The sequence below is a fragment of the Enhydra lutris genome, unplaced genomic scaffold (genome assembly GCF_002288905.1).
Source record: "Enhydra lutris kenyoni isolate GAN:26980312 unplaced genomic scaffold, ASM228890v2 scaffoldscaffold2, whole genome shotgun sequence".
In the NCBI taxonomy this organism is placed as follows: domain Eukaryota; kingdom Metazoa; phylum Chordata; class Mammalia; order Carnivora; family Mustelidae; genus Enhydra; species Enhydra lutris.
Genome location: NW_019154086.1, coordinates 38,113,290 through 38,185,378, shown reverse-complemented (window position 1 = coordinate 38,185,378; position 72,089 = coordinate 38,113,290). Strand labels below are relative to the sequence as shown.

Sequence of the window (72,089 nt, the reverse complement as noted above, 5' to 3'; positions counted from 1 at the left end):
GCTGTGTGTGGTTGTAGACTGTGTATTCTTGTTGCCATATGGTATTCATTGTGTGAATATACCAGATTATTTATTGATTATTTTGTTGACGGGTATTTGAACAGCTTCCAACTCAAGGCTGTTATGAATCATGGTGCTTTCTAGTCTATGATTTCTGGTGAGCCTATATTTATATTCTGTTGGTGCTTTGTTTTTTAATTTTTTTTAAAAGAGTTTATTTATTTATTTGACAGAGATCACAAGTAGGCAGAGAGGCAGGCAGAGAGTGAGAGGGAAGCAGGCTCCCTGCCGAGCAGAGAGCCCAGTGCAGGGCTCAATCCCAGGACCCTGAGATCATGACCTGAGCTGAAGGCAGAGGCTTTAACCCACTGAGCCACCCAGGCGCCCCTGGTGCTCTATTTTTAATTGTAGAAATAGTTTACCATCACCCCCTTTGAATCAGAAATTGTCTGGTTGTTGCTGTCACAATTTAAAGGGGGAGCAACTGGGGGGTCTCTAAGAGCAGAGCTCCAGGAGACCGGTAAAGATGATCAGTGTGGCTCTGGAATCCTGCATTGGCAAATCTCATCCCTTTCTATACGTTCTCTTACTCAACCCTTCCAAAAGTAGTCCCATCCCCCCCCATTTTATTTTAATTTTTAAGATTTATTTATTTATTTGGGATAGTGAGCACACGCGTGAGCCGGGGTTGGGGGCAGAGGGAGAGAATCTCAGTCCTCACTGAGCAGGGAGACTGACACAGGGCTCTATCCCATGACCCTGCAATCATGACCTGAGCCCAAACCAAGAGTCAGACACTCAAGCAACTCAGCCACCCAGGTGCCTCTTTTTCCTTCATTTTAGAGATGAGGAAACGAAGGCACACAGAGGCCAAACAGCCCACTCAAAGCCGCACAGGCAGCAGATAGAAGAGCCAGAATTGAACCCAGGTGGTCTGTATCCAGAAGCTGAGCTCTTTGTCACTCAGCTTTGTCACCTCTGTACCCCCCATCCTCCTGTCTCTCTCAACAGGGTGAGTCCTTCTCCATATTTAAATATGCCTCAGCTCGTTATCTTAAAATGGAACCCTCCCATGACCACCCATCTCCTTCTAGCTGTTCCCCCTCTTCTGCCCTTCACCTCCTAACTTCTTAATGGAGTTGCCTACTTGCCTCTTTTGATTTCCTCACCTCACTCCAGTCTGATTTTAAACCCTACTTTTCAACATGCTAGATCCTGCTAAGGTCACCAGTGACCTCTCTGTTGCTAAATTCAGTGGTCGTCATTTTGCTTCTTTTATTGTTGATCACTCTCCCCTTGAAACTCTTATCTCTTGACTCAAGTAGCTTTCCCAGTTCTCATCCTATCTCTTTCATCTCTCCTCAGCCTCTTCGGCTGGTGAATCCTCTTCTATGTGACTTTAAATATGGTGGTGACTCCTGCCTCAGCGCTGGCTCCTTCTCTTCTAATTCCACACCTTTCCCCCAAATCAGCTTATCTCCACCCAAGGCTCCACATTTACCATCTGTACCCTGAACATCCCCTGAGTTCCAAACTTGTATACAAGACTGTCCATTCCACCTCTCCGATCCATGTTTCCTAAGCACCTAAATTTAGTTTCTCTGGAATGAACTCATGAACTCCCCCATCCCCAATCTGCTCCTTCCCTTGGGTTTGCATTATCAAGTCCATGGAGCCATTATCCTTGATATCTGATATCTGATAACTGCAGGGTCATCCTTGATCTCTTCCACTTCATAGCCCTTAAATCCAGTCAGTCACTAAGTTTCTCCCAAAACTTCTCCTAGTTGTCTCTCAAAGTCTCTCTAGTGTCCCATATTCTAGACTTGTTACTTTTGTCTCTGGCTTAGATTAGTTAACATCCCTTCCTGAAAGGTCTGCTTGCATTCCTTCTTACCTTTGTGTTTTTCAGATTGTGATCTGAAAAGTGATCATTTAAAAGTGCAAAAATGAAATCCTGCCATTTGCAATGACGTGGATGGAACTAGAGGGTATAAGTCTAAGCGAAATAAGTCAGAGAAAGACAATTATCACATGATCTCATGGACATGGGGAATTTAAGAAACAAGGCAGAGGCTCATAGGGGAAGAGAGGAAAGAAATGAAACAAGTGAAACCAGAGAGGAAGTCAAACCATAAGAGACTCTTAGTCTTAGGAAACAAATCGAGGGTTGCTGGAGGGGAGAGGGGTGGGGGGATGGGGTGATTGGGTGATGGACATTGGGGAGGGTATGTGTTGTGGTGAGCACTGGGTATTATATAAGACTGATGAATCATAGACCTGTGCCCCTGAAACAAATAATACATTATATATTAATTAATTGAATTTAAATTAAAAAAATAAAAATAAAATAATTCAGGTTTCTAAAAAAAAATAAAATAAAAGTGCAATTTTAATTCTGTCATTCAGCTCTCCAACTTAAAACCCTTCAAATAGGCTCCTTATTGCTTTTGGGAGAAAGGTCAAAACCCTGATCATAAGTTGTAATACCCCCTATGATCTGGCTTGTGTCTCTAGCCTCCTTTCCTCGGTGTCTGTACCATGGACACAGGCCACACCGGCCACCTTTTCGTCCCTCCCCCTTGCTTAACTTCCCCACCCTGCACGACCCCTCCGCTTTGGTGCCTTTGACCCCGAACTCATCCTACAGATCTTCACTCAAACTTCACTTCACTGGGCCCTCAGACGAGGTCAGGACCCTCTGTTACAGCTCAGAGCTTCCACTACTTCTCCTTCACGTGGCTGTTCATGATTGCAGTCACTTCCTTATGTAGATGGTTGCTTGGTCAGTGTCCCCTGATGGAAAGTTAAGTTCCACAAGAGCAGAAACTATTCCCATGTGGCTGTCTGCCCTGTTTCCAGAACCCAAAAGAGTCTCATATCTCTAACAGGCACTCAAATCAGTGAATGAATCTGTGACTTGCCATCTTTTTTTTTTTTTTTTTTAAGATTTTATTTATTTATTTGACAGAGAGAGAGAGAGAGATCACAAGGAAGCAGAGAGGCAGGGGGAAGCAGGTTCCCCCTGAGCCAATAGCCCGATGCTGGGCTCGATCTCAGGACCCTGAGATCATGACCTGAGCCAAAGGCAGAGGCTTAACCCACTGAGCCACCCAAGGGCCCCTTGACTTGCCATCTTTAGAATTTTCAATTCCATCTCTTCTGATTGTTCCTTACTCCTATTTTATCAATATGTCGAGGCTGTTTATAAAAATTAGACTAGGTTGTGAATTCCAGTATCAAAAGAAATGGTTTTATACATTTGACATCATTAGCCATCATACAAAACAAAACCACCACAAGCTACTATCTCACACGCACTAAGATGGCTGTGGTCAAAAAGACATGTGTTGGGAGGAACGTGGAGAAATTGGAACCCGTATGTACTGCTGGTGGGAATGCAAAATGGTGCTGTCACTTTGGAAAACAGTCTGGTGGGTCCTTGATATGATGAACATGGAGTCACCATAGGACCCAGCAATTCCATTCCCAGAAATATGCTTAAGAGAAATGAAAACATGTCCACACAAAAGCTTGTACATGAATGTTCATGTCAGCAGTATTCATGGAAGTAATCCAAATGTTTATAAATCGGTAAATTGATCATTAAAATGTGGTATAGCCAGGGCGCCTTGGTGGCTCAGTTGGTTAAGCATCTACCTTCTGCTCAGGTCATGATCCCAGGGTCCTGGGATTGAGCCCCGATTTGGGCTCCTAGCTCAGCAGGGAGATTGCTTCTCCCTTTCCTTCTGCTGCTTCCCCTGCTTGTGTAATCACTAACTGTCTCTCCCTCTGTCAAGTAAATAAATAAAACCCTTTTTAAAAATGTGGTATATCTATACAATGGAACATTATTTGCCAGTAAAAAGAAATGAAGTACTTACTCATGCTGTGACATGGCTAAACTTTGAAAACGTGCTGAGGAAAAGAAGTCAGTCACAAAAGACCATGTGATTTCATTGTTAGAAAATATAGAATAGACAAAATAGGTAAATTCATAGAAACAAAAAGTAGATTAGTGGTTGTCTAGGATCGGTGGGGTTTGGGAAATTGAAGAGTGACTACTAATGGACATGTGGAGTTTTTTAGGGGTGATAAAAATGATCTACAGTTGACTGCAGAACATACTAGAAGCCATTGAGTTGTCCTCTCTAAGTGGGTGAATTGTATGATAAGTGAATTATATCTCAGTAAAGCTGTTAAGAAGAAAAAGATGGTTTACTTTTTTTTTTTTTTAAATAATGAAGACTTTATTTATTTATTTGAGAGAGTGGGAGTGAGTGAGCATTGCAGGGGATCAGAAGGAGAAGCAGAGAGGGGAGCCTGGCACAGGGCTCGACCCTGAGACTTCAGGATCATGACCTGAACTGAGGACAGACGCCTAGCCGACTAAGCCACCCAGGTGCCTCAAGATGGTTTACTTTTGAGGGTAGACTGAAAGCCCATCATTCAGATCTCTTCCACAACAATTAATATAACAAGATTATGGAACACAGCCCGTGTCATCTGCATGTAGCTCTTCATTCCAGTACTCTCTCTGCAGATCATGGGCCCCTTTGCTTTGTTTGCTTTGTTTTGATGTGACATTTTTTAAAGATTTTATTTATTTATTTAACAGAGAGAGACAGTGAGAGAGGGAACACAAGCAGGAGGAGTGGGAGAAGGAGAAGCAGGCTTCCCACTGAGCAAGGAGCCCAATGTGGGGCTCAATCCCAGGACCCTAGGATCATGACCTAAGCCGAACGCAGACGCTTATCGACTGAGCCACCCAGGCGCCCCCTGATGTGACATTTTATATCTGTCTTTTCCCTTGACTCGTGAGCTCAGAGCAACTAATAGGTCTCCCCTCTCAGGACTGTTGTGAGCATTAAGTGAGTTAACAAATGCAATGTTCTTAGTATTGTGCCTGGCACATGGTAAGTGAACCCTACATATTACCTATTATTATCCCAACCAAAAACTAGAGGATTTTATATTGTTACAGAAAAAATAGAGCCATGGCTTATATTTTGCAAGTTAAGTGGCTATTATCTGTGTACATTTGCAAGTCCTATCACATATCCACTTCGTTTATTTTTCCACTTCTGCGAAGTCAAGGGCCCAGACCTCCCTCCACTTCATCCTCACCCTTAAAACAGGGCGCAATAATATAGATGAACACCAGGGGGCAACATGCAACTGCAATTAAAAAAAAAAAAAAATGGCACGCTTGAAACTCAGACCAGATCTAAAACATCTAGTATGAAGGGGTGAAACCTCTTTCTTTAATATAGTGTTTTGTAGTATTCTTCTATAGGAGGGAAATATCACTATCAGGAGGGTATTGCTGCTAGAAGGCTGACGGCAACGTTACTCAGATTCTACCTACATCTGGCTGCCTAAAAGAGGCTTATAACCAACCATTTCCTTACACGCTGTGCACTCTATGTACTAGCTCTCATGAGAACACTTAGGTTTCCCTGTGAGCTGGTCGCTCTGATGGAAGGTGTCTGGGAGCCCCCCTTAATACAGCACTGCCTTTCAAAGCACTTTCCTGTAGTATCCAATCTTGGGGATGGGGGGTGCAGTTGCGCTTCAATTCCTGGGCCCCCCTTGGGTTGCTGATGACTTTCTGTTGAGGTATAGGTGCTCCCATTGGACGGGAGTCCTTCAAGGCCAGGAACCATACCTCACCTTCACCATTGTGTCCCCAGAAATTTGCAGGGCTTGGCATGTCCTCGTGAAGCTGGTTAAACATCTGCAGGACTAAACTCTTCCATGAACTGAGCCTGGAAAAAGAGAGCAATTCTGACCACCTGGTCCACGAGCAATGAATGGGACTCCCCTGAGTAGGACTATTCTTTAATTATTCTTTCTATAGTACAAAAGCAGTTCATGCTCAGAATGGAAGAAATCAGGCAAAGAGAACATTTAACGTACTTCTAATCCCATCTCCCCAAATCTGGGGACTACCACAGACATTCTTTTCATTTTCTGTCAGAGCACAATATATAAACGTGTCTCTGTGGGTGTATGCACACACACACACACACACACACACACACAAAACACAGTGTTTACATTTATGGCAGCACGGAACATAGAATTCCACTGTTTGATGGTACTATCTTTAGCTAATCCCCCTCTTTTGGGAACTTACGTTGTTTCTAAATTTTCTTTTCAAGAGCAGTCTGGTGACTATCCTTGTTGCTAAATCTTACCCCACATTCTTTATTAGTTCCTTAGGATAAATTCCCAGGAGGAGAATTTCTGGGTGATGGGTAATTTACATTGTCACCAGCTGTGACAGTGCCCTTGATCAGATGAAAGTTTTAATTAAACATCACACCAGAACTCTGTAGTCTTGTCTGCATGGTGTCATCAGCACTCAAAACATTCGGTGAGCTCCGCGCTTGGTGGTCCGGCCGGGGACTCCCACGAGAACATAAATCTTCATCTTTCCTCCTGCCTTTGATCTTGGACTGTTCAGGAAAATCCAATTTGTTTTGAAAGGACAGAGAAAGCTACTCTGGAGGAGATTTATATGACGGTGGCCCTAGCGTCCAGAGCTAAGATAGACAAAGGGACCATGGAGCATAAGTATCAGGTGCCCCAAAGGTCAGCTCTCATTGTATAGGTCATAATGGACTTGTTTAAGAAGTTGAAAAAGTAGTGTCATGGCATTTTCCAGGTGTATTCGTCTTGATTCTTTACTAATTTGAAGGGTTTGTTTTTGTTTTTGTTTTTTTCCTTTCACCTAACATTTCTCCAAACCTTTTCAGAAATTAGAATGAACTCTACTTCCTCAGCCCCTGAACTCCCTGATGGGCTGCTACAAGGAATCCCTTGGGCCTGGCTTTTTTCTTAAAGGTTCCCAAGCTCCTCTTTCTTTAGACCTCAAAGGTGTACACAAAAAACTCAATATTTAAAAATACATGAATTTCCTCACGGGAGGGGAGAGAGACAGCAGCCCCAACTGGGACTTAGTATTTCTGTTTTGAGGGGCTCAGGTGTGCTGTTGATTGATGGGAGTGGGTAGGGGTACAGCAGTTGTACTGGTTTTTGCTACATTCTGGGTTTATCTGCTGAGGTCTGGGGAAAGAGCTGGTTGGTCTAGGAGGGAGGGGACCCCAACTAACTCAAGCTGGCCCTTGGTGCTGCGATTTGTATTCTGTGCCGCCCAGAAATTCACAGTGGCTGAGAAGCCCACCCAGCTAAGCCTTAAGGGCTGGTTTTCAAGGCCCTCTGTAGTATACCTTCACTCTGCTTTTCCAGCCTTAATATCTATGCCTTCTAGAGATCTGCACAGATGCTTTGCCTCCTTTTGGCCCAGCTGCTGCTCTAACCACCACTGTGGCAAACAGCTCTCTGCACCTGCGGCCCAACAGCTCTCACTTTAGCAGCGCTGAGAATCACTCACTCCCTGCCTGGTGTCTCCCCAACCGGCAGTATGGATGCACTTGTCTCCTGGTTGCCTTCTGGCTGTGTGAGGGACCTGCCGTGATGTGGGGCAAACTTCAGTCATTGGGGATGGGACTGAAAGGTGAAGACCTCCCCTTCTGTCTGTTAGTTGGGCAGTTCAGAGGTCTTTCTACGTGACTCTTCAGAAGCCTCCGGTGGGATGAAGTCCCAGATGCTCACATGGTGGCCAGCTGATCTCACACCCCTGTGCTGGCTTTCCCTCCTTACCTGGTCCCCTCTCCCCCATCCTTTCCCGCTATTCCTTGCAGGGAAACAACAGTCCCACTCCTATTTGCTACTTTCTGGTTATGTTCCTGGCTCTTCATCTGTTCATTTTTTTGATATCACTTGGGGGCCATCTAGTATGTTCCTGGTGTGGGGAAGGGCCCTAAAATATAAAAATGAATGAGACACGAGCCTTGTTCTCAAGGAGCTGGTGGTTTAAGAGAGGAGGCCGCAGCTGAAACCTGGCAGCAGGACACGGTGAGTGCTAGTCCAGAGAACCAAGGAGTGGGGGTCCAGGCGGTAGGACAATTGATCCGGTTCGGGGTCTCTGGGGAGTTTTCTTGAATGGAAAGTAATTTGCTGGAAGAAAGTGGAGGAAGACCTTTGGGGCTGAGGGAAGGGTTTGGGCACACAGGAAGTCATGAATTTTTTTTTTTTTTAAAGATTTCCTGTATTTATTAGAGAGTGCGTACAAGGAGGGGAGGGGAACAGGGAGGGTGGAGGCAGAGGGAGAAGCAGACTCCCCCACTGAGCAGGGAGCCTAACTCACAGGGCTCAATCCCAGGACCCCCAGATCATGACCTGAGCCTCAGGCAGACACTTCACCAACTGAGCCACCCTGACGCTGGAACCTGTGGAAAGTTCGGGGAGGCTGGAGTGGAGGGCGCAGGAGGAATGTACACAGGGGAGTCTCTCAGGATCTGGGTGCTCGCTGCACCTGGAGAGGTCTGAGAAGGGGCCCAGAGTGGCTTCTTATGTGTGACCAGCCTGGTTTTGTCCTTCTGTACCAGGTGGCCCTCCCACTCTGGCCTCAGCCACCAACTGGGGTAAATGTCTGCAGGGATGGACTTGGGACAGGCCTGAGGCCCGAGTCTGCTGGGGTGCTCGCGAGAAGCTGAGTCGTGCCTCACCTAGCTCCTGGTAATGTGCGAGGCTTATTCAGCATCGGTTTCTTGCTCTCATGGAGAGCCAGCATGAAGCCAGCGCCTCTGGAACAGCTGGGAGTGGTGCGGTCTGTCCTTCCTCCCCCATGAGAATGCCCATGTCTTTGCCCTGGCGCTGGCCGTGCGGACTCGAGCTTGTGTATGTTTCTGTGTTCTCTGCTGTGCAAGAGTCCTGCAGTTGGGGCTGCAGGTGGCTTTCCCACGGACTCCCACCCCCTTATGGTAACCAGGCAACTTCTGACCGGGGCCAGGCTGCTGACTTTCAGAACAGAGCAGACTGACTGGTGACTGGCCCGATCAAGTAGACCCTGTCCTGAAGGGGTCAGCAGTGGTTGGTGGGGGTAGAAATGAAAGGACACACAGACAAGGCCCTGGGCAGAAACTGTGAGAACAAGAGAAGGAGAGCAGAGGGGACGCTTGGGGTGGTGGTGGAGGTGTTCCTCAGCTGATTGAGGATTGGCCTCTTGGTTTCAACTCAGGTGGTGATCTCAGGGTCCTGGGATTGGGCCCTGCATCAGGCTCCACACAGTGGGGGCAGGGGTTGGGGGGCAGACTGAGATTCTCTCTCTCTCCCTCGGCCACCCCACCACATACTTTCTCTTTCTCAGATAAATAAGTAAATAAAGTCTTTAAAAAAGAGAGCAAAGGAGAGCAGAGAGGAGCAGCGTGCTGGCAACAGCGTGGGCACAGGCGGTGTGGCTGAGTCACCGTGAGACAGCAGTCCTGGGAGCTGTGAGATAGTGAGGGCCCCCCAGAGTGGCCTGGACCACCTCTCTGTTTCTGAACTCCGCCCCAGACTCCAGCAGCCTGTGGGTCTGGCTGGGCCGGTGCTCCCGGGAGCACAGAGAGACACCCACCCTCCTGGTCCCTTACACATCCGAACTCAAAATGGTGTCAGGAGCTGCATGGCCCGGGATGGATGCCGGCCTTGCCGCCTACTGCTGTGAGAACTTGGGCAGTTACCTGCCCTCTCTGTGCCTCAGTTTCCTCCTTCATGAACCGGACTGATACAGGTGTCCATGTCGTGGGATTGTTGTGATGAGTGCACGAGCGAAGGACTGAGCCTGCAGAGAGGAGCCGGGGGCAGCAGGAGCAGCTCTGTGACCAGGGAGTGGTCTGGGGCTGGGCGGGACATGCAGTTGGGTAATTGCGGAGAGTGGAAGGGACCCATTGACAAAAGGTGTGGGTGAGGTGCAGGGACAGGCAAGGGAGGGCAGAGCCCCCTCTGGCTAGCATTCGCAGGAGCCTTTCCCGGTCCCCTCACCTGAGGGGGCGAGGAAGGAGCAGTTAGCAGACACCCAGCAGTCTCCAGAGAGAGCAGCCGGACAGGAACCTTGGGCTCTGGACAAGCCTGCCGCTGGGCCATTCGGCCCTACAGGGAAGAAGTGGAGGGATACAGACCCCCAAGCCCTCTCCTCCCTCACACTCATCTCCTGCCCATGCCACCCAAAGACCAGTCCAACCGGAGGTGAAAGCCCAAGGCAGCACAGAAGTCCACCTGCCAGGGCCCAGAGCTGGGGGTGAAGGGTGAGCAGAGAATGGACAGCCCGTCCCCTGGGAGCCGCAGCTGTCCCAGCAGCCTCCAGGAGAAAGATGGCTTTGGGCTGGGCTTGCTGAGTCATGGCCAGAGGGCGCTGGTTGCTGGGCAGGGGTGATTACCGATTACCAAGGGAAACTGCTGCGTGTGAGTGTGTGAATATGGATATTACACAGGTCGGGGAGGGGAGGTCGAAGGCGGTGCCTGGTGTGGGTCAGGGAGGAGGCTGCCTGGCCTAGCCCAGGCTCCTCCCCAGGGCCCCTCTCTAGTCAGCTGCATGGGTGCCAGGCCTTGGGCTTCCCTCCTCTCACTGACTCAGGTCCCTGTGGTCCAGACCAGGACGCTGAGGCTTAAAGTTCTAAAAGCCAGGGGTCATTAAGAATGCCTGAATGGGAGCCCTGGGGGGTAGCTCTTCACTGTCTCTGGTCTTTAGCACTGAGTGAGCGCTGCCCAAGGTGTGGTCACTACAGGCCACTGTAGGAATTTTTGTCCCTTCTGTGTTTTACCTGTATCACTTACTGAATATTTTCCTTTTGGAAATTGCACCCCCCACCCCTTTTTTTCCTCTGGTACTTTGAACAGTTTTTGTTTGAAAAGGAAACTGTATCACTACTATAATTGGAGAGCTAGGCTCATCTACAGTAAAGAAGGTAAACCATCCCTAGAAATGCAAAGGAGTTTCTGGCCTCCCGCCTGGTGGACTGAATATCAGAACAGAATGATTTCAAAATAACTCCCTTTCAGTTGATAGGTTGTCCTGGGAAGCTTCTCTTCCCTCTATCTGTCGGGTCCCTAAGATCTTTTATCACTGATCTGATATTGGATTGGAGCCAGAGCAGTGCTGGTAGCTGGTAAATGCTTAACAACCAGCTCTCCAAAAATAAATGTAAACACACACACACACTCTCTCTCTCTCTCTCTCTCACACACTCTTAGTATCCATCTTACTGATAGCAATGACCTGTAGCACACAAATTACAAAGAAAAGTGTATAGTACTCTTTATTGTGAATTCTATATGTTCAATTGATTCTCTGGGAATGTTTCCTTCCTTCCTTCCTTCCTTCCTTCCTTTTAAAGAGTATTTGTCAGAGAGATGGAGAAAGAGAGTACAAGTAGGGGGAGTGGGAGACAGAGGAAGAAGCAGGATCCTGCTGAGCAAGGAGCCTGATACGGGACTCAATCCTGGGACCCTGGCATCATGACCTGAGCCAAAGGTCAGATGCTTAACCAACTGAGCCAGCCGGGTGTCCCAGTATATAGTACTCTTTACTGTAAATTCTATATAGTCAGTTGATTTCCTCAGAATTTTTTCATTGCTCTTTGCTGAGCTCACCTATCACCTTTGGTACCTATCTGTACCAAAAAAGGTTGAAATTGACAAACAGATGTGGTTACAACATAAGTTTAGGTTGATACTAGTAAGATCAGAGAGAAGAAACAAGGACACATGTCAGAAATTCATTAGTTTGTCAATATCATCAATGATGTGAGTGACTTCTTTGCTAAACTGTGTAATAGTTTTCAAAATACTATAAAAATATTTCCTCACAATGTTGTCCTATTTGCTCTAGAATGACTGGAATATGACATACTTTTCGTTAAAACTGTACTACTAGCATTTTTCTCCCTTACTTTTTAAAGTCCAGACAAAATAAAACAATAAATCAAGCCATGGTGTGGAGCACTTGCTGATTTCTGTGGTATAAATACTCCTACCATGACCCATTTCAAGTGAGCTAATGTGTCATCCCTGAGCGTGATGCAGAGTTGAGAGGGGAAGCCCCATGGCTCATTCTTTCTAGTATCTCCACCATACAGAAACAATGGACACAAAACCTCAGCAGCCTAGATAATAGTTAAATGTAGCAAAATAATTGGGGAAGTGGGAGTACTTAATGCTTTTATTTTTAACATAATTTATCTCATTGTAAATTTTTATAAATTTGATTTTTAGTAATAGCTGTATTTATCAACTGAATCCCGATTCCTCAAAAATTCACTCAAAACTTGTGCCAGCTCCAGTACGCCAGTGATTGTAACTTTAGTGATTGCATATGCACTCCTCATGGCACCAGTGTCCAGAATAATCTCTGCTCTTCTTAGATGGACACACTCCACTCAGCTCTACCTCAAAAGAATAGCAGAGAGTGTCTCTCTCCTTATTTCTCTAACTTCATAGTCTACTTTCCTTGTTACTGACTCCGCTTCCCAGATATTCCTTGAACATACCAGGCATGTCGACCCCAGGACCTGGGCACTTGCTATTTTCCTTACCTAGAATGTTCTTTCTCTAGATGTCTGTGATTCACTCCCTCACCTCCTTCACATCTTTGCTCAAATGTCCCATCCTCTCAGTGAAGCCTTTCCTGACCACCCTATTTATAACCGCAATCCCTCTCCTCTGCTATTCCCCCACTGACCATGCTTTACTTTTATGACTGCCCTGCTTTATTTTCCTCCATAGCATCAGTTACTTTCTATGTATTACGCTGTATAAGATCCTCCTATATATTTGTTTATTGCCTGTTTTTATCCATGAAAATGGAAGCAACACAAAGGCTAGGTTTTTTGCATATTTTGTTGAATTCTCTGTGTCTGAAACCATGCCTGGCACAGGGTACGTAGTCAATATATATTTGTTGAAAAATGAATGATTCAATAGTGGGTGCCTAATAAATATGTATTGAGTAAACAAATGAATAATGAATATTGCTTCATGTCCTGGAGGCACAAACTTACCAGAGGGAGATGTAAAAAAATACATATATATATGTATATATAGGTACATATACATATGTGTGTGTGTGTGTATATATATACATATATCAGCTTTATTGAGGTATAATTCATATACCATACAATTCCCCATTTGAAATACACAATTCAATGGTTTTTAGTGTATTCAGAGTTATACAACCATTACTAATATCGATTTTAGAGCATTCTCATCACTCTAAAAAGAACCCCATGCCCATTAACAGTCACTCTTCACTGGCTCCCAATATCCCCAGCGCCAAGCAACCATTCACTTACTTTCTGTCTCTGTAGATTTGCCTATCCTGCACAGTTCATGTAAATGGAATCATATAATATGTGACCTTTTATATTTGGCTCTTTCACTTAGCAGAACATTTTCAAGGTCCAATGTGTTATAGCATGGATTTGTGTTTTATTTCTTTATACTGGTGAATAATAATCCATTCTATGAATATACCATATTTTATTCCTTCATCAGTTGATGTACATTTGAGTTTTTCTACTTTTTGGTTATAATGAATAATGCTGCTATGAACATTCATGTACAAGTGTTTGTGTGGGCATATGTTTTCATTTCTCTTGGATATATACCTAGGAGTAGAGCTACTGGGTCACATGATACTCTATGTTTAACATTTTGGAGAACAGCCCACCAGCAATGTATGAGATTTTGAATTTCTCCACAATCTTACCAATGATCATTAGTATCTGTTTTTTTTTTTTTTTTATGCCCTTCTTAGGAGGTGTGAAATGATTCCTCTTTGTGACCTTGATTTGCATTTCTTTGATGGCTAATGATGTTGAGCATCTTTTCACGTGCTGATTGGCTATTTGTATATCTTCTCTGGAGAAATGTCTATTTAGATTCTTTGCCAATTTTTAAATTTGGGTTATATATTTTGAATACTAGATGATTATGAGATGTAAAATTTGTAAAAAAAATTGTGAGCTGTGTTTCACTCTCTTGATATTATCTTGTAAAGCACAAAAATTTTGAACTTTGATGTCCAGTTTGATGATGCTCAGAGTTTTATAGTTTTAGCTCTTACATTTAGGTCTCTGATCCATTTTGAGTTAATTTTAACATGTGGTGTGAGGTAGGGATCCAACGTCATTCTTTGACATGTAAATATCCAATTATCCCAGCATGGTTTGTTGAAAAAGCTATTCTATCCTTGAATTTTCTTGGCATCATTTTATAAAAACAGGAAGATTTTAAATCAGATTTGTGTAATCTAATTTGTGTCTTTGTGATTTATTTTGGTGGAAGCATTGAAAATTCTAGTCAAGATGTATTTGGCATAAAATCCATACAAACTAGCTCAAGAATAAAGGGAATTCTCCTACTGCCTAGATTGTGATTTTTTAAACATTTTAGTTTTGAAAAATTATTATGGAGGTATAATTGACATATAACATTATGTTAGTTTTAGGTGCAAAGTGTAATATTTCAATATTTGTATATATTGCAAAATGATCACCATTATGTCTAGTTAACATCTATCACCATACATAGTTACATATATCTTCTTGTGATGAGAACTTTTAGGATTTTAGGATTTATTCTCTTAGTAGCTACTCTCTTAGTAGCTTCCAAATATACAATACAGTAGTGTTAACTATAAAATACCATGTTGTGGGCGCCTGGGTGGCTCAGTGGGTTAAGCCGTTGCCTTTGGCTCAGGTCATGATCTCAGGGTCCTGGGATCGAGTCCCGCATCGGGCTCTCTGCTCGGCGGGGAGCCTGCTTCCCTCTCTCTCTCTCTCTGTCTACTTGTGATCTCTCTCTGTCAAATAAACAAATAAAATCTTAAAAAAAAAATAAAATACCATGTTGTATGTTACAGTCCCATGACTTATTTATTTTATAACTGGAAATGCATAGCTTTGACCCTTTTCACCCTCTTTACCTCCACCTCTGGCAACTACTGATCTTTTCTCTGGATTAATGAGTAGTTTTTCTTTTGTTTGTTTGTTTTTTTAAGATTCTACATATAAGTGAGATCATGTAGTATTTGTCTTTCTCGGTATGACTTATTTAGCATAATGCCTTCAAGTTCCATTCATGATTTTGCAAATGACAAGGTTTTATTTCTTTTTATGGCTGCATAAATATTTCATTGTATATATATATACCCCATTTCCTTTATCCATTCATCCATCGATGGACATTTAGGTTGTTTCCATGTCTTAGCTATTGTAAATACAGGCATACCTCATTTTATTGGCTTCATTTTATTGCATTTTGAAGATATTGCATGTTTTACAAATTGAAGGTTTGTGGTAATTCTGTGTTGAGCAACGCTTTTGATGCCATTTTTCCAACAGCATTTGCTCATTCATGTCCCTGTATTATGTTTGGTAATTCTTGCAATATTTAAAGCTTTTTCATTATTATTATATTTGTCATGGTGATCTGTGATCAGTGATTACAACTTGCTGAAAAATCAGATAATGGTTAGTGTTTTTAAGCGATAAACTATTTTTTAATTAAGTTACGTGCATTGCCTTCTTTTTTAAAAAAAAATAATGCTATTGCATATTTAGTGAACTACAGTGTAGCCTAAACATTTATATGCACTAAACATTTAGATACCAAAAAATTCATTCTTCTCACTTTAATGTGATACTCACTTCATTGTGGTGATCTGGAATGGACCCTGCAATATCTCTGAGGTATGCTTGTAATGCTGCAGTGAGCGTTAGGCTGTGATCTTTAATTATTATTTCTCGTTGAAAGAATTGAAGGCTCCTCAGAGACACAGATGATTCTAGGTTGAAGGCAGAAGGAATGAGATGAGTCTGGAACATTAAAGATCACTATTTATGTCATATCAAAAGGACCCAGGAATTAAGCTGAATAAGCATTCACCAGGCCAAGATGGACTGGTATGGACATCAATACGGATAATAACTACAGTGGATTGAAATACATAGAAAATGTTTAAACCCATGATACATAATGATTTTTTTAAAATTTTTTATTTTATTTATTTTTTAAGATTTTATTTGTCAGAGAGTGAGAGAGAGACCATGCAAGCACACAAGCAGGCAGAGTGGTAGGCAGAGTCAGAGAGAAGCAGCTCCCTGCCGAGAAAGGAGCCCTATGCAGGACTCGATCCCGGAACCCTGGGATCATGACCTGAGCTGAAGGCAGCAGCTTAACTGACTGAGCCACCCAGGCACCCCCATAATGATATTTTAAAAAATGTTGCTTCACTGGTTACATTGGAGGATGCCAACAAATCATCTCACTGTTTTGTAAACTCATGAAGGAAAATGAGCATTTATCTTACCTTTCCCTTATAAAATGTACCTTCAAATAGTTGAAAAGGGGAAGTTTCTTACTATAGAAGTTTTCCAGCTAATGAAGATGGATTGACAGATTTGGAATATCATTCTGTATCCCTAATTAGTGGATATAGGCTATCAGTGGTTGATAACATAACCAGTAGAGACTGATTGATTGATTGATTTTGTCCTTACTGCTATGGAAGGACACAATGTCTAGTTAACATATCTAGTTAACCACTCAGGAAGTAACTGCATTTAAAAAAGAAAAAATCAAATCTGATTTTGATCAAGCCTCTTGTCTTAACTACTGATTTAAAAGAAATACAGGGTGCAGAAGATTCTATTAAGTGATCATCTGGATGCAATAAAGCCACAGGTAACTGCTATAGGACATCTGCGTTCTTGAATAAAGAATTTCAGAGAAAGAAAAGAGATGGAGAGAGAATCTATAGATTGAAAGAGATGGAACAATTTCATCAGTATGATGTAGGATCTCATGTGGATTCCCATTCAAACAGAATACTTCAACCAGGGAAATAGGAAATCTGACTGGGTATTTGATTATATTAAGGAATTATTAATTTTAACAGGTCTGATAACAGTATTGTCATATAAAAGTTATCATCCTTAGATACTCTATACTGAAGTACACAGAGAGATGAAATGATATAAATACTTGGGATTTGATTTTAAAAATCCACATGTGGAGGGTGTCTGGGTAGCTCAGTCGGTTGAACATCTGACTCTTGATTTCAGGTCACGATCTCAGGGTCGTGGGATTGATCCCTGCATGGGGTTTGGTGCTCAGCAGGGACATAGTCTGCTCGAAAATTCTCTCTCCCCCTCTGCCCTTCCCTCTACTCTCTTGCTAAAATAAATAAATCTTTTAAAAAATCCACATGTGAAAAAAAAAAATCCACATATGGATGTAGGAGAATAGATGAGTATAGGAGTATAGATGAAGCAAGATTGGCCAAGGGTGGATAATTGTTAGAGTTGGTGACAGTACATCAAATTCATTACATTGTTCTCTCTTCCTTCTTTTAAAAATTTATATAATAAAAGGTTTTAAAAAGCATTATAAATCTTGACAACAATAATCATAGAATGAAAATCAGTGAGAGAAAGCATGTGTTGCTTGCTGTAATGGTGGTGGGTGGGAGTCAATAAATACAGTCTAAAACTGAGAAAGGGAAAAAAGCAACTAGGGGAGTGTCTTGGGAAGGCACAAGGGGCCGTCTCAGCACAGGATAGCTCAGAACAGGGAAAAGAGTGTCGCTGGGACTTGTGGGGTGAGGAGTGAGGACTGGGACCTGGAAGAGTGGGCAGTATGGCTGCTCACTCTACCTCTCAGGGTCCCTTGCTCCCCTTGTCTCTGCTTTTCTTGCTGGGCTCATCTTGGCACAGCCCCAGCTTCCCAGGACTGTGTGGGTGCCATGCTCACCATGGACAGTCTTCCACTCTCTTGAGAGAACTGGGTTGGATGCTGCTCAGCCAACAAATGGGCTGGCCTTGGATTAGGTCATATCAACTGAGGCCAGCTTTGTGAGTCTATGGGGGGTGTGAGTTATTGGGGGCTCCCATTGAGTTTTCCAGAAACAAGGCAAATTCTTTAGAGGGAATAGGTTTAATTGTGGGCCATGTGAGCCATGATGATTAGCTGGTACAGGGATGGATTAGATAAAGGAGAGACTAGAATTAGGAGATCAGACAGGACACTGTTGAACTCCACAAATATTCACTAGACACCTTCTGTGTGCATGACCTTGGATTAGGTGCTGGGGATGTAGGAGTAAAGGAAATATGAAAGTTGGAAAACCCTGTAAACGGGATGGTGAGGTGGACAAGGCTGGACTTCGGCACTGACTGCCTTGGGGTCGGTCAGGGAGACCCTGCTCCTTTTTCTTTTCTTTGCATATCCTCCCCACTGCCTGAGCCCTGAAAAATCCTACCCCACTCTCAAGGCCCATTGCACATACACTGCCTCTTCCAAGAAGCATTTCTGATCTTCCTTTGAACTCCATATCAGTTTGAATGTCCTCTGACTATCATGTGCTTTGTAATGACACAATTTGTGTAGCTGCACATTTTGTGATTGTAATTTGCCTTTTGTCTTCTGCTTTCAGACTTGAACTAATCCGTTAGAGTCCCTATGCTTGCCACATGTGCAGGCAGGCCCATGGGATGGGCTACAGTCTTGGCCTTGAATCCAATTTTCACTGCTTGCAAGCTGTGTGATTTTTTTTTAAAGATTTTATTTATTTATTTGACAAAAATCACAAGTAGGCAGAGAGTTAGGAAGAGATAGAGGGGGAAACAGGCTCCCCACTGAGCAGAGCCCAATACAGGGCTCGATCCCAGGACCCTGAGATCATGACCTGAGCTGAAGGCAGAGGCTTTAACCCACTGAACCACCCAGGTACTCCAAGCCGTGTGATTTTAAGCAAGTTACTTAGCTTGACTTTCTTCATGGGTGAATGAAAGTGGTAATATTCACCTCAGCATGTTTATGAGAATTAAATTATATCAAGGATATAAAGAGCAGAGAAGGAAGCAGAGAACAACTGATGGGTGTGTAGTGAATGAGGACCACGTTAGGCCTAGAAGGGTGAGTTGCATTAGCATAGCTGGACAGATAAGAGAGTACATCGCCAGAGGTATGCCCTCCAGTCCCTCAGGGGACAGGGGAGAAGGGTGGGTTGGCTAGAGAGAAGGGCAACAAGGGTGCCACACTGGACAGGACATATCTTCTTGTCAGCAGAGGCCTCTGTAACTCTAGGACTCAGGTAGCCCCATGCGCTTGTCCGGTGTAATGGAAACTCTGCCTTTGAGCTGCAGCGTGCCTCTTACTTGATATCACTGTCGCAGGGTCTGGAGGCAGTAACTGGAGCAGTACTTAGGGCTTGTCTCTCAGGGAGCTGGAGATGGACAGTCTTCTCAGCGATATTCAATAGCCGACCCCTCTGTTCTACTTAATTCTGATATTTTCCTGAGGGGTTTGTGACACCAAATCCTCAAGGGTTTCCCCCACCTTGGCAGCCATCTTAGAAGTCCCATTTCTGGGCTCTGGTTCCTCATGCGGCAGTTGTTTGACACGGGCCCGAGTCACACTCTCCTCTATCCAGATCATCTCCCCCGGTCTTCTTATCCCCTCACAATGTAAACACCATCCATATGGTGGTGGCCTCCAAAATGATACCTCCAACCTGGCCTCCCCTCAGAACTCCAGATTTAAGCAACTGTCTTGGTGCTGCCTTCACACATGTGCCTCTCTGGATTCTCCTTTAAACCAGCTCTTTCCCTGGTCTCGTTCACTTCAGCAACCAGAACTCACCTCGTTTCTAAGGGAAGAAACCTAGGAGTGATCACCTTTGGCTCTTCCCTTTTTCTTATTCCTATAACTACTATTCCACCCCATTTCCCCATTACCCCATCTAATGCTTTAGCAATCTCTGCCAACTCTACCTTTAGGACTCAGCCCAGGGGTGCCTGGGTGGCTCAGTGGGTTAAAGCCTCTGCCTTCGGCTCAGGTCCTGATCTCAGGGTCCTGGGGTCGAGCCCCGAGTCAGGCTCTCTGCTCAGCAGGGACCCTGGCCCTCCCCCCACCCCCCATGCCTTTCTGCCTACTTGTGATCTCTGTCTGTCAAATAAATAAAATCTTAAAAAAAAAAAAAAAAGACTCAGCCCAAATCCGGAGCATGTAGGTGAGTTAGTGGAGTGTCAGACTCGGTTTTGGCTCTGGTCATGATCTCAGGGCTGTGGGATTGAACTCCACATTGGGCTCTGTGCTCAGAGGGGAGTCTGCTTAGAATTGTTTCTCTCCCTCTGCCCCTCCCCCTCAGTACACACACTCTCTCTCAAATAAATGAATACATTAAAAAAAAAATAAAACTCAGCCCAAATCTGCCCATTTCTATTTAGCTCTCCTCTGCCCATCCTTGTCCAAGCCATAATTATGTCTCACAAGGACAAATGCAATAGCATCCTAAATGTGTGCATTCTTGCTCACTGCAACCATTTTTCTTGCTGAGCAGCTAGAGCCAGTTTTAAAAATCTAAATCAGATCACTTATGCTCCTTAAAATTTTCCAATGCCTTTCCATTGCACCCGGAAAGAAATCTAAACCCCTAGCTTCGGCCTCATGGGGCAAGGATCTATCTTCTTACTGACCTGCCCTCAAACTGTCTCCCCTGTGTTCCAGCCACACTGGCTGGTTCTACCACAGGCCTTCTGTACTTGTTGTTTTCTTCTTCCCTTGTGCTTCCCTCCAGATGCCTTTTCCTTGCCCTTCTATGGCTGCTCAGTGTGATACAGGCACCTGGTCATCTCTAGCACATCCCTCCATTTCTGTTATCTGCAGAGCAGTTCTTACTCTCTACTATTTTCTTGTTTATTTTGTTATCTATTGTTCATCCACTGACTTGAATGTTCATCCCTTGAAAACAGGCATGGGCCTGTTATTGTATACTGCTTTATCCCCAAGACCTAGTATAGGGCCTAGCACACACTTGGTGCTGTAGGGTCTGGAATTTGTTCAGTTTTAACCAATTTATAAACTAGTAAGTTAGCCTTTTACTATTCCCTGGATGCTGGAGGAGACATGAGACTCCAGGGTCAGAAACACAAGACTTTATTACTTCCAGGACAGCAAGCAGCATAGTATCAGCATGCTTGCCTCAGGTTCTCTTGCCTCCAGTCCTCACGGGAGATGTCATGTAGGTCAGATGGAGGCTGTCCGTGCAGTGACTTTGTGTCGCAGGTGCGGAACACCGAACTTGGGGAATTCATGACTTTTATAGTAAGCAGTAAGCAAGCCTACTCTTCGTCCCTGGGGAAGGCATTACTTCATCCCTCAAGGTTGTTTGCTGACAACACAACCCTGAGAAGGGCCCAGGTAAAGAGCAGTCAGGCTTTATATCCCCGGTATACTGAATAAGGTAGGCAGGAGCATGAGAGCTCCTTAGAGGAGTATCTCCACAAGAGGTATGTCACAAATATTTGTTGACTGGATGAATGAATGAAAGAAACCTGGTCTCAGTACCTAGGTACCAGGTATTGATGTCTGCAGGTGGACTCACCTGAGGTCAACACCTGCCTGGATCCCTGCCTATCACTTACTCTTCAATACCCTTCTACCATTGCTCTTCTCAGCCCTCGTGATACCTCGCTCCTACCTACACTACCTGAGGTGGAATGCTTGTTGAAATGGGCAGTTACTTCTGTGAATGCCTGAGCCTGATACCATCTGTGCTTGCTGGATGGGGCTTCCCCCCATGTTTGTGACTGCGTCTGTCTCTTCAGAACCTGCCCTGGCCTACTACTACATTGCACTGCTGTTAAATGACCTAAGATTGGCCTTGTGTAACCACATGACCTGAGAAATATTCACAATGGTGCTCATAATGGCATTTTCTGGTACCTATTGGGTGTGTAAGACCGGACATGTCTGTTGCAGTCCTCCTTCTCCTCAGCCTAGAAAGTACTCCAAGGAAAGATGTTCTGTGGCCTTTCTCATAATCCAGAGTCCAGACTTACAGATTTGGAAAGTTCAAACTGACATTATCCTGGGTTGACAGAATTTAGTGATGAGATGCTGACTGACGAACAGAGCTCTCAGAGAATGAAGTCATATTTGAAAACCAATTAATTTAATTGGCAGAAAGGTTTAACTCTCAAGTAGTTGGAAATAATCTACCCAGAACATTCTCACCCTGTAAGCAAATTACATGGGAGGTTAAATGTATTCAGAAAGCTGTCTGGCAGGCTCAGAATTAGACCCACACTACCGCACTGCTAGGTGATAGGGAGGTTTAATGACATCCTGCTTTGAAAGCCTGATGCGTCTGTCTTTATGTTAGAAACACACCTATCAGCTTGAGCCTTATTGTTTACCCTAAAGAGTTCTTGGTTCTGAGCCAATCTTTGCCTCTTGGGCTTTTCTTTTTCAATGTTTCTAGGTTGACAGTTCTCCCTTGTTGATCTTTTTTTTCCCCCTCTGGATTTTACTTCCAATTATTCTCTATTCATTTACTGCACAACTAATTTGCAAGTACATCTTATTGTAACAGATTCAAGCAACTTATACATATACAGAGAAAAAACACATGAAAGTTCTTATCCCTCCCTGCCACATCCCTCTGCCATTCTCCTCTCCTGTCCCACATTCAATGGGACATCAGGGAAGTATTGGTATCTGGAAGGAATTAGACAGGAAGACCTCAGTATGGATCAGTGATTATTTCTGGGAGAGAAGTTTATTTTTGATTTTTTACTTTATTCTTTATATTTCTCAGTATTAAAAAGTTTTTTTAAAAAATAATAACTCATATAATCTATAATAAAATTTTTAAAAGATTATTTATTTATTTATTTGACAGAGAGAGAGAGAGGGAGAGAGAGAGAGCGCATAACTAGGGAGAGCAGGCATAGGGAGAGGGAGAAGCAGGCTCTACGCAGAGCAGGGAGCCTGATGCAGGACTTGATCCCAGGACCATGGGACCATGACCTGAGCCGAAGGCAGGTGCTTAACCAACTAAGCCAAGCAGGCACCCAATAAAAAATATTTCTTTTTAAAAAAGGGAAAAAAACATGGCCTTTGGAATCCTGAATGCTGTATGAATGCTGTATGAATGCTGGCCATAGTGCCTTCTGTCTCTGTGGTTGTGTATATGCTAACCTGCCTCCTTGAGCCTCAGTTACCTAATCTGTAAAAAGTGAGTGTAACACCCCCTCCCTCCCTTATAGGCTGTTATGAATAAAGTATGTGAAAACACCTGGCACATGCTTGTCAAATAAATTTCCTTCTAATGAGAAGAAAAGGCATGTTGCTGTGGGACCCCTCTACAGATCATTTCTAATTATATATGTGAAATGTTCCAAAGCCACAAAGTCACAAAGATAGTGCGTACGCATATGTGTAGGTGTGTGCGAGAAGAAAAGGAAGGAAGTATATGATTAAAACTGTTCGAAAGATTCAAAGTTATGTGAATATCCCTGATACCACTGACCTGTACCCTTAAAAATGGTTAACATGGTAATTTTATGTTAAGTATATTTTACCACAAAAAAAAGGGAAAAAAAACAACAACAAAGCACTGCCAACACAGGAATGAGAGCACCTTTCCTTTCCCACACTCTTTGAGCCCTGGACTTTCTCAGGTAGAGGTGCAAAGCCACAATTTGTGTTTACTTAGTTTGCATCACGGTAAAGGCATTTCTCCGGAGGGCCCATTTCTACCTGTGTTCATTTCCTGTGTAGTAAATACAGGTCAACATGCAGCATGGAAAGTGGTTTACTTGTATATTTGAAAAATACTGACTAAATGAGGAGACATCTTTGACCGCTGGCACCAGCTGTCTGGAACAGACGGGGTGAGTGACGCAGGCTGGGGGTGTGGGGAGCACATGGAAGAGGATACCCCTTTTCACTTCCTTCCCTGTGGACTGGTTTTCAACTGCTTCTTCCCACACCTTTTCATCAGAGTCTTTTTTGTTTGTTTGTTTGTTTGTTTTTAAAGATTATTTATTTATTTATTTGAGAGAGAGAGAGAGAGAGAGAGAGAGAGTACATGAGCAGGGGGAGAGGGAGAAGCAGAAGCTGAGTCCTCACTGAGCAGGGAGCCCTACTTGGGATTCTATCCCAGGACCCCAGGATCATGACCTGAGCCGAAGGCAGACGCTTAACTGACCGAGCCATCCAGGCACTGCATGTTCATCAGAATCTTAACAAAATTCATATTAACACATTGGCTCCACACTTGGAGATGGCTCCAGAGGCAGGAATATCAATGGTGAAGCACTTTGCTCCTCGGACAGCCCACCTGACGGGCAGTCAGAGGAGCCCCCATTGGTCAGGGTCCTACTGTGCACACACGTCCTTGCCTCTGTGCCTTGCATGGATGTTTCTCATAGTGACCCTCTAAGGTGGGTGTTAGCTCCATTTTATAAATGTGGAAGCTGAGGCCCAGGGAGGCTAGTGTTTTGCCAAGAGCCTCCCACTGCACATTGATGGCAGAATCTGGATCTCAGTGTTGATCTGCTTGGTCTCTGAAGTCCTTACTCTTTTCCTTATCCTTGGTAGGTCACTTCACTTATTTTAACTGCAGTGTACAAGGGAAAAATAAAAATATGGTGGGTGTTTGGACCAGATCGGTGGTTCTCAACTCTAACTGAATGTTGGCCTCTCCTGGGAAGCTTTAAAAAGGCCACAGAAGCTCAGGCCTCCTGCCAGGGATTCTAACTCTGGTCCTCATATAGGCCCAAGTGGGTTGAGAACCCCTGGTCTTCCCCAGTGCGTCTCCAACTCAAATTGCATCCAAATCACCTGGAATTGTGTTAAAATACAGATTCTGACTTGGTAGGTCAGGGGTGTGGCCGGAGATGCTTACATTTCTAACAAGCTCCCAGGTGATGCTGACGCTGCTGGTCCGGGGACCACACTTTGAGTAGTGAGGGTCTGAATGGTCTTGGGTTACTGTCCCCGTCTAACATGCTACATCAGTAGAGAAAGCAGTTTGAAAGCACAGGTGTACTGTATCCACTAAACATCTGCATCCCTACCTCCCATTCATCCCCCTCTGTTACAAACAAGCTGTATTCCTTTCGGTGGTCAAAATGCGTGAAAACCATACATCAGTAACGATGCGTCGTGTAATACCTTGAAGGGCCGCGGACTCTAGCACCTGTTCCTATCCCGGTTCAGTAGCTTACCGGCTGTGAGCTTAGGCAAGTTGCTTCATCTCCCTGAACTTCAATTTCCTCCTCTTCAAATTGAGGCTAATAAACCCTTATCCCCATTGGGATATGGGGAGGATTTAATGGGTTAATATAGACAAAGCACTTGGCACAAACATGTGCCCAGTAAATGGCAACTGCTCTTATCTTGCTGAACTTCGCAAGCTGATCCAATCTTATGATATAGTTCCCTGTAGGGTCAGAGGAACCCTCACCAGTACCCTCTGCAAGAATCACCAGACACAGAGCAGAGTCTGCCTTTGATATGAAGGTCAGGTGACACTCCAACATAAGAAATTTTAGGGCATGGGCCCTTCAGGCCAGCATTTCTGCCATTGCCTAGAGAATCACTGGGACAGAGAGACTATTTCCTCCCTTCACGTGGTTGTTTGATGTCCCATTCCCCGCCCCCCCCCACCCTGTCTCTGTTCCCTGCCTGCCTGAGGCAAATTCCCCAGTGATTTTTGATATAAAAACAATGTTAACTCTTGAGGTGTTTCCTTTGTGCTGTCAGCAGACTAACATTGGTAGGGATTTATTCTGTCAGATATCCGTGGTGGGCCAGGTACCCAGGGATATGGGGATGGGCAAAAAAAGTCAGTCTATGTCACCCTGGAGTTTGTGGAGGGGAGGCAGACACTAAGCAAATAAAATATACAATTGTAACTGTGGAAAGGGCTATGAAGGAGAAGAACAGGGCACGCTGGAAGAAACTAGGGCTTGTGACACCACCAACTCATTTAAAAAGAGCCTCTGAGTGCCCATGTGTAGAATGGATTGGAGCAGGACAAGACGGAGGACAAACAGTGGGGAGCGCTTATAGCTGTCCAAGCCTGGGTGGCATCAAGACTCGGAGCAAATACCCTTAATTTGTATTAATTAATATAAAATGTTAGCTTGTAGTTCCAATAGTTTTATAATTTCCCTCCTTTTGCTCAATATAAAAGATACCATGTTGTCATCATGAAAAATTCTAACATGTGTGGCTTTCCTTCTGTATATCTTCTTCCTCCCTTCCCTCCCCTCCCCTCCTTCCCCCCTTCTCTTCCCTCCCCTCCCTTTCCCTCTCTCTCTCTTTCTCTTTCTCCTTCCCTTCCCCTTCCCTCCCTCCTTTCTTTTCTTCCCCTTCCTTCCTCCTTCTTTTCTTCCTTCCTTCCTTCCTTCCTTCCTTCTCCTATAAAATAGTGTTGGTGAGAGCAGGTGTTGGTATCAACAGGGTCTAACATTCTCCTTTGCTCTGTCATTTGGAGACTCCAATATAAATTAAAAGAATCCACAAATCCAAAATTTTAAGCTTCAACTTAGTAGCTGAAGCAGGTTTAACAATACAGAGAGTTAGATTTCCTATTCTTTAAGAAGTCTTTCAGGCCAGCACAGGTCAATGGAATTATAATCATACTTCAATCACAGGCTGCATGAGTCAGGAAAGGTCAAGGCCACCAGCGTCTCAAGACAGAACTACAAAGCAAAAATGGTCTTTATTCCCAGGCATCGTGCCTAGCTATAGACTGTGGGAATCTGAGAGGCAGCTGGAGCATGAGTCACCAGCTAACACCGACTGACACATGCTGGGTCACAATTATCCCAGAATCACCTCATATAAAACCTGGTTGGCATGATTTACACACCTCAACTTTAAATAGCTCAATTGTCTCACAGGAATTAATACTATAGTAGAAGAATTTAGAAAACAAACCTTCAAATGTTGCAAGTTAGGAAACGTGGCATCAGAGAGGTCAACTGACCAACCTCAGGTCACATTGCTGATACTTGGCAAGACCCCAGACCTGAAGTTAGGTACAGGCAAAATTTCCTTGGACGGTGTTGTAGGGAAGTTACATGACTCTGCTGCTGAGACAGACACTCAGCCTTTCGTCTGAATCCGTGGGTAGTTTCAGGTCCTACTTGATGATTGAACCCTCAGTGACCTCTCCTGTGAAATTTGTCATCATGTGCACTGGATAGTTCACTGTGGGTACATCACCCTCTTAATCCCCTAAATGTTAAGGAATCAGGGAAACCAAGACCTACTCCTGCTCACAGAAAGGCTGAAAATGCCTGATCTCAAGGTTAGTTGGTTTAAAAATTTTTTTGAACGTATAGAATATAGAATAATACAAATACAAACATAACATACACTCAGGTTTCTGAGTCCCAGAATGAACAACTATGGACATTTTTTCCCAAAGAATTTTGAGCATCTTTTTTCTTTAGAATGGCTCAGGCATTGGAAGACATGGGTTGAATCTACCTTCTTGCTTGATCAGCCTGATTTCTATCAAATTAGAATATAGAACTAGGACAGGAAAGGGAAAGAAATTGTTTGCTTTTTAAAAACAATATAGTACATAAGTGGACCATATGATGAGTTTTGACAAATGCCTGTCACTGTGTTTTAAATTGCCTTCACAACTGGAACTACATAAAACGATGTTTTAATTTACATAATCTGTTTTGCTGTTTTCACTTCCTCTTAAAACAGGGAATAACCTGGGGATTTTTGTTTGTTTGAGGGCTGAAAACGCTTAATTTTTAAAAAGCCAGAGAGTAAAAGTTAAGCTTGCAAATTTCCAGTGATAAAGACTAAAGGGAGCTAAATAACTCTGGAAAGTAAAAGTTCAGAGTTTTGTTGCCTAAAACTTTACTTTCATTTGTTGAGTTCTGGAAACACGTTTGAACTGGGAGTGTGAATTCTAGAATCAGTGCTGCCACTAAGGCACTATATGGCTACTGGCCCATCACTTTACTTCCTGGGGCTGAAAAGCTAAGAGTTTATGCTTTAGGAATAACCTGATTCCATGATCTCCTTCTTCATGGGCTTTTGATTACAGCTTTCTTCACCTTCAGTACCTTGTTGACCAGCTGGTCCCGATTTTCCCCCATCACACAGAACAAGAGCGCTTGGCTAGGGATGTGAAGTAGTGATGACAAGCTAGGCTGGTTTATGCACAAAACACATTGCCTGGGTGCTGTGTGCACACTGGACAGCCACATCTGGACCCGTTCTGCCTCTGAGGATCTAAGTGCACCTGCTCCTGGATCCTAGTCTCACCTCCATAGTACCCACTTTGTCCTGGCTTGCGTGTGACTTGCTTGGTAACAAGAGCTCTAGTTTTCATTCATTTATGAACTTGTTATAAGCACTATTTTCCACCTTTATTTGAAGAATAGCTTAGAAGAGAAGTTATTTTAGCAATTCTTTAACCATGTCTGGTCTTTTCGCCATAAACATCTTTGCCACAGACAGCTTTGCCACAAGCATTTTTGCTGTGTAACTAATTGTCCATAAGGCAATTTTGCTGTAACAGATTAAATAACTGGTTTCATTTCTTCATTGATGAATCAATTGCCTTTGGCAGAGTTAATGCATTGAAACTAGTTGTCTGTTTCACTTCTCCATTGACAGAGTTCCCATTTTTGTATGTTTCAAATCTTAGCTAGCCCTCATAATGGTCTATACAGGGACACATAGATGTGTTGGTCTTGAAATAGTGGGTCGAAATAAGTACATAGATTGACTTAACCGAAAGTACGGTGATAAAATTTATGGGAAGTGTGAAATGAGTGTAAAGCCAGATTACATTCTATACCAGAAAATGACAGCCCTTCAGTTACATTGATAACAAAGCTCAGTTACAGTGCATTATACCTTTAGCATTTCTTCCACGTTTCTCGTACAACTTTAGAAGGTCTAGCAATGAACATGCCAAGAACAAATAGCAGCCTGGAGGTTTTCACAACGTGATACAAAGCTCCATTACAAATATGAACCCTAGTATCGGGAAGCTGCTACCTTTCTTAATGAGGGAAGAAATTTTAGCAAAAAAAGTAAAAAAGACGATGCTGAACAAGGAACAACAAGCAAAAAGAAGTTTAGTACTATGAAGGAAAGACTCGACGACCAGTGATTAGGTATAATCCACCAAGGAAGATCGGTTATCTATACAGTATTATGGTGAATGTACACACATTTTAAATGCATTAAAATATTTTGTATTCTGGGGTGCCTAGGTGGCTTAGTCAGTCAAACAACTGACTCTTGATTTCAGCTCAGCTCATGATCTCAGGGTTGTGAGATCAAGCCCCTTGTTGGGCTCCATTCTGGGCATGGAGCCTGCTTAAGATTCTCTCTCTCCCTTTACCTCTTCTTCTGCCCCTCTGTCCCCCCAGCACCCCACTGGCACACTCTCTTAAAATATTTTGTATTCCACAAGAGTCTTTTTAATTTTGTTATTTTTTATGTTTCATTATGTCCTTTTTAATGAGTGTCCAACTTTTATTTTTTGTGGTTTTTGTCTTTTATGGCAAAATTGCCTTATGGCCAATTAGTTATGCAATGAAAATGTTTGTGGCAAAAATACTTGCGACAGAAATGTCTATGGCCTGTGTATAGTGAAACTTTATAGAATCTTCCTTAATTGCCTGTACTGTATCCTGGATAAAATCTCAACAATGCATCTCACCTAAAAAATAAAGAGAACTCTAAAGCCATCCCTTCTTAGGGGGCTAGTCTAATGTCACTGGGCTCCTCAGTTAAGCACTCTTCTATCCCCACCAGGCACATGGGACTATATTCTGAATTCCTTTGAGAGTTTGGGGTTGGGACGGTGAGAGTGGGTCACCTTGGGTCAAACCCGGGACTCTGGATAATAGCTCTAGCCATGACTCTTCCTTCTGATTCTGTAACACAGGAGAAATACTCTTCTTCCATTAGTGCTAGCACTTGAAAGAACATCTCCAGGGAAGAGACCAGTAACACAAGCACAGTGCATGGTTCAGGGAAGTTGAGTGTGGACCCCCGATCTAACACAGACCTGCATCAGGACCTTAGACAAATGACTGTTTCTTCATGTGGAAATAGTGATAGTCCAAGGCCAAGGTAGTGGTGAGGTTTCATGCACCTGCACATGATAGGCATCCAATAAATAAACATTATTCAACAGGGAAAAAGCAGCACGATATTCATTTTTGGAAAATATTTATTAAAAAACTAAAGTGAATGTGGCAAAAAACAACAACAATCCAACACATACCTTTAAATAGCAAGCATATGACACTGGTTATAAAGCTTTTCCAACTCTACTGATCTAGTCTTTCCCACCATCTACAGTCAAGGATGGCCTCTGAGGCAAGCCACATGTAAACAGGTCAACTGTACTAGTGATGAGCAAAAACTAATTACGTGACACCTATCAGTGGCCATACAATTCGCTTTCCTAGGCAATTCATCCCAAATACAAGAGAGTGACCAAATCTCAGGAGTGTGTTCCTGGGGATCTGCAGTTCTGGTTCTAATCTGGGCATGGTAGGTGGTGGGGGCATGAAATAGTAGAGAGACAAACAGTATCAGTAGAGGGCAATCGTAAAGCACCTTTAAAATCTGGACCCTTTCCACAATTTAACCCAGTAATTCTCAAACTTTATTGTCGAACAGAATCACCTGATGAGATGGTTAAATCCACAGGCTCCCCAGATCTGCATGTTTAAGATGAGCACTACAGGTGATTCTGTGCCAATTGGTTTGCCATCCCGTTTGAGAAACACTGCTTAAAATGCATTTAAACAATTCCTATCCCCCCTAAAAACAAGGTAAAAGTTAAGGAATCTATTGACAGTCACTGTGCTTTTGTCAACTTGGAGGGACTAAGAGAGGGAGCCAGGCAGAAAGGAGCCTCCCATTCCTAACGTCCTGGTCTTCCGGAGCCCTGAGCCACCCGTCAAGTGCTGTTCAGGAAGTAAATAAAATGTAATAATAAAGTTGATTTTAGATCACAGAACAGACTCCAAATGACTAACAGGCCAACCCCATTCATTCCTGTTTAATGAACTCTGCTGGGCTAATGCCAGATGGGAAGCTGCTTGTTCAAACAGAACATGGGGTAACTGGGGGTCTTGATCCGTGAAGACACAGTGAATAGAACACCTGTAAAAACCTTTATTCCCCATAGAGCACTGTGCCCAGATAATTGCAGCGCTTCACGGACAACACGTAGAAATGGTCACATTGATTCCAAGGTTGCCATTATCTGCAAACAGATGTGCTATGGCTGTGTCAAAAACAAGGCAGTCGCTGTTCATGATGGCCGCGGCCACACCGTCGTGGATGGACCGTGGCGTGGCCTCCCAGGTCAGTCTCCGCCGGTTCCCGTTCAGCTCCAGTCTGTAGGCAAAGTTCTCGGCTTGCTTGCGGGTGCCAATGAGCAGCACGATGGCGAAGAACTGCTGGTGGCCCTCGTACTTCTCCTGCTTCTCCAGCACCAGCATGAAGTGGTGGCCAAAGCACGACTGCATCATCACCCAGTCGACGGCCCCTGGCAGGTTAATGTCCGTGGCCAGGAAGACGATGTCTTCTCCCTGCAGGGTGGTGATGCTTTTGTGGGCGTGCATGAGATGGGACATCACGGCTTCCAGGGACCCCTGCCACTTGCAGGAGGCCCCGGGGCAAGGGCAGGAGTAGGGACGGTATTCACAGATGTCTTCGTGTTCTGGCTTCTCCGTGTGGTGCAGGGTCAGGGAGCAGCCCGTGGTGGCGTACTGCAAGAAGGGAAAGAGACGCCGTGAGCCATCGCGCCTGCGCCAAACTCCTACGGGGGCAGGCCTCGGACAGGGGGTCACCCACGTAGCTTTCGGGGGCTTCGACTCTAGCCTCATTCCAACTCCGCTTGCTGGAGGGGAGTTAACCAGGTAAGACTAAAGAGTCTCTGTTATTATTGGTCATCTGTACCGCCAATCCATAAAATCAGGGGAATTTTCTTAACCAGGAGCGGACTGCAAGCCATTACAGCATCGTTGAAAACGTTCAAACGTAACGTTGGAAACGTGAAGCTCTCTTACTATTAACATCTCCAATACGACTGCTGAGCCAGCTCTAGAAAACCTGGCCTGCCCCATTTTTTCTGTGAATTTAAAGAATTTTGTATAATTTACAATGGCTTAGGCAAATGGTTGGGCAAGGGATATGCTGCCTCTAGACTGGTTTTCACCTGAAGATAATTAGGAAAGCAGTATAGCTCCTCTTGGTTGTCCCCTGCCCCTTCTTCCTAGCTCAGATCGGTGACTGGCAGGAAGGCTGTGGGAAGGCTGCCCTTCAGGTCTCTGCTCTTGCCTGCTGGAGTGACCAGCCAGGGTAGAAGAGGGCTGGACCCCCTTCCCATTGCTAGAAACATTACCTCACTTTCTTCACCTTTTAATACCCCAATCCCAAGGGGCTTTGGACATACTTTTGGGTACTAACTTGGGACCCTGTTGGTTAGTTTGGTTCCAGCCAGTGGAGGTTAAAATGAGAAGGGCCCAGACCACTTCCTCAAGTCCCAGCACCCATCTTCATGACCACGTATGTCAGCCCTCATGACAGGCCCGGGAGGCAGGAGAATTGAAGTGGGTCCCAGGGTAGGCTCCCAGGCAGGGATTTTGATACAGTCAGTCCCTCAATGCTGCTATAATAGGGTAGGGACGAAACCTTTTTCTCCCTTGTTGAGATGACATTCCTGATGAATAAATCACACCTATCTTGGGAAAGGACCACACCGAAAGGAATTAGACTCCTACTCCCAACCCTCACAAGAATGAGAGTGTTAATTCCTAGATACCAGATAGGGAAGCGGCCCACAAGTAGACACTTGTCCAGAAAACCACACTGTTGTCTTACAAAGAATTAGAGGAGCTGAATCACCTTTTTTGGGTGAAACTAGGAGTCGGAGCACACTGGCAGGTGAACTGTCTGGGTTACCTCCCTTGGCTCCTCCCACCCCTTCCTGAGACAGGAAGACAGCAAACAAGGGCAGGGCTGGGTCCTATGTCTAAGATGCTATGACCATCTGCTCACAAAACAAAGCCTCACATCTGTTTTTGGTTGTCTCTACCCTGCCAAGGGAATAAACCCCTTATAAACGTTAAAGTCGGTCAAATTCTGACCTTTGCAGATGAGTTTATTTAGCAACAAGCAGGCACCCAGTACCATCTCCATACAGGACCCTAAGCTACAGTCACTGAGAGGAAGCTGAGAAGGCTGGCTCCATTCTTACGGAGATGAGTCTCCCCAGCAAGGAAGAAGGGGGTGGCTTCAAGAAAGAAATGCAGCTGGCTCTTTCCCTGTACCTCAACCTCAAGTGGATTATACCCACCTGTAGTAGACATTGGCAGAGGTAGTTCCCTGTTACGGACTTTGCCCCTAGGGAACGCTTATTCACCTTCCTGAACCTGAACCATGGACTGATTTTAAAAGCACAGGTATAAAAAACTTTACCATCAGAAGGAGAAACAAATTTATTTATCCATGTATATTTCTCCTCGGTGTTCCTAACAGGAAGGCCCTAAAACACTCCAATCCCTGTTACCTGTGTTTTAAATCTAGAGTGTGGCTAGAAATATACAACCTTCTGATGTTCTTTTGTGAGTGATGGGTGAGGCATCTGTGCCCACTTTAGACACACATATTCCACGCAATAAAAATAGCAAGAATTAGCCCAGAGCCCGGCACATTCTCTGGTGAAATAAGCCCCTGATCTCTGGATCTGAAGAAGTTTCAAGATGGGCTGTTTACCACAGCTGCCCACAGAAAACTCTAGGAACGCAATGAACTCTGGCAAAGAGCGTACAGAAAAGTACCACCTGCATCTCTTCCCTGACCCAAAGCCCCAAAACCGCTCCCCCTTCACGGACTCAGATGTATAACAAATATTTATCGTCCAGTGATTATTTTAGAACTTTTTCTTGTGGAGCTCAGGTAGGAATATTTATTTATATTCTGAATTATTTGGTTTGACTTACAAGCCACACACTCTTCCTTCGACCCAAATATAGAGAACAGGGAATCTGCCCCAAGCGACATAAATAGAAAAGGCATTACTGAGCATTTGTGTGGACAATGACCTTACCAAAAAAAGGTCCTGCTACAGCCTCTATTAACTTAAATAAACATATTTTTAAAGTGTGAGGAGCTTACTCTGCTTTTTCTAAACAAGCTGAACTTTAAAGCCAATCTATTCCTTCTCTTTTCCATCATGGGTGAGGGTGTGTCTTCATGACCACTGGTGCCACTTTCATGATGACTGGGTAAGAGAAGATCTCTAAAACGAAAAGATCTACACTTTAAATAGGCGTGCACTCACACGTGCACTAGATACACGCACTTTTACACCACACTGCATCCTTGTTACTGTCTCAGCATTGTTCCGGAATAGGGGCTCTTGTCCAGGGATCAGAGGGAGGGTTTGGGGTCCGTGAATTCCCTGATATTGCAGAACCGTCTAGGTGCCTCTGAGCAGCACACCCAGATTACCCTGGTGCCTGGCTTGGGTTTTCCTGACAGGTGCCCAGGGCTCCTAAGGTCTGCCAACCTCTGTCCTAGAGCACACAGAGGGAATCAGCTGCAGATCGTGCCCTCGTGGTGGTTCCTGTTGAGAAGGGCCACACCGCTGAGCACCAACAAACAACTCAAAAATATCGAAAGTACAGACAGCTACATGAAGGGTGAAGGACGACCAGACCAAAGATGGTGACAAGTGATCTCCAAGTGGGGATGGGATGAAGAGTAGAGAAGGAAAGCTTCACTATGGGCAAAGTGGACGGTGGATGGAGCAGTTCCATCTGGTTCTAGCATGGGGTGAGCGGAGCAAACAGTGGGGATAAAACCTAAATGAGAAGACAGGTCCAGATTCCTTCGGGGACTTGACTGACAATTCAGTTTATTTTCCGGGTTTCTCTACAGTAGCACTACAGGGCTTCCCCGCTGTATGAAAGTATAGTGCTCCCATGAAACCCTTTGGAAGACAAATGGCAGAAGGCAAAGAAGCAACTACCATTAACTTATATGGAAAATTTTTCAAGTATTCCTAGTCCCAGAAAATAACCCCTCTTGGGCTTTTCTGATACTTTAGGATACATCTTGCTAACAGATGCACAAAATCAATTGAGATAAAGCACAGAAGCTCACAGATGCAGTTCAAAGCTACGGAGTCTTGATGCTGAGATGCTGAGTGTAGGTCCCAGGAAAGGAGCTTGGCGAGGCCACTCCTGCTGCTCAGGATGTGCACCGCAAAAGAAATGCTGAGTGCTATTTTCCCTTTCTGCCTTTTTTTTTTTTTTTTTTCCTTTTTGGTAATAGTGAAAATCCTCTTCGGATTTCTTTTGGTTAACACAAACAGGTCTTCTGTAAAGCAACGTCAAGTGACGTCAAGTGAACATTCAAAAAGTCGGGGCATGGCTGTACTGATGTTTTAGACCAGATAATCCTTTGTGGGGGGTGCTGTGTTTGCACTGTAGGATGTTTAGCAGCATCCCTGGCCTCTATCCACTGGAGGCCAGTAGCACTCCTCCCCTCCCCCACTGTGACAAGCAGAAATGTCACGGGCATGGCCAAATGTCTGGGGAAGGGCAAAGCAGCCTGGGGTTGATTTTGATGGATGACAAAACCTGGCTGGGCAGCCACAGTGACAGCTGGTTGGAGGGGCCCACACCAGTAAGCAGGTCCAGCTGGTCACTGCCCCGCCCAGCGGGTGCTCCGCAGGAAGGCTCAGGAACGCCAGCTGAGACACACAACTAGAACTTGGTGGTTTGCAAACTGTGGAGGTAGGCTAGGGTGCTAGTCCTACCCGTTTTACAGCCCGACTGACTCATCCCGGCAAGGGGCCATTCACCGCCACACTGCGGGCAGAGCCCTGCATGCCCCCCTCTTCCTCGAATGCTCTTTTGTGGTACATGATCGCTGAGATGTCAAAGAATCAGTATTTGGAAGTAAAAGAAAGAATTCACATCTGCCTTGAGCTCCAGTCCCCAACTTACCCCACACAAAACCCAGGGTCCACGGACGAACTGCTTCTGGAAGCAGATTGTGATACTGACTTCTTCCCTGGGTTGCAAGGAGAAAGACAGCCCCGAGAGCAGAGCACCTCTCCCTAAGGAAGGAGGAGTAGTGCCTCGCAAGTAACCAGTAATCAGGCCCTCCCGGCTTCCCTGGTACCTGGCAAGAAAGAGCTGAGGTTTCACTTTTCACACACTGGCTGGGACTTTGGCCCACCCCACAGGGAGGGTTCAAAGGATGCCACTTTTCTGGAGCTGCCTGGCTCTTCCTGCACTTTCTTCCTGAGACAACGCACCTGGGCTGCCTGTGTGTCCTGGGAGCATGTCCACAGCTATAAATGAGATTTCTCCACAGGGGAACAGCTGCTCCTTTCCCCCTGAGGGTGGGGTGAGGAGGGAATTCACTTTAAGTAAACCTCTTTTGGGGGAGGGGGGCCAGAGACAAAACCAGGCACAGAAGCCCAAAGCTCAAGAAGATGGAGGGAGGGAGGGGAAAGATGACCCAGCAGAATGAGAAACAAATGTTGAAATAACATTTTGGGCTTCTCTTTAGAAACTCTTCAGGTGGCAGTGGCTCAAAAGTCTTGTGCAAACATGTTTTGCCACAGAGGGCAATGTGTGACCCGGTGCCTCCTTTTTAAGTCTTTGTAGAAAGCGGTGAAGAGTGCCAATTCTTTTCCTGGGCATGGGGTACGAAGGTTGTATTTCAGTTGAATTTAAGGAGGGTTTTCCTTTTTTGGCACAGAAACCCGTTTACACAAGAATGTGATGAGGTACGTTGGAGAACAAACACTAGACACCTGTTATTTACCTAATAAACACAGTCACTTTATATTTGTTTATGGAATGAGTAGATCAACAGAGTAACCTTGCTTAGCGGGGATGCTAGTGAAGGTCACGGATCTTGTGACTGGTTTAATTAAATGTGAGTTCGTGCAATGCAAGAACGATTTCCTGAGCTTCAACAACCAACAGTCTACTACAATGGAGGTGCCCTGAGCTCTGGGCAGAGGCAGTCCCTGCTCGGGGACCATGGGGTAACCGCCCTGCCTCCGCGTGCTCACCCCTCCTAGGAAACTGAAATTTATTAGCAAAGTTTCTGCCGGCGCCTCAAAGGACAGTGTCTCAGGAAAAACAAAGCACACTCAATATTCTGTTGTTGATGCTCACAAACTTTTGAATTAAATGCAAGCAATGATCTTGTCTGAGGGTAACCACAAGCAAACTGTGCTTCTCTGTCCATCTCATGAGCTGTAATGATCACAAAAGGCACACATATGGCTGAATGCGATGCAGGACCCTGGACCGGGAAACCAAAACTGCCGCAAAGGGCGTTATTGGGGCAGCAACTGGAAGTCTGAATATGGACTTTGGATTTGATACTAGTATCTACCGCATGTCACATTTCCTGCTTTTGATAACCGGACTGTAATTATACAAGAAGACATTCTTGTTTTTAGGAGAAAACAGTGCAGTACTTAGGGGTAAAGGGGCAGGATGCCTGCATCTTACACTGAAATGGCTAAATAAATATATGAATAGAGGCACCCAAAATGATAAAGCAAATGGGGCAAAAAGGAAACAACTGGTGAATGTGGATAAAGGGTATATAAGAATAATTTTGTATTATTATGACTTGTGGAAATTTGAAAACATGTAAAAATAAAAACATGTTCAAGAATTCAGAGACTATGGGGTGCCTGGGTGGCTCAGTCATTTAAACGTCTGCCTTTGGCTCAGGTCATGATCCTGGGTCCTGGGATCGAGTCTTGCATTGGGCTCCCTGCTCAGCGAACAGCCCACTTCTCTCTCCCCCTCTTCTTCTCCCTACTTGTGTTCTCTAACTCTCTGTCAAAAAAAAAAAATAAAAATAAAAGGAATTCAAAGGCTAAGTTGGCATATTTATCCTTTATGGCACAGAGATTCTTTTGGCAGAGTCCATTGAATGAATTAAGTTTTGAAATACTGTTTTTTTTTTTTTAAAGAAAATATACTTTTAAGTGTGTATCTACAGGTCAGCAGAAGGAAGCCAATCATTTTTCTTTTACTAGAAGCTCTTGGAACTCATTGTAGTGAACCAGTAATATTTTTCAATGAAGGAGACATCATTGTTATAATAACCAACACTTCTTGACTTCCCTGCCCCCCATGGAAGACAAGCTTTCTCCATTGCTCCTCTGATCCTTCGAGTTTATGGGCACCTCACAAATCTGTGGGCCTGGGGAAGATAAATAAATAAATAAATACACACACACACACACACACACACACACACACACACACACGCATGCACACACGAATATATTTGTATATTTAAATATTCATATATTTACATATGTATACGTGTGTGTGTGTGTGTGTGTATCCCCCCCCGCCCCGCCCCAGCCACTGCAGTTTCATTCTCCACCACACTTAGTGGTCCACGGGAAACTCCTCTGTTTGACTCTAAACATGTCAGAAAGAGGCTCCAGGAATGAAGCTACCCATGTCCCCTTTTGCTCATACAGGTAAACCTCTTTTACTACTGCGGAGGTGAACCCATAGATGGACTGGGAGTTGTATAAGTTCAGCTAGAAGGATGTTCTCCTGGCAGTATAACTTACTATGTCTGATCAGCAGATAACTAGGGGACTATTGGTGGAGGTCTCGTATCCTCCACTCTTGAGTCTTGTTTGAATGGGAGTTACGGGTTAAGTCTCATATAGAACCAAATCATGGTGAAACTTATATTTTAACCAGAGGTTAAACTTAGACTTTACCACTTTTAAAAAGGACTTCTAGCAACTCAAACTAGCTCCTTCATGACTAAAAGTGCATTAATCTGCCCTCAAAATATCAGTGGAGGATAATACCACGTTATTTTCTCATTAACTTATGGGTCTACTCATTTTGTTTATTGATCTACTGATTTGTTGTCTGCTTCCCACCCACCTGATATGTGTAGGTAAATGGATAAATACTAGATTTACCTGCAGAAGATGACTATTCTCCACTGCGTGTGTTAATTTTACTTTAATTAAAAGTCTTACTATGGAACTTAGAATTTTAAAAAATTCAATAGACTTTGAGATCACAGGAAGAGAAATGGTTTCAGACTTCAGTCACTGTGGGTTCATTAGTTTTGATAAATGCTTTTCACATATTTACATAAACTATTTGGGGTGGGCGTGTTTGAAGCTTTTCTGGAACCTCACATAGATGGACAAACAATGATACTGTTGACATTCAGATGGCTCTATATTCCTCTTGCCTAAAATGAGTTTACAACCACTAGTAGAATACAGTTAGAGCAGAGCGCCTGGGTGGCTCAGTGGGTTAAGCATCTGCCTTCGGCTCAGGTCATGATCCCAGGGTCCTTGGGTCCACAGAACTGTCAACAGCTCATCCCTGGACTCTTATCAAGTTCAGATCTAGGCAGCAGGAGAAAGTGAACTCTCTTCTTGTGCCTTAATTGTGATGCTCACCCTGCATCTGTCTAGCATCCTTCCCCTAAGAACCTTGGCGGATATTCACTAACCCAAAGGGCAGATTCCTTACCTCCACTATGAGGTGGTGCAAAGAATTCTCAGCCAGTGAGGCCGTAAAGCTTCTGTGGATACTAATATGAGAAGACAGTGTCACTCGGTACCAGGACCCTCAAACAGTGGCGAGACTAAGAAAATACTGACATCTAACTTCACTAACTTTCTTCCAGAGAAGGTAATTCTAATTCAGATCTTGGGCTCAAAAATTCCTCCTCCTGCCTCAGGGAACCCTGACAAACCCCATGCTGCAGAGAGCTTTTTTACAGAAGGGGTCGCAGGCCCATTCTGGAGTTTCTGTCCCCGGAGCTTACAGACTACATGACTTCAGGCATATCTCTCCAAGAAGATACTGCATCCTGTTTCCTTGACAAAGTAATTAGGAAACAAACGAGATCATATACCTAGTTCAGACAAGGTAAACAACATTCTGCATAAGCGGCTCCACTGGCCTCCCTACATGACCCTGTCAGGATCTTCCATCCCTTCCTTATTCATGAGCAAACTGTTGCTTGTCCTTCATAACGCAGACTTTCTCTTCTAAAAGCATAAAAGTATTAAAGAAATGAAAAAAGTGAGTCTTGTCCCTGTAAAACCAATGCCAGGACCAATGTATTCAGCTATATGAAAACCTACCTGATTGGGAAGAGGGAAGAGCAGCTCAGTGAAGGAATTCGTGGGAGAAAACAGATTCTTTTTTTTCTTTTTCAAGTCTACGCCTGGACCTGACCTCAGACATTTGCCATTCGATTTCTGCTGGCTTCTAAATGTGCACATTCATGTAGTGTTTCTTCTGTGCTGGGCTGGGCTAGGCTCTTTGCATGAATTATTACCATGTTGGATCCTCACAGCAACCAAATCTGTACCCCATCTTACCAAGGACCCACTGAGGTTTGGAGAGGTCCCTAAACCCCTGGTGTGGGGCTGGAGCAGGGATGTGGACGAGGAGGCTCAAATAGGGCCTCCCTCCAAAGTGCTAGAGGAAGAGGTGGCCTCGTGAAGGAATGACCCAGAGATATTAACTTGTTGATTCAAAGTCTTAAAATAGGGCCCAAACCGACGCATTTAACACAGGTGTATCTTTCATCCATCTACAGTGTCTGTGGTTGAAAACCTGGGGGGGGGTGTAACCTTTTTCTCACAGGCACCATACAGTCTAAAAATCACTGCAGAAACTGGAAAGGAGAACCTTTTCTCCATTTTTAAAAAAACTAATGGAGCATCTGGGGTAAAGCTGATGAAATTCTGCTAGTGAATTTTCAGTATCTCTCCTAAGCCTTTGAAAGTACACTCTCAGGTTTAATGTAAAGATACATTTAATCAGGGAAACGTCTTAGTTTTCTTCATTTCTTTCCCAGGGTGTGCAGAGTGTTGTCACATTCTAATGCCCCAGGTATGATCACGTCCTACACAACTTGCCAGCAACACACAATGCCCCCGAAGGCCGGGCGTTCGCTTTAGCAAATGTGCACCTCTCTCAAGGAGGGGGACCTTATGAGTTTGAGTGAGAAATGCCACTGTTCGCAAATTTTGTCAGGTGCACAGGTCTGGCTCTGCAGACATTTTATAGGGAAGACTTACTGTAGTCCTATGCGGATAGCAGTTTGCAAGGAGCTTCAATAAAGGGATCGAACGCAGAACAGCAGAATCGAATCTCACCTAAGGATGGGCATTTTATAGGCCATGCCTGCTGTACCTTTTAGTTCTCCCCTTTCTGGTCGTACCAAAGGTCAACTTCAAGTAACAATGATTGACTCCTAGCTGTAGGAGGTGACAACCTGTGAAAAGTGGCTGCCAATTACACAAAGAATTAGTATTAAATGTCAGTGCTCTGACATAGCATTCTAGTCCTTCTATTCTTGTTTTTTTTTTTTAAAGATTTTATTTATTTATTTGAGAGAGAGCACAGAGGGAGAAGCAGACTCCCTGTTAAGCAAAGAGCTCGATGCGGGACTCGATCTCAGGACGCTGGGATCATGACCTGAGTCGAAGGCAGATGCAGACTGCAGACTGAGCCACCCAAGCGCTCTAGTGCTTCTGTTCTTAATTTTACACTGAAAATTTCTGTCAATTGTGTTCTTGAAAATCTTGCGCCTCACCATCAGTGTCCAGCTCCACGCGGTGGTGAAGACCATAGGGACAATACTCAAAGTCAATGATTTTTATCTTAGGGGAAATTTTTAGATGAAGAAAAGGTCTCTGAAACAGTTCTGGTATCCTCTCAGACTTCTAGGTGACTGATCACCCATCACCTAGCAACCACCCTGCTACCACCCACCTTCCATTTGAAATGGTGAAGCAAAGACTTCCCAGCTCTAATCTGATCTCAGAGCACCCACCGGCTAGGTATTACCTCCACTCTTCTTAAATGATGAACAGACAAGCTCAGGGAAGTATGTGCCTGGACTGAGGTCAAACCAAACAAGGATGGGGATCCAGTTCTTGCCTAGCGCTCTTTTCCCTGGAACAGTTTACTAGATTTTGAAATTTTAGGGCACAAAAAGATTAAAAAAAATTTTTTTTAAAGATTTTATTTGAGAGAGTGGGAGGGCGAGCAGAGAGAGAGAATGAGCGTGCACATGGGAGGTGGGGAGGGATGGAGGGAAAGGGAGAAGCAGACTCCCTGCTGAGCAGGGAGCCTGACACAGGGCTTGATCCCAGGACCCCGAGATCAAGACCTGAGTTAAAGGCAGAATCTTGACCGACTGAGCCACCCAGGTGCCCCAAAACATTTTTGATATAATGATTTAGTCTAGCTATTTCTCTTAAAGACACTCAGGTCCAAAGAAACTCACCTGTTCAAAGTCAAAAATCTAGTCACTAGGACAATAGTTCAGGTTTCCCAGGGGCCCAGAATAGAATATTCTCTTGGCAAAATACAGATGAAAATAAACTATAAAATCACCTACAGTTGGAACCTCTCAGAACTCCAAAGCTCACATATGGCAAGAGTAAAATGAGAACTTCCAGGCTCAGTGAACGCTTTCAGAGAGGGAACCAGATCAGAGGTCACACACTGGCAGGCAGGATTTGGTTTGCAGACGTGGTGGGTTTGGCTTGCAAGTTCTGGCTTTAAATATGAATTTGGCCAATCTTAAGAAAATGGAGTGATCCACATTTTAAAAATTCAGATTTCTGGCTTTTCTTGAAAAAACCCAAAGGTCTGGCAGGCTGCATCCATCCTTCGCCTCCCTGGTCCTCTTTAGAGGTGTGTTCCCTGGCTCCCATCTCTGCTGCTCCTTGAGGTCTCCTGAACTCTGGGGGCACGTGTCAGGTACCTCTCTCCCTCGCATCACCTGCCCCTGCTGGCCTTTAGGTTTGTCCACACTGAGGAGGCTTGGACTTTCCACTGGGTTATCTGACTTGACTTTTTATTTTAAGGAATAAAAACAATGCTGTCACGACCCAAACACAGGGAAGACTTGTCTGGCTGAGGCTTTCCAGTTCAATAATTATTTGGAGATGTGCTACTGGAAACTTTTAGAGAAAACAAACCAAAAAAAAAAAAAATGGAGAGAAAAACGTATCATAGTGTAAGTGGGCTGGAGTGGTTTAGCATTACCCACAGTTGTGGAGAGAAATACTTGGCTGATATTAAAATAAAATAAACTGTTGAGTGGGGGCACAGATGTGTCACCCTTCACTTCTCCCCCTACACCCACGCTCTGCTGAGAGATGGTGGGTTTGAGATATGAGAACAGGATGTCAAAACTTCTCAGGTGTACAGCAAGCCATAGAATGGCCTAAAAATATCACAAGTGGAAGAGAGCCCTACTCTGATAGAGATCCTTTTCTTAAAAGGAGACTTGAGCTAATAATGCATGTGATGCTCTCTATCAAAGATGTTGGCAACACTCTAGCCTTTAATTAAGTGGTCCCATACTTCTCTAAGGAACCTATTTGGCAACGAATCCATTTTTGGGCCAACTGAAGCATGGACAGTCCAGAGCTGGGATGACATGCCCCCCATATCAGGTTTGTAGGCTATTTTCCCTGGCCTTCCCATCATGCATGCCTCATAAAATTCCTGCCAGTGAAGTTTGTAGCGAACATGTGTGCTGTCTCATTGGGATGCTCTCATCAGAGCCGGCAAATTCATCCGATTGGATGTTTCTTTCGTGAGTGGTGTCAACCGTAAGCTACAACATGGAGCCCTGGAATAAAGGCTCAGATGCAAAATCACCACGTAGCACATAGGATGCGCACCTCTGGGATGCGGGCTCATGACCTGGCCTATTGATCTTGACAAGTCACTTAATCTCACTACCGGCATTTGTTTCTTCACCTGGAGAACGGAAAGGCAAACTAATAAACGATGACCCTTGCAAAGTAGCTGGCACACAGAAGCCACCCAGTAACCGTTCCATATAGCCTCCCTTATTTCCATGGTATTCTAGAAGCTACGGGTCCTTAGACATCAAGCAGTTCAGTCCCTTTATTTATAGGTGAGGAAACCAAGGCCCCAGACAAGCGGTCTCTCAAGCAAACAATGGCAGCACCATGCTCCTCTTGAGACCTGGGCTCTCGTACTTCATCCAACGTTTTTCTCACATGAAGCAGCCCACGTGAGAGAGATTCTGAGAGTAGGCATAGTGATAGGGCAGTCCCTACGATTACCAGGAACAAGCACAAGCCAAGGGCTAGCTAGCTACACAGACCTATTTGTTGAAGTCTGACACAGGTCTTACCACTCCCCATTTCCCTTAGCCCTCCTCAATTGACATATCTTTGGTGCTTGCTGTAGTTTATCAGATCTAACTGGCTGAGCGGTCCTGTTAACAATTCAAATGACTGGTCAACCAAAGTTGAGGGAAGCATTCCCCAGCATCATAAATCTCACATACCTAGAAGTGACCTAAGATCACTTTCTAAACTTGGCCCCTGGCCTGTAGGGGAGTGGTTGACCCTGACCCTGTTTAATTTCAGCTTGCAAAGTGAAGGCTTTCCCCAACTGCATTCATATGGAATAGGAACTCGGAGAGTCACTGACATGGTCAGAAACACTAAGTACCCCTGATTCCCAAGAGAACTGTTCTTCGAGAAGGGCCTCACTGGCATATGACACCTTAGGAGAAAACATGCTTCAATGGGAACCATAATCCTACACCCCGAAAGTGAAACCACATTTTATATAGCATAACTGTTTCCTTCCCTTCCTCCTGGGAGCAACAAAATGCTCTTATGAGATTGCTTTTTAAAATAAATTATGGAATACCGACTGATACCAAATGTTCATTTGTGAACTGTAATTCACCTAAAGCCATTTCTTCTATTAGTCACTGAAGGTCTAGGAAAAAGTGAGTGGAAAAGACAGCTCCCCAGAAATCCGGTGAGGCACCCCTGACCGCTCCCAAGATACATCTCAAACATCCAATGCCCACTGATATGTCAACTATCACCAAATCTTCTCTTGATCATTAGGCTGCCACCTTCTTCATGACCCTAAAAATTTATAGAAATATTTTATCCAGATTTCATGAGAAACAACTACTGGTCTGGGTAAATTAGTTAGCATTATAGAAGAAGTGGCTGAAAGCAGAGTTAATTTATTAAGGTTAACTGAAAACCCATAACCCAAACAGATTCAAACCTTTATTTGAATATGCTATTTTAAACTGGATTTGTGGCAGGGCACAGACCAAATTAAATCACTCATTTTACTGACTTCAGTCCCAAGCTTCAATTCTCTGGTGGACTATTTTTAATTTAAAAAATAAGCTCTTGCCCTATAAAAATAAGCAGCACCAAGGAGAAATGCAAGACAGCTCAGATGGCCCAAGAGGCAGAACAGTTTCTTTTACAAAGAAAAAAGAAAAACAACTCAAAAGTATTAATGACATTATTTCCATTTCTAAGTTTAGAAAATGAACGTTAGGGTCTAGCTCTAAATTATAATGAGGTATAATAGAGAGGTATGTCTCAAACTACTCCTGAAGATTTTTAAGTGGTGGATGTAAGTAAACAGATGCTAAAATATGATCACACAATGAAAAACTATGCAGTCATTTAAAATACACTGAGGAAGAGCTAGGTTTCAGACATAGAAAAATATGTGTGATAATATGGCTTTAAAACAGCAATTTGCCCAGGTTATTTCTGGAGAATTTCGATCTACTGTGTGTGTTTATGAACCTTTTTGACGCACACTGAATCCACGATTTTATATTCAGCTGTGAAAATGTATTTAAATATGGCTAGGAAAAAATCTATAAAGATACACAGTAAACCTAACAATGGTGGGAAAGGGGGCGAGAGGTCTTGGGTCTTTTCCTTGACTTTCCCGAAGACTTAGTGGTTTGCATTTTTTTGCAAGAGCACTGATAACTTTTTAAACTAAAGTCGTGGGCTTGTTAGAATGGTAACAGTTCTCGCGTGTCCTTCCAGTTAAATTCCTGCTCAACTCTTGTTTTCACCCCCACTTAGTACAAATTCACATCTCCCCAATCCTTGGAAGGCTAGGAGAGGGAAAGGCGTGGCTTGCAGGGTTTTCTTGTTGCTGGAGGAAAACAGGCTGTAGGCGCCCTTTTTTTAGCTACACTTCTGAGAGCTCCCACGTGTCAGGCGCGCGCGGAGGGCGCAGGACTCCAGTACCAATCCTTCCAAGCCGAGCGCTGGTAAAGGATGCGTACAGCTGGCCCAGTTCTTCCCTCCTCAATCCCCCACAGTCAGCTTCCCGGTCCAGGTTTGACTGGTGCAGCCTAGCCCTACCGAGCACACCAAGCACACTTCTGCAGGGTACGCAGGCACCTGGCGGCGAGAGCTGTGATGTGTTCTAAAGCGATCGCGTGCCAATTAGTCCGGGGTCAGCGCTCAGACAACTGTCAGCTCAAAGTTACTCCCAAAGTGGACAGGTGGGCATGGGGGAGGGTGGACAAGTGTAAACATTTTTTTTTTTTTTTTTTAATAGGAGAGATATGCCACCTGCCTCTCAGCTCCTGTGAGTGGGCTGGAGGACACGGGAGTTCCGGGAGCTCGCCCGGAGGAGGTGCGCGGGTGGCACCTGGTCTTACCTTGCAGGGAAACAGGACCGCCGAGGCCACCTTCTCCATAGCCAAGTTCCTGATGCTGGGCGTCAGGGCGCCCCTGCACGTCGGGCAGCAGCTCAACTTCTGGCGGCATTGGTTACATACCAGGTGCCCGGCCTGGCACTGCAGGATGGGGGGCAGGACATAGTCAAAGCAGACCGGGCACTCGAAGAGCGAGGTCAGCTCGTGGTGCTGCGGGGACACCGGGCCGGCCCCGCCGCCGCCGCCGGGGCCCGAGATTACCGCCGCCGCGGCGGGCACCGCGGACGAGCCGGGGCCCGCAGCCGAGATGGTGGCGGCGGCCGGGGGCGCAGCCGGGGACGGAGCGTGCTGGGGCTGCGGCGGCGGCTGCTTGCTGCAGGGTTTGTTAGCGCTGGGGCCGGTGGAGGACGGGCGGCTCATCGCGCTCCGAACCAACCATGGAACTGCGGGCGCCTGCCTGCCGCGGGGCCGCCGGGGTCAAGGCGGAGCACGCCCCGCGGGCGGCAGGCTCCGAGGCAACGCCACCGCGCCCAGCCCGGAACCGAGCAGCGGAGACGGCCGGCGCGGGGCAGGCCCGGGGCTGGGCTGCGCAGACGATCCCCGCGGCCCCCGACGTTCCGAACACCCCTCGGCGCCCCCAGACTCCTCCTCCCGGCGGCGTCGCGGGCCCAGAACCCGAGCGGTGCGCAGAACCCCGGCCCACCAGCTTCTGGAGCGGCAGCTGACGCAAGCCCCGGGGGCGCGCGCGGACGTGACGCCTGGATACGTGTGCGGCCGCTCAGGCGCGCGGGGACTGGCAGAGCCACCCTGCGTTGGGGCGCCGGCTCCGCCCGAGTCCAGCTGGCAGCGCAGCGGGCTGCCTAGCGCGGGCCTCTCCTGCCCAGGCTGCGGGCCCGGCCCGCGCCAGTGAGCATGCCCGGCTCGCCGCGGCCGCGCGGGGGTCTGCCTTCCGGGTTGAGGAGTGGGCCGCCCTTTGACAAGGCGTCGCCGAAGTCCTCTGGCCACACCCCGGGGAGCCACGCCGGCGTTTCCCCGGGCGCAAACCAGAAGGACAACTTCAGGCGGGCGGGGGCTTGGGTGGTGGGCGGGGCGGGACGCGGGGCCCCTGGACAGGTCGGAAAAAACCGTGAGGTTTCTCTTTTCCCGGGTTGAGTCACCCTCACGCGAGGGGAGGAGTGCCGCCGCGGCCGGCCGGACTGAGTCTGGAGCGCTGGGTCAGGACGCGAAGCTTTGGGCGGGAGCAGGGCAAGGGGCTCGGGTTGGGTCGGCAGCGGGCACGGGACCTAGTGCTGGGCTGTTAAGGGTGGGCTTGGACCACTCCTTCGTCTTGGTCCCTGGGGGAGCGGGGTGGGAGGTGGTGGGGAGGGAGGAGGTAAACTCTTTGATTTACCGGCGGACCTGGCGATGTTGATTTGAGCGCCTCTGACTTGATAGCCGGCCAGGAACAGAGATCATGGAAAGTGTGGTTAAAAGGAGAGTTCGAGATCACGCAGAGTGCCAGAAATGTGAGTTGGGTCTTGAGGCTTCAGGAAGGCTGGATGACCCTCCAATACAACGCGGTGCGTCCTCGTCTTTGAAATCCCGTGGAAGTCCAAGACAAGGTGTAGGCGCAGCGGAAGCCCTAGAGATGGTACATGATACTCCAGAGAGAACCACGCGTTAATTTAATGTATACTGTATGCGCCCAGTCTAATTGCTGTTCTGCCTAAGATGAACCACTGACGCTGGAATTGGGGAAAGGTGCTACCTAGATGGGAATCCGGTATCTCGTTGTTGGACAGACCATGCTAAGGAACAGAGTCAGGACTGGGTGAAGAACGGTGCCCTGCCGTTGCCATCTGTGTGGCTTTGCGCAAGGTCTTTAATGTCTTTGCGGTTCGGTTTCCTCATCTGTAAAAGTGGAATAAAAATAGCACCTACCTTATAAGTGGGATGGTGAGGATTAAATAAGTTTGATACATGCCAAAAACTTGGCCTATCCTAAGCACTTCTTCAATATCAGGTATTTTTTAAAAATATTATTAGTGAATATTTAATGAATAAAATCATGTAAGAAACAGGCTGTTAGAGCCCAGGAGAAATAAACTTTAATCTTAGACATCTAGAAGGACTACATGCATAGAATTGGTGAAATTTGATATTAAGTCTTGAACAAAATTAATAGACATCATGTCATTCAATCATTCAGTAAATGTTTCCTGAACATTTATTATGCGCCAGCCATTGTTTGGGCTCTGAGAGTGGTTTTTGTCCAGTTTTCAGTCTAGTAAGGGAGCAATGCCAATAACTACTCAAGAGGGAGGATTTCAGCTAAATAGGTGGGGTGGAATGGGAGTGAAGACATTGTATCAGGAGCTAAAGGACGGGGAGAATGCATTTGGGGATTTACTGAGACTTGGGGCAATTGGGATGGTGCATGGGGCCTGGTAAGTCCTTTATGTCTTTACCTACATGAGAAGTGGTGACCACTACAGATTTTTAAGAGTAGCCCTATAACATGGCTGAATCTGAGTTTTTGGAAGGGTACTCTGGGGAACTACAAACTAAAAACTAATATTTACTGAGTGCCCACTATGTGCCAGGCATGGGTGGTTCTAAGGATTTTGTAACAGTGCTAAATGATAGGTTACTGTTGTGTATCCATTTTATAGTTGAGGAGACTGGGACACAGGGAGATTAATTTGCTCAAGATAAAACAGCTGATTATGTTGGAAAACGCTCCAGAGCCCCCTTTTAACCACTAGTCTATAGCCCTTTCATTTGTACCCAACTCCTACTTACAGTCTAATTAAGGAGTTGAGATTAGCAGACTCAACACAATCAGAAAACAGTTGTAGAGCCTGTAATAAAGCACCGAATTTTGTGGGCCTACTTTACATAAATTCTTTCCTTAGCTGATCTTGTGAGGAAAAAAAATTAAATCGTATTTATTTCATTTTTACCATTTCAGAGCATACAGAACATAATAGTGCCAATGATAGAACAAAAAAAAAAATCACTCACGGTTTCACTTTTATTGGAGATAATATAATATTTTCTACTTTTAATTTAAAACCAAAGTGAGTAGAATTTATTACCAGAATTTATTTTCCTTCTCTCCACCTCTTGCCTTTCAGTGCAGGTACTCCACCTTCCCAGGACTTATACAGGCTTTCACTGGAGAAGCGGGCTTCCCACCCTGGCCATGTTGGCATGGGCTTCCAGTGTTCCAGCCAGCTAGGCCGTGGTGGTTCAAAAAGCAATTTGGTTTTGGAGACGTTGAAACAAAGAACAAGAAAAACAGTTCTCCGCAGAGACAATTGGTTTATTTTTCCAAAAATACAACTAGCCCATCCACTCTTACCCTGTCAGATGCCTCCCATGGCATGAAGAAATTTCTTGTTTCCTCCTTTACGTCATTGCCTCTTGATTAGGTCGACCAGGGTAATTAAGGAAAAAAAAAATCTCCTCTGAGCAGTTGCTGAAGGTACGTGGGACAAGAGTGGATGGGCCTGCTGGTTGACCCACATCAGTGACCTCTCCAGGTTGCCAGACTGGCCTTTCTGGTCCTACTTCTTCCTTGTTCCTTCCTTGGGGCTTTTGAACCAGAGGAAGGTGGCCTTTGCACAGTGGCTACTGTGAGAAAGGACACTCTTTGTCATAAGGGGATGTGTGCTACGTGGAGTTGTGTTTATTTGCTCTTGGGAGTTGCTGTTACTGCCACGTTTGTTTTTATATGTGACCTTGGGGCCTGGGGAGGTGTTGGGGGGTCCCTCAGTCTTTCATGATCTCTTGATTCATGACTCACTTACCACATCTGCTGGATGACAGGTTGGCCTCCTTCCCCCACCCACTGAGTCCAGATTGCACAAAGGGATACGTATGAAGCAGGACACCTCTCCTTAATCCTTCTCTCCCTTTGTACTACTGTTTAAAGATGAGGGGTGTACTGAGTAGCCTTCTTTCTTTAAAATACGAGGATGGGTCTTGTTTATTTTTGTTTTTTTGTTTTTTTTTTTAAAAAGCAATTCCCAGGTGAGCCCCTAATCTCCCTTAAACTGCTGAGCACAATGAAAAATGCTTCAGCTAGACAGGCAAGCTCTTGCTTTTCTTTCTGTAACTTGCAAATTGTGTGGTTTTGCAAATTGGACAACTTCTGCACTCAGGGCAAATGGTGTGCATTTTCAAAGCAAAGTGTGGTTCGGCTTTTCTGTTGAGATTTGAAGATGACTCAGGAGTGCACTGAAGCTTGCTACACAGAAATTTCTGATAAGGGGAAAGCTTGTGGGAAATTCTGGAGGTGACCATAAGGCCTTCTGGCAATTATGGTAGGAACTTTAACTTTTATAAAGTACTTTTGTTTCTGGGGTACTTTCTCATGCTCAAACTTGTGAGTAATTTGGGTATTTCTGGAACAACCATCATGGACTTAGGACTGTGTATTGAACAGTGTATGTTATGCATTTTCACTGGTTTTGTATCCTGTGCCACTGTTCTAAGCGCTTTACATAGCTTAATTCTTTTAAACTTCACCATGACCTATAAGGTATATGTTTACAGATGATAAAACAGGTACAGGGAGGCCAAGATATGTGACCCAAGTAGCCTTTAAGATGGCTCCAATGAGCCCTCCCCTTGGTGTCTGTACCCTAAGTAATTCCCTCCCTTTGAGTGAGAGCTGGACCTCCGAACTCACTTTAAACGACTAGAATATGACCCAAGTGATAGAATGTCACTTCTGAGATGAGGTTTCAAAGAGACTTTTAAGACTTCCATCTAGCAGGGCGCCTGGGTGTCTCAGTGGGTTAAGCCTCTGCCTTCGGCTCAGGTCATGGTCTCAGGGTCCTGGGATCGAGCCCCACGTTGGGCTCTCTGCTCAACAGGGAGCCTGCTTCCTCCTCTCTCTCTGCCTGCCTCTCTGCCTACTTGTGATCTCTGTCTGTCAAATAACTAAATAAAATCTTTAAAAAAAAAATTAAAAAAAAAAAAAGACTTCCATCTAGCTATCTCTCTGTCTCTAAGTCTGCTCTGTGGGCAAGCCAGCTGCCACGCTGCAAAGAGCCCTATGAAAAGCCTCATACCACAAGGAACTGATGTCTCTGACCAACAGCCAGGGAAGATTCCAGGACTGGCTGACAATTGGATTGTACTTATAAGACCCTGAGCCAGAGGACCTAGCTAAGCTGATGTACAGAAATGGTGAGACAATAAATGTGTGTTGTTTTAAGCTACCAAGTTTGGGGGTAATTTGTTACATAGCGTTATATGACTGACATACTTGTCCAAAGTCCAAAACCTAGTCTGTAAAAAGAAATGCAAGGTATAGACCCAACTTTTATCTTAAATTTTTATTGTAATGCTGCGTAAGTATCTAGAACCAAATCTAGGAATGAAAGTTTTACAATTATTGTTGTAGCAACTATAAAAACAAAAAATTAGAATATCAAAAAAATCAAGAACTCATGTTTTTGTTTCTTATTGTGATTTAAATTCATATTTTTATATGATAATTTCATATGACGGAAGATGTGCTGAAATGAAATCATCATTTAGTTTGTCCATCAGGAAAACAGACTAGGTAAAGCCATCCTACAAAACCCTCTGCAGCTGGGACAAGGTCTTGAAGACAAATTGCTCTACAGAAAAAACAAGCTGCAACCAAGAAACCCCCAAAGAATCCCATTTGTGTATAAAGAACCAAGCCAAACAAAACTACTATTTCTTTGCATGCCCGAAAGGGCATAGAGAGCCCTAGACGGAGACAGTGAACTGATCACAGTGATGGTTTCCAGGGAGGGGAGTGTGAAGGGATGTGGGGAAGCTTTTGCTTCGAATTTTCTGTATTTCTGTCACTTCACCTTCTCTCTTGTCGTGATTTTTCTTTATTTGTTTCTTTTTTTTTTTGCAACAAGAATTTATTCATGTGTGATTTTAAAAAAAAGTTGTTCTTGTCTGTCTGTCCTTGCTTCCTGGCATAAGCCAAATTCAGTCCTGGGGCAAAGGGGAAGGCGATGTTGTGAGCCAAGTCATTATGGCCACTGGTCAGCAGACTAAATGCAAAGATTTATTTAGTTTGGAGGCCAAGGCTAAAATCAGACCCAGGCTTGACTTCTCAGGGAGTGAGCAGCTCAGAAGGTGAACGATATTAGTGGCAGCTCCCTCTTACACCGTGCTAACTATATATCAGACACCCTTTCAAGCACCTAACATTTAGTTCTTACAAGAACGCTATGATGCATGGACTGTTACCCCATTTTATAGGCGAGGAAAGTAAGGATCTTGGAGGTTTAGTATCTTGGGCCAGGTCACACAGCTGGCACATGACAGAACTGGTACTTGGATCCAGGTGATTTTACCTCCAGTATCTGTGCTGTTAATCACTTGGCTATGGTGCTGGAGATCTTTTTGAAACTCTGGAACAGTGAGATAAATGCCATAGTAGAGGTAGGAAAGAGAGGAGGATGAAACTAGCGCTTCTTGAAGAAGTATGAGGAAGATAGTAAGAAAAGGGACATTATTTCAGTTGAGTGTTTTTTTTCTTTATAGATCTTTATGTAATGTAACTAGAAATGTACAGGATTGGGTGGTTTTGTTTATTTGGGTCTTGGAGCAGGAGTAGGAATATGACAAGCAAAGAAGGGCTACAGAATGTAGTCCCGGGAGAGGGAACCGTGCGCGTGAAGGTATGGAGCTTTTCAAACTTTGATTTACCGTGGGGAGGCTTCTGCCCTTTCCCTTCACATGCCGCCCCAAATCAGACCCCCGCTCTCTGCCTCTTTCTGAGCTCGCTGTTGAGCTAGAGTTGCATGTCAGCACTCTTCCTGGACTGTTTATTCTTGGATCTCTCTCTTAGTGAGAAAAAACAGGTTTAGTCCTTAGTGAGAAGTGAAGAAAGGCAGAGGGGAGAGACAGTCCCGAATACCTTCCCCGTTCTCCCCGCCTCCGCAGCTTCATTTAGGATTCCCCAGAGAGCCTCATTCATGTAGGGCCTGACACAGAATGTGGATCATTGAGAACCAGCAAAATTGACATAACCTTGAGGCCTCAAATAATACATTCCTCTCCTTCAACATCAATTTCATCAGATTAAAAATCCAATAACAGGCTGTCATTGAGTCTGAGAAAAGAGATGGTAATAAAAGGGGGACTCTGACTCCATAATGGAAAGCAGGTGATTTTTTAAAATTGGTTTCTCCAGCTGTCTGTGCTGTGGAAATTTAGAAAAGGTAGAAAAGCCTGTGCATCTCTCTTCTCCCCAGGCCTCCTCGCTTCCCTGCGGACACGCTCCTTGCCCTTCTATATGGTCGAACCAGGTAAGTGGCCCCGTTATTGCCCCTATTCTCCTGGCTGGGCTGTGGGGAGCCTTCCTCACTTCTCCCTGTTCTGCTTCTTCCGTCTTCCCCAGTGTGGCCCTCCGTGCTGTCCATCCCTGCTGCCCTGCCGTTCCTGAGGCTCTGCCTGAGTCCGCTGGGGACTCTGCCTCTTGCCACCAGCCTCCCCCCACCTCTCAAGTGCAAACACAAATAACCTTGGTAAATCGACGGCTGGATACCATGTAACGAGAGATAACATGCAAATCGTTGACGTTATTGTTGCATTCACCAGGTGCAAAGTTAAGTGCCCACTGTGTGCCCTGCCTTGGGGCAGGTCTGCCTGGGCCCTCTGAAGGCGGAAGATGAAACTTATTTCAGACTAATGTAGGGGGTCTCACATGGGAAAAAAGGTAGGCAGTGCCAGCAGGCCTTGACACTGGAATCAGGAACTGGGGAGCCTCCAGGATGAAGCAACTTGGGCTCCTTAATTCTTCCTCATGAAGAGGATATTTACTTTTCTTCCTCTTTCCTTGGACTGGCTCTCACTGTTTTCCAGACCACAGGGTCAGAGGCAGCCAGCCTGTACATTTTGAGTTTATGGTTCTCCCTCTTCCAGCTCCTTTCCCTAAAGAATGAAGCAGTGCCTGATCTTGGCTTTTAAGTCCAGGTTGCAGATGAAAAATCTGTTGGCTCAGCTTTGACCAGCTGGAAATGTCCGTCCAATCACTAAGGCCAGACTGACAGCCTCCCTCAATGCAAACATGGCTGCTGGCTGTCCACTCTTGTTCCTGGCGGAGGGCGGCGGGGGAGGGGTGGGTAGAAAGAATTCTAAGAAGTGGAGTTTGGGGCCCATTGGATGTTCTAAAAGCAGTCTCCGATGTGTTATAAGGAAAGCTGTGACCACTAACTTCCTCCCATTGGGGAATTTGGCAAGTTGGGGTTACTTAAAACCAATGTAAAATCTTTGCTTTTGTGGGAAGAAGTTGGAGTTTGTGACGGAAGTTTTGCTCTTGACTTTAAGGAGGCATAAGGCTTTGGGGTTTGGAGAGAATGGTTGTTTCAAATGCGTAGAATAGAAGGATCATTGGTTCTTAGCAGGAATGCGTGAGAGCAGTAGAGACTCCTTCCTGGGGTAGATTCAAATTTGAATGGCGAGGGTTCAGATTAGATGAATGGGGGCTGAGGAATATTCGTTGGAGGGATTTGCACACCAAATAGGTTTATACTTGTCCTGTTAAGGACCGGGAACTGGGATGGTTCAACGGAAACTGAGCATATTCTGGAACCAGACACCTCTCTGAGTCTCTCCCTTCTTACAGTTTTATGTGATTTAGACAGATTCCTCTGTATCCTCATCTAGAAACTAGGGAGACTGGTACTGGCTTCCAGTGAGCAGCTGTGGTTTTTGTCTGCCGGGCATCCATTCCCACTTCTGAGAAGTGCTCCTCACTGTCCCTTTGGGTAGGATTGGCCTTACCCCCTAGTTTGAGGACAGACACATGACCACCAGGACTAACCGTGCAGCACCCTCCTCAGGGCATTTTTACTTCCATCTGTCGTAAAGTGCTGTAATTCATATACAGAACAATGGTATCTGGTAGGAATGGTGCCTCCTTACTTGTGGTGTTCTGTGTACGGCATAACTTGCCTAACGAAGCAGAGTTGCTCTGATCCTGGCCAACTAAAACAGTCTACCCCCTGGCCACAGATCAGGGAGAGGGGAGTGACCCAGGTCTGGCCAACGGGAGGTAATTGTACCACATAAAAGAGTCAGTCTGAGAGTAATGCCAACACAGCCCACAAAAGAGCTCTAACAGAGATAGAGGTATAAATGCATCATGTGAACTCCTTGATCCTGAAGCTATAGAATTACAGCTATAGAGGAATTTATCAGCTATATAACCTAATACTTGCTGACAGACACTGTCCCCCATGGGTCCCTATTGCTACTATACTTCATTATGGAGATATTAAACGATACACAACAGAAGAGGAAAGAGTACAATAAACTCTCAGGGACCCATCACCCATCATGTCCACATTCTGTCATTTTTGTTTAACACGTTCCTACTTTTTTTTTTAAAAAACTTTTCTGGAATACTTTTTATCTATCTATCTATCCATCTGTCTATCTCTACACCCTACATGGGGTTCAAACTTATGACTCTGCAATCAAGAGTTGGATGCTGTACCAACTGAGCCAACCAGGTGCCCCTACTTTTCTGGACTATTTTAAAGCAAATTCTAGATCTGGTACAATTTTACACATGAAGTACTTTAGTATGCATCTTTACAAGATAAGAACTTTTTCTTTAATATAACTACAATAATATTATCACATCCAACAGAATAATCATAATTTCATAGTATATAAAAGACAACGTTTTGGGACACCTGGGTGGCTCATTTGGTTAAGTGTCTGCCATCAGCTCAGGTCATGATCCCAAGATCCTGGAATCGAGTCCCACATCAGGCTACCTGCTCAGTGGGGAGTTTGCTTCTCCCTCTCCCTGCTGCTCCCCCTGCTTGTGTGCTCTATCTGGCAAATAAATAAATAAAATCTTAAAAAAAAAAAAAGAATCTCTTGTATTCAGTTTCCCCAAATGACTACAAAAGTATCTTTATACAGTTTTATTTTTCAGCTCAAAAATCAAACAGACTCCAAAGATTGCATTTGGTTAGTACATCTCTCAGGAATCCTTTAATCTATACAACTTTGTCCTGCCTTTAATTTTCCCTTAGCATTTCTTTGTTGAAGAAACTGAGTCCTCCATGTAGAATTTCACAAATTGCAATTTAGGCAAGTTGTATTCTTTGATGAAGAGAGGCATTGCTCTATTTCTCCTATTTCCATGAAACTCAAAGTTAGATCTAGAGCTAAACTGCTCATATGACAACAACTAGCTACATGTGGTGATTGGACATTTTAAATGTGATTTGAATTGATACATGCCGTAAGTGTAAAATACATACCAGATTTCAAAGACTTACTGTTAAAAATAGAATATTTTATTAATGTTTTTATATTCACTACATACTAAAATAATATTTTGGATGTATTAGCTAAACAGAATGTATTTTAAAACTAATTTCACCTCTTGGGGTGCCTGGGTGGCTCAGTTGGTTAGGCATCTGACTCCTGATTTCAGCTCAGGTCCTGATTCCAGGGTCGTGGGATTCAGCCTTGTGTCGGGTTCTGTGCTGAGCATGGAGCCTGCTTAAGGTTTTCTCTTTCCCTCTGCTTGTGTTTCCCCCAACCCCTGCTCTTGTGCTCTCTCTCTCTGTCTCTCTCAAAATGATAGTAATAGTGATAATAATTTCACTTCTTTATTGTTGCCTTTTCAAATTTAGCTATTAGAAAATTTAAAATCACATATGTAGCTTATACTGTATTTACACTGGATGGTGCTGGTTTAGAGCTTAAATTTAGATTCAGTTTTTTTCTTTTTTGACAAGATAACACTGTAGACTGAGATGATGTGGTATACCTCTTCTTGCATCACTTCTGACGACACATATTTTCCAGCTGTCCTAACTTTTAATGATGTTAAGATGGATCAGTGGGGAGAAAGAGAAAAGCAAGTTCTGTTGGCAGTAGGGACTGCTTGGCCCGCACAGCTAAAACTTTGTGTTCTTCTCTGGAACATCAGCCATTTCACAGATTGGTATTATGTGAGACCCTCAAGACACTCTGTGACCATAAGGGGCAAGAAAAAACACGACAACTCCATAATCAGGTTTGAGGAAAAAGAAGAACATTGTTGGGGCACCTGGGTGGCTCAGTGGGTTAGGTGTCTGTTGATTTCAGCTCAGGTCATGATGTCAGGGTCTTGGGAATGAGCCCTGCTTGGGGCTCTGGGCTCATCAGGGAGTCTGCTTGAGATTCTCTCTCCTTCTTCCCTCCCCCTGCTCATGGTCTTTTCTCTCTGTGTCTCTTTAAAATAAACAAATCTTAAAAAAAAAAATAACATTGTAAAACCACAAAACTCCCCCTTTATGGGATAATATGAGTGCTGTTGCTTCTTTTTTTTTTTTTTTTTAAATTACGTTATGTTAGTGACCATACGGTACATCATTAGTGTTTGATGTAGTGTTCCAAGACTCGTTGTTAGCTGTCGCTTCGTTACCAGTTACAGCTTTAGATGCATTTTGTTCCTTCTGCCATTTAGAGGAGAATTATTAAAATATCCAATAATAGAATCACCCTGCTTTCTGACAGCCTCCAATTAAGCGCAAAGTTCTGTTTCCTTGAACTATCCCCCAAGTCACTACCAAGCCCCAATTTTTAAAAAAATATTTATGTATTTATTTTAGAGAGAGCGTGTGTGCGCGTAAGCATGGAAGTGCAGGGGTGAGGGGAAGTGCAGAGGGAAAGACTCTCAAGCACACCAGCACTGAGTGTGGAGCCTCACCTGGGTCTTGATCTCACAGCCCTGAGATCACAACCTAAGCCTGAATCAAGAGTTGGACGCTCAACCAACTGAGCCACCCAGGGGCCCCCCAAGCCCAAGTCTCATAAGTCCTTTCCAACACCCTCTCACGGAGACCTCCCTGACTCTCTTCAGTGTGCGTTCTCCCTCGCTTCAATGAGACAATGGGTACAGCTTTGTTTGACTGCGGGTGTGTTTCTGGAAGACTTTGGCTAGAGAGCACTGACTGTGGTTTTAGGGAGTGTCAACCTCATCCTTCCCCCATCAGATCTACTGGGTAGATTTTTAAGCAGGGTACAACTTAATGCAATTACATGTTTTGTACATTCCACAGTTACGTACTCTTTGTAACCCTTGTGAAACTGGACTTATCAACCCAAACAATTATTGAAGTCTTTTTACAAACAGACCTATGCCTGTTTGGTCATTGTATTAATTTGCTAGGGGCTACTATAAAAAAAAGTACCACACACAGGGTGGCTTAAACAACAGTGTCACAGTTGTCTCACAGTTCTAGAGTCTTAAAGTCCAAGATCAAGGTATGGGCAGGCCTGCTTCCTTCTGAGGGCTGTGAGGCAGAATCCGTTCCATGCCTTTTTCTTAACTTCTTTGGTTTGCTGGCAATCTTTGCATTCCTTGGTTTATAAACACATCACCCTGATCTCTGCCTTCGTTTCACATGGGTTCTTTCTGCACCTGTATCTGTCTCCAAACTTCCCCTTTTTGTAAGGACACCAGTCATATTGGATTAGAGCCCATCCTAATGATTTCATTTTAATTTGATGATCTCTCTAAAGATCCTGTCTCCAAATGAGGTCACACAGTGAGGTACTGGGAGTTGGGACTTCACCATGTGAATTTTTCAAGGATACAATTCAACGCCTAGTGGTCATTTGCAATTGTTAGACTCTTTCTGGTGTCAGTAGCTGCCAATCATAGTGGTAAGTAACAGTGGATAATTCCTGACAATCTCACTATTAACTAATTTATACATAAAATGAGTGTTCAGCCATATTCTACACACATATGGGCATTTATTTAATAAACATGCATCAGTCAGTAGGCCCAAGAACAGTCTGCACAATCCGTCCTGTAGTCTTAGGGAGTCCCAGTTCTCTTTGCTTTAGGGGCTCTAAGCTAACATCTTGTTTGAAGGATTCATCCGAGATAGAGGCCCCAGCTACAGGCAGGATTTGGTTGTCCCTATGATGGTATCAGCCAACCAGAATCTGAAATCAGGGCTGGGCAAGGGACCATTTCTGTTTCTAGTTCTGGATGTGTAAAGGTGAAGGGTTCACCTTGATGGTGACAAGGTGAGGAACGTCTCTAAAACATTCCGTCTTCAACCTCAGTAGTTTTACCAGCAGCAGTCCATTCATAGTATCCATTATGCTAATAAATGAGTCACTAATTTCACCAATGGAAACCTATTAATAACATTTATTATAATTAGTGAAGCCTCTGGTGTTGATTGAGGGTAGCTGAAGCCTTGTGATACTCCTCTTTGGTGTGTGGCATTTTGATTAAATGCTAGCTGTGAATTCTTGATTAGGGCAACCGACTGTCCCTAGAGTGTACACGGAGACTAACAAACACACACGGTTATATCACACTGTCTGACCTCAAGTATTTAAAAGTAAATTACAGACATCATAACCAGGCCACACTATTTTCAGACTTGTGCTTGGGAGAGTGCGAAATAAATGGATGCACACTGGAGTGTAAAGAACATGGAACTGGGTCAAGTGTGCCCTTGATCAGCTATCTTTGTGACCTTGAGCAAATCATTTAGGTGTCCTGGGCTTCAGTTTCTTCATCTATAAAATGAAAGACCTGGATTAAATGATCCTTTAAGTTCCCTTTAGCACTTAAATTCTACAATTCAATTCCAAGAGCTAATAATTCAACAAGTATGAAATCGTATAATACGGAGCAAATATATGACTGCTCAGAGGAAATGATATGAAGGTGGGATTGGATTAGTTCAGGAAGACTTCTGGGGGAGGCAAGGCAAAGCCAGTTACCAATGAGTTATTTCATCTGACAATCTGTGTGTGTGTGTGTGTGTGTGTGTGTGTGTGTATTTTATTTTATTTTATTTTTTATTTAAAGATTTTTTTTTATTTATCCATTTGAGAGAGACAGAGTGGGCAAGAGCATGAGCAAGGGGGAGGGGCAGAGGGAGAGGAAGAAGCAGACTTCCTGCTGAGCAGAGAGTCCCAGGACCCTGGGGTCATGACCTGAGCTGAAGGCAGACACTTAACTGACTCAGCACCCAGGCGCCCCAATGAGTGTGTATTTTAACCTATAAGCCCATTGACCTACACAGATCAGAATGAGTCTTAGTACTCCAAGATTCTACTTAGGATATTAGATATAATATGAGGTGACCTTGTTAGCTTTTAGAATTTGTAGGTGGAGGGGAGGCAGAGTGTTGGTTTTGCTTGCTTGATGTTCATGAGCCCTTCAGTGGCCAATTGTGTGCCAGCTACAAACTCAAAAGAATCCTGTGTCCCACCAGTTTAATTCTGTGCGTCCTCTAGGAAGACTTGGAGTAAAATGGCTATTTCCACAACGAAAGTCTGAACAAAGATGCACATTCCTTTCTGGTCAGGAAGCAAAGGGAAGAACATCCCAATTTCACATACCTTGATGAAAGCAGCATTCAAATTTTAAACACTGCCACAGGCACTTGATTTAAATGAACCCCACAGGCAAAGTAGCTGGACTCTGAGGGTGTGTAGTTCGCCATACTTTGCAGACTTCCTGCGCAGGGATGGCAGAGGAGAATCTAATAGCCGCTCTTGGTCTGGGTGGAAACACATGCTGGACAGAAGGGCGATGGGACAAACCGCAATGTCCACAGGAACCAGGCAAGTCGTCAGCAAATGAAGCCAGTTGATAGGAGTTCATAGGATAAGATGGGCAGCCCTGGTGCCATTAATGAGGGAAAGCCGCCAACCAGCCCCTGGGGACGTGCCAGTGGCAGCTGTGCGTCCAAGGTGGCCAGCTTTGGCAGTGTGTCCAGAGTGGCCAGAAAGTGCGATATTTGGTCTTCACCTAAAGTTGGAAATCCAGATTTTTATGTGACAGTTATTGATTGTGGAATGTTTGTAATGAATACAACCTTTTACAGCTTCATAGTCTGAACAAAACATCTCTCTGTGCAAGGTGGACATTTAGGGCATTGATTTTTTGTGTGTGGGGGAGGGGACAAAAAAAAAACAAGGGCTGTAGACATACCTGGGAACAAAGTTCAGCAAAACCTCCTACTGGCTATGTAACACTGGGTTGGTGTTTAAGATGTCTGCAGCTTATTTTTCTTAGGTGTGCAAATGAGGGTATCTTTCCATGTTTGGTAGGGTTAGTGTGTGTTGAATGAGAAAAGGTACCTGACAAGGCATGCATACCTTGTCACCTGACATGTAGTTCAATAAATGCAATATGTGTGTTTGTTCTTTTCCGATATACACTTTGGACCAACAGTTTATAAATTGGATGTCCACAGGTGAAATCCAGCCACGAGTCCTTTTTTTAAAAGAAACTGAGATATAATTGACACATAACATTATATTAGTTTCAGGTATATAACATAGTGATTCGATATGCATATATATTGTGAAAGGATGAACAGATTAAGTCTAGTTCATCCATCCCCATACATAAATTTTTTTTTTCTTCTGATGATTGCTTTTAGGACAAATCCTTTAAAAAACTTTTGGGTGGGGCATTTTATTTTCCCCCTGAGTTTTTTTTTCTCCCCAAAAATTTACTCACTTATTTGAGAGAGAGAGAGAGAGAGCACAGGTGGAGACAAGGGGCAGAGGAGAAAGAGAAGCAGATGTCTTGCCAAGCAGGGAGCCCGACTCCGGGCCTGATCCCAGGACCCTGAGATCATGACCAAAGCCGAAAGCAGATGCTTAACCCCTGAGACACCGGGGTGCCCCTCTCCTGGGTTCTGGCATGCCCTTTACCTATCTGCTTACTGTTCATACTGACCATGAACAGGACTGCTTGTCCAGAGGTACTTCAGTCTTTTCTTCTTTGCTCACCATGATCTGGCTAGGCTGTCAACTCATTGTAACTATAGCTGCCCACTTGACGTGTAAAAGAAACTTAATAACAATAGACCATTTAGGACACTACAAGCCATCTACTATGATAGCTACTGTAACAGGCATTGCCACTGGACCCTTTTGAGCCTGATGTCAGCATTTTGAAGACTTACCCCTCTGTCTCCCTGCCTCCATGTAGATAGGCTAACACTTTTGACCTTCTAAATCATTTGTTACCCATCAAAGCCTCCAAGGGTCTCTATCAAAAGAGCAGAAGTTCCGTGGTAACTTTCATTTCTGCGTTACCAAATAACTACATGGAGGGCATGTACGCTTCACTGGTAAATGTGAGACTAGACTGTTTATAGTCAGTTTCACAAAGTGGGTTCAGTATCCCCAGTGCATTTGAACTTCAAAGCAACTTTAGGTCTCTCCCCCTTTGTGATGTCAAAAGTGATAGGCAGTGGGGAAACAAGACTTGCCTATGGTTGCAAAGTTCACAAATTCCCTTCCAGATTGGCCTCCGGTTTTCTGGAGAGGAATGTCAGCCTCCTCCCTTGATAGGAGACATGAAATCTTCAGTTGGCCATTGTCCCCATCAGTCTGTTACTTTCAGTTTTGCCTGATTCCTTAGTCATCCAAATTTGTGACCCTAGCATATGGGATATTCACCTGACCCTGAAGGCTGTGTGGTGATTTGCAATCCCTGCTGTATCAGTCAGACTCTGTTCAGTGAAACGAAGCTTCATGATGCTGACTGTGGAGAATCAGGAGAGACAGAATCACCTGTGTAGAGGCTCGCTGGTGCAATCAGGACCACAGTAAATTCAACAGGAGGGTCACGTCTCAGACTTCTCTGGCTCCTGCTTTCCGTGATATTTAAATAACCTAGTAGATTTATATGGCTTCCGTTGGCCATGCACCAAAGCATAACTGCTCATTTTCCCCCTAGCATATTCTGTGCTAAAAGCATGATATAAAAATCCAACAAGCAATGAATGTTTCCTTATCAAATAATAATTAAAAGGTTATGTTGCGGGGGTTCTGGAAATATCATCGCTTCCCCAGGAAATAACTGTGGAGAGATTTCCCACTGTGGCTTGACAGTAGGTGGCATGGAAATGAGTGCAGCAGCCAGGAAAATATGCACAAGTCCCAGATTCCGGGCCTCAGTGAAATATAATGGGCAGCCGGTGGATCTTAACATTTTTCAGCCTGGAAAATTATGATTTGGGGAGTTGTAAGCAGTTTATGCTTCCTAGGGTTGAGTTTGCCAATTTGTCTTCAGGGCTCTATCAATCAGAGTCATTGGGTGCAAGCAACAGAAGCAGACCTCGGCTGGTTTTAGCAAAAGGGGTTTTAGTGGGAGGATATGGCGTACTTCAGAGAACAAGAATAAAAATGGATGAACTGTGGTTTTTGATAGAACTACGGTTCAGATGGCAAGAGCTACCAGACAGTCTCTTTGGGTCTGCTTTCAGGATGAATGATTTTTCATTTTCAACCTCAGAGTCCTTTAGCTCAAGGTTTAGGTTCTAGGGAAGAATATTTGATTTGCTAACATGTCTCTTACTTTTGCCTGGGAGCAAGTGCATCTTGATTGGCAGTCCCACCATGACTGCCTGCCACGGGGCTGGATAATCAAAATCAAACTCTCATGCTGATTCCAGAGATGGGGGAACAATGCCAAGAACACATCTGCCCTGAGCCAGACCTTCCCTTTGGTCCAGGAGCAACTGTCTTCCCAGACATATTGGTTAAGCACCTTTAAGACAAATATCTATTGCTTAGAGGACAGGAGTCAACTGGACATGTGTCAGGTTCTCAGGGAAGGGCATCCCAGTGTCTAAGATCAAGTCAGATGTCCCCTCTGGGCCCAGAGTCACTGCTGGAAATAGCTTATTACCCAGAGAGATAAAAGGAGTGCTTAAAAAGCTATATGCAAGGTAACCAGTAACAAACTGAGAGGCTGTTCACTACTGGCAGAAACCCTGTTTCAATCTCCTGGAGGGGAGGAAACACGGATTCTGATTTCTGGGACTGAGAAGGAGCTAGGTATATTGAGTTCAGCTTCCCCTTTCTCCCTGGAAGGAAGCTATTGGCCCTGAGGAAACCAAATGAATAGCAACGCATTCTCATACAGAGGTTCTTAAAGTATGGTCTCCAGAACTCTGGGGGTTCCCAAAATCATATCTGGGGGTCAGCAAGGTCAAAAGTGTTTTCATAACTATGCTAAGATGTTGTTTGACTTTTCTACTATGTTGATATTTGCACTGATGGGGTGAAAATGCTTGTGTCTTCCCATGAATCAGGGCAGGGTCACTATTCTCTCCTGACCCATACTCAGAAAAAAAGCCCAAGTCCAGAGTTTAAGGATATCTTTAATGGGGGTGCCTGGGTGGTTCAGTGGGTTAAGCCTCTGCTTTCAGCTCAGGTCATGATCTCAGGGTCCTGGGATTGAGCCCCACATTGTGGGGGGTCTCAGCTCATTGGGGAGCCTGCTTCCCCACCCCCTCTCTCTGCCTGCCTTTCTGCCTACTTGTGATCTCTCTATCAAATAAATAGATAAAATCTTAAAAAAAAAGAATGTCTTTAATGAATAGTTAATTTCATCACACCAGCTGTTGCCTGCACTGCTATGACATCTGGAACATAGGTCTTGTCCACGGGAAAAGGACTTGGGCTGTCGTTTGCACTGTGAGCTGAAGTAGATTTGCCCTCCAAGCACCATTTTACCTACCAGCCACTGCTGACAAAACAGCTATGGTTATTCAGACTGGGGCATTTGGCAGACATTTTCTCTAAGGAAGTGCCTGTCATTTCAAGGTAACTGATAGTATTTGTTGCTAGTAATACAATTTGTGCTTCTAAGCAAAAAATTAGAAGTTTTGAAAACTTGTATGCACCACCATAGGCTTGAGAGCTTTCTAATACTTAAAGACCTTTCTGATGATGTTGGTGGCAGAGTTAATGAATATGGTTTGGGAGTACTGTGTACTGAAGTGAGGCAACATTTGGAAGGTCTGCTTAGCCCAGTCAACCAAAACTTCCTAAATATTCAATGTGTGATGTGACCAACATCCATTCAAACTACAAGCTTGGTCAGAGAATTGTAGAGAATTGTAATATAAAAGAGTCTGAAAAGTTCACTGATGCGGTTTTATATTACATTATGATTTTACATTGCAATTAAAGAAACTACTACTTGCTGAGTTTTGGTGTAGTATCAAAACAGAATATCCACAATTATCTGAAAATATTAAAATATTCCTCTCTTACCCCACTATATATCTCTGTGAGGCTGAGTTCTCTTGATATACTTCAACATACTTCAACCAAAAAAAAAAAGAAAAAAAAAACCATATTGTGGGGTGCCTGGGTGGCTCAGTCAGTTGAGTGACCGACTCTTGGTTTCGACTCAGGTCATGATCTTGGGGGTTGTGAGATCGAGCCCTGTGTTGGGCTCTGTGCTCAACACAGTCTGCTGGAGATTCTCTCTCTCTCCCTCTGCTCTCCCCCCTGCTCTCTTTCGCTCCCTGTCTCTGGAAGTAAATAAATCAAAAAAACCTATTGCAAAACAGGCTAAATGCAGAAGCAGCTATGAGAATCCGACTATCTTCTATTAAGCTGGATGTTAAGGTTGTAAAAATATATAACAATTATACTCTTTTTTTAATTTTAGAAAATATAATTATTTTTAAAAGATTTTATTTATTTATTTGTCGGGGGTGGGGGGATGGGCACAAGCAGGGGGAGCTGCAGGCAGAGGGAGAAGCAGGATCCCTACTGAGCATGAAGCCCAACACAAGACTCATCCCAGGACCCAGGGATCATGACCTGAGCTGAAGGCAGACACTTAACTGATGAAGGCACCCAGGCATCCCAAAATATAATTATTTCTGACAAAACAAGTTATTTATGTTAACATTTGATGGATATATTTTTGTTATTTTTAAATGAATTAATACATAGATATTAAAAATTTATTAGTTTTAACTCCTACTGTGTTACTGTGGTAAATAGCTATTAGTATAACCCAGATAATTAAAGACTTTTTGGAATCCTCAATAATTTTAAAGAATTTAAAGGGGTCCTGAGACCAAAAACTTAGCTGCTATTCTATTGGAATTCCTTTCACATGGAAGGAAATATCACAAGTAGGGAAAAAAGGTTTTTCTCTTTAACAAAAAGAAACTATCTCAGAAGTTGTTTTGAAGATGCTGTTGACTGGCTTCCTTCAACCACTGGGAATTATTCTCATTTTAGAATAGAGGCTGAAAAAACAAATACTTTTCAAACATCTGCTGTATCCAGAAACAGCCATGTGACCTAGTTTTGGAACATGAAATTGTAGAAGATGCTGTTGGTGGCCTGTCCTGCTCTCCCTACCGGGACAATGTGCCTCTCCCCCAGCTGCTGTGAATGGTCTTCGACAAAAGGTAGCCTCCTTGGTGCGAAATGCAATGACTAGAAGGGTATGCTATGGTACCCTAGGCTGAGGTGAAATTTCAGCAGAATCCACGTCTTTGCCTGGCTCCTTCCCTCTGCTTTACACTACTTTCTTTACTCCCTTCTAAGTTTTACTGAAAACACTCCCTCAATCAGTCACTCACATAAGAACCTTCATTTCAAACTCTGGAGAACCCAGTCTAAGACAGAGCTAGGCAGAAGTCAGTGGGAGTGACTTTCTGGAAAAGCATTTGCTTTCTTGATGAAACAAAAGGGAAAGGGGAACATATCCAGTGGCTGCCTTGCCTCTCCCATTTCTTCTTTCCCAGAGCATCATTGTGATGTCTGATCTAGGGCTCCTACCCTGTGGCTAAGAGGCGATAGACATAAAGGAAAGGCCAGAGAGTCCTAGAGCCAGTGCCAGCAGCTCCTACTTCCAGAATTTTATATGTGAGAAAAATTAATTCTATTTGCTTACCTCAATGGTTCTCTTAATTGCAATTGAACACATTACTGTCTGATATAGTTGCTGTGAGAATATAATGAGAAAATAAAGGACATAGCATATAGCAAGCACTCATAAACTTGTCATGTCCCCTCATCTCTTTCTAAATTAATTTTCTTGGTTGGAGTTTATGAAAAGCCAGATGAAATAATACAATACCTTTGTATATTATAGGTCAACATTACCGCTTTCTGAGCTACTTATATTTTTGAACCAATGCCTTGATTAAGAGAAGAATAACTAGGGGTACCTGGGTGGCTCAGTCAGTTAAACTTCTGACTCTTGGTTTAAGCTCAGGTCATGATTTCAGGGTTGTGGGATCGAACCCCATGTGGGGCTTTGCACTTAGCATGGAGTCTGCTTAAGATTCTCATTCTCCTTCTGCCCCCCCCCCGCCACTCTCTCTCTCTATCAAAATAAATAAAATCTTTTAAAAAAGAGAGAGAAAGAGAGAGAGAAAGATAGCTAAATGATAGGAAGGAACAGTGAATTTTGTCTCTCCTTACATTTCAGCAGAGAATGATGGCCTTATGTGCTGGGAGGGTTGACCTAGCTCATTGCTTTAATATCTCCTAAAAGAAAAATACTTTGCATCTTACAAAAACATGTTATTATTAGGCTGGTGTTGGCTAACCCTTCAAGTCTTTAATAATAACACCAAAAATATTTGTACCAAAGCAGAAGAGTACGGTTGAGGGGCTTGGGTGTCAGGAACAGCAGGGTCTTTGTGTGGATTGTGGTCCTATGTAGGTATCATGACATCTCGCTGTTTTTTTGGGGGGGGGGCACCCTTGCTTTGTGCCTATGCATCTTATTATTTATGGAAACAAAGCTTGTCCTTGGAGTAATGCGTTTGCTGGTGACAGGGACCTATTGTTTGAAATGCACTGAATGCCTCAGGTTTATGTGCTGTTAAATAATGCAATTCAACCCAGTTTAGCAAATGTTTATTGAACGCCCACTGTGCGCCAGACACGGTGAGGCCTGAGGGGCAACGTCGGTCCTGGCCCACCTCTGTGGACCCAAGATCAGTGGGGGCGGCCGCAGACGTATATGCATGTCACTTGCACATAGGGTTGGTGCTGAGATAAAGATTCTGAGAGACTTTTGAGGGAGGGAGGGAGAGATTCATTCCTCTTTGGGTGTTGAAGAGAGGCATCTAGATGTCTGTCAGAAGAGAAGACGCTCTCTGTGCCTGCTATCTTCTATCACCTAATTATATCTTATGCTTGTTAAAACAGAAGGTCCTTTGCTGTAGTCTGACATAACTGAACCCTTACACCGTCCCCACAGGGTGGGTTTGTCATGTAAATTTACACATGAAGTGTAAACTGAGGCTCGGCAGAGTTTAAAGCACTCATGTGACTTTACATGATGAAGGAGCAGGTATTCTAACACCAGATTTACTTCTTTCTCGGTTTTGTTTGTTTGTTTTTGTTTTTTTTACAGTATTTTTTACAGTCCATAGCAGTGGTTCACAAGCTAGGTTGGATGTTAGAATGTGCCAGAAGGTTTTAAAAATCCCCATGCCCAGGCTGTACTCCAATTAAATAATCTGTACGCTGTACTCTCCGGGGGCGGAGCCCAGGCATCTGTGTTCTGGTTCTTAAAAATTATTATTTTTTAATTTGTTTTAAATTGAGGTAAACCACACATAACATAAAATTTACTGCTTAGCCATTGTTAAATATAAAATGCAGTGTCGTAAGGCACGTTGACGTTGCGGGCCACCATCACTGCCATCCACCCACAGAACCCTTTCCATCTTGCAAAAGGGAACTGTATACCCACTGAAGAGTAACTCCGCATTACCTCCTCCCTCCAGCCCTTGGCAGTCTCCATTCTGCTTTCTGCCTCGATGAATCTGACTTCAGGTACCTTATGTAATTAGAATCATGCAGCAATTGTCCTTTTGTGACTAGGTTTTTCCACTTCCATCATGCCCTGAAGGTTCGCCATGTGTCAGACTTTACTTCCTTTTTAAGACCAAATAATACTCCTTTGTAGTTTTATGCCATACTTTGTTTATACATTCGATGTCGACGACCACTTGGGTTGCTTTCACCTTTTGGCTATTGCAACTAATGCTGCTGTGAACATGGGATACCCAGTTCCTTTGGGTATATATCCAGAGATGGAAACCTACTGGATTTTATGATTCTTTTATTTGTAATTTTTTGAGAAACCACTGTATGGTTTTCTGTAGTGGTTGTACCATTTTACGTTCCTAAAAATAGAGTCTCTGTATTTTCTTAAAGCCCCCTGATGATTTCAGCAGCCAACCAAGATTGGGAACCCCTGTAAGAGACTGACCTCCTCAAGGACAAAACTCAAACTTATTCACTCTTTGTAGCCATAGCCCTCTGCACCAAGCCTTACAAACTGTGTCACTGCATTCGTGTTGAGTGGAATTCCTCCATGTTGTGTTCATTTTATCTCCCACATAGTTTTTGTGACTCTGTAGCTAAAGCAGCTTTCTCTGTGATGCGCATATAGCAACAGACCTCTTAAGTTTTCCTCTGTTTTGAACATATATTTCTGCCCTAGTCGGATTTATTCTTTGGTGGTAGAGGCACCAAGCATATAGTAGAAAATGTTGCTTCTACACCAAATGGAACAGGGAAAATAAAATAAGAGAAAGAAATAAATATATAAGATAATAATGTATATAAATAATATAATTTATATAAATAATAATTTATATAAATATATAATTTTATATAAATAAATAAGAGAAATAAAAATAAAATAAGAGAAATAAAAGCGGCTACCATGTTTTCTTCGGGTCTGAAGCACATGGACCCACTATTTTCCATGACTGACTGAAGATCTTCTAGATGTGACTTCTCAATTAATCTTTTTTTTTAAGATTTTACTTATTTATTTGACAGAGAGAGAGATCACAAGTAGGCAGAGAGGCAGGCAGAGGGAGAGAAGCAGGCTCCCTGCTGAGCAGAGTGCCTGATGCAGGGCTTGATCACAGAACCCTGAGACCATGACCTGAGTTGAAGGCAGAGGCTTAACCCACTGAGCCACCCAGGTGTCCTGTGACTTCTCAATTAATCGTGTTCACCAGCCTCTTCCCCTATTCCTGCTTCCTGCAAACTGAGAAGGAGCTTTTACTGTTTAGATTGTGTTTTCCTTGGTGGAAACAGCTAAGGCCAAGAGAAGAGAAAACTTGGGGTCTTGATCATAATCATCTCAATCTAAGAGACCCATCAGCCCCTACACACATTAAGAATAAGAGTCTCTAAGTTTGTATAGGGACAGACACAGGAAGAGAAACACAGAAATGGAAGGGGAGGCCAAAAGTCATTGCATTTGGTATCTCTGTTTTCTCTTTGGCTTCTTGTCAAGAACAATTTATGTAATCATGTTGATTTAGAAGACTTTTAGTGTCAGTGAGCGGTCTTTTTTATTACTTCTGTCTTCTGCTGGCCTTTCCTGGGCCTCTTATATTTCCATCAAGCTATTGGCATTCTGTCTGAATCAATAGCAGGCAAAGGTCTCTTTCTTGGATATGCAGCACAGTATATTCTATCTGGAATCAGAAATAAAGAATTATAGTTGTTTAGAATCAGAAGAGACTTTGAGAGATGTCTGACCTGACCTCATTTTTATTTTGACCTATAGGCTCTGACGTAGCTGATTAGTAGCAGAGTTGAGACAAGGACCCAGGTGTTCTCTTACTGAGTACATTACTTTTGCCATATTCTTTGTTTGCATTCATTCATTTCTTCCTTCAGTATTTATTTATCATCTATTACATTTTAGACACAGTGCTGGGCATTGGGGGAACAGCAGTGTAGAACTGTTTCCCATTCTATGAGCTCTGGTGGAGGAGACACCCAGTTGGTCATACAGGGCAGTATAAAGAAAGGCATCAACCCCCTCGGAGAGGAAGATCAGGGAGGAATTACTGGATGAAGTGATGTTTAAACTAAAAACTAATGAGCTAGTAGGAGTTTGCTAGGGGAGACTAGAGGGTGTCCCAGGAAGAGCAAAGAATACAAAGAATATGTGCAAAGGCCCCAGACAGAGGAGAGCAGTACATTTGAAGAACTGAGAAAAATTCAGAGAAACAGGGCTTAGATCAGGTTGGCTCTTGCCGGCCATACTGAAGAATGTGGACTTCATTCTGAGGGCAGTGGGATCTGCTGGAAAGTTTAAGCAGGATTTTAGCATGACCAGAATTGCATTGGAGAAAGTTTATTCTCACTGCCAGATGGAGGATGGATTTGAGGTGGGCAAGACAGGGGGCAGAGAGACCAATTAAGGGTCCCTTGTGATAATCCAGATGAGAGAGGATGATGGCTTGGACCTAGTTTGTTGCAGAGAGGGTAGGGAGAAGTGAGTAGGTTTCAGAGGTGTGCCTATGATGGCTGGGCCATGGGAGGTTGTGAGCCACGTGGGCACCATGTCTTGGGAAGGCACCAGAGACAAAATTTTAGGTCTGAGGAGTAAGGATGGGGATGATGGCGGACATGTTGGTGTGGAAGAGCCTTTTGGACTCACACACATCTCAAACTGACATACCAAATGATGCCTGTTTTGGGCTGAGTTCATTCTCTCCAGATTCATATGTGGAAGTACTAACCGCTAGTACCTCAGAATAAGACTGTATTTGGAAATAGGACCTTTAAAGAGGTGATTAAATTAAAACAAGGCTTTTAGGGTGGGCCCTAATCCAGTTTGACAGGTATCCTTATAAGAAGAGGAAATCTGGACCCAGAAAGAGATACACATGTTTATCTTGGTGACACCTTGATGTTGAACTTCCAGCCTCCAATGCCATAAGACACTAAATTTGCATTGTTGAAGCCACCTGTTCTGTGGAAGCAGACTAATACATCAGACCAGTTCAGGGGCACTGGGGCGGGGGGCGCACAGCCATTAAGCGTCATCTTCCACTGGGATCATGATCCCAGGGTCCTGGGATTGAACCCAAAGTTGGGCTCCTTACTCTGTGGAGAGCCTGCTTCTCCTTCTGCCCCTGCTTGTGTTTCCCCCTCCTCAGTCAAATAAATAAAGAAAATCTTAAAAAAAAAAAAAAAAAAGACAAGTTCATCATTTCCCTCCCTTTCCACTAACTCTTTTT

The 72,089-nt window shown here is 44.2% G+C and overlaps 1 protein-coding gene across 1 annotated transcript; it reads right to left on the bottom strand.

Moving 5' to 3' along the window:
- Window positions 1-29,893: 29,893 nt before the first annotated feature.
- LOC111151316 (siah E3 ubiquitin protein ligase 2) lies at window positions 29,894-47,026 on the bottom strand. Its single transcript, XM_022509227.1, has 2 exons — window positions 46,264-47,026; window positions 29,894-31,466 (listed from the first exon to the last, which is right to left on the bottom strand). The coding sequence occupies exons 1-2, from the start codon at window positions 46,678-46,680 to the stop codon at window positions 30,909-30,911; spliced, it is 975 nt and encodes a 324-aa protein (XP_022364935.1). The 5' UTR covers window positions 46,681-47,026; the 3' UTR covers window positions 29,894-30,908.
- Window positions 47,027-72,089: the final 25,063 nt, after the last annotated feature.

Bases quoted from the DNA above. Each gene is read 5' to 3' on its own strand.
- LOC111151316 (XM_022509227.1), bottom strand. From the start codon at position 46,680: ATGAGCCGCCCGTCCTCCACCGGCCCCAGCGCTAACAAACCCTGCAGC. The intron at 31,467-46,263 runs GTAAGACCAGGT...CCCTTCTTGCAG, and splicing joins CGGTCCTGTTTCCCTGCAAG to TACGCCACCACGGGCTGCTC.